Raw genomic sequence first — 72,089 nt, forward strand, 5'->3', positions numbered from 1 at the left:
AAGAATGAGAAGATTATCTAGTCTCTACTTTCTCTTATTTTTTCCATATGCAAATATATGTAGTCAAGGTCATCCACTTATTTTTGGTAGTCCTTCTTCCCAGCATGCTACTGGCCCACTTCAATTAAGACTGTAGACCACTTGGTTACTAAGAATATACTGTTAAAAGATTCCAATGCACTTCACACTGATCACCAAAACTTGGAAAGGGGATCATTCCTTTAACAAACTGGTCAGTTGGTTGGTTTTGTTTAACCTTCTATCAACAGCTAAGGTTATATATGGACTGTAGTTTTTCTCTCTCTGGGCATTGAAGCTTTCTCTAAAATCTGACACGTCCTCCAAGATTTTGCTGTATAATGAAATTTAAAAAAACCAAACCAAATAACTAATGATTTTAATTATCATTTTATTGACATGATTTTGAGTTCGTTAATATATCATACACTTTTTACAAAATTTACAAAATGCCATATATAGTAAATGTGTTATATATAATATTTATTTTCCGTGAAGTTTTTGTCTTGATTATGTAGTAGAATATAGAAAATATGAATACATACCATCATCATGACAAGATAGATCATCAACAATGACAATTGGATAAGCTATCATACAGAATTGCACCAATTATTGCTGAGTATAAACAATGCTAATAGGACCTTAACAATTTCATGCGCAACATTCGACATTTTCAACAACACAGCTATGAGTGTGTGGTTCTTAAAACACAACTATGAGTAGAAGAAAGATTAAACTTCAAAAACAATTTAGGTAACATTTTCTTACAATTATCATAGTCAACCGAAAAAACACCCCTCCCTCTTTTGAAGATCTCAAAAGCACTTACTTTATACTTTGTGCAATAATCATTAAATATCAAAATTCTACTTGAAAAATTTGGTATCATAATTAACGGAACCTTCATTTTTCAAAAAACCACGGATGAATATGGCATAATCATGATAATTAATACCAATTATTCCTAGGCACAAAGTTAAGGGTATGACTGCTGGAGAGCTGGTGTGATGATCAATTGTAAGGTCACTGCATTTTAGGGTCCATGTCACATTTATTTCAGAACATTTCAGAACAACGATGGCTTCTACTATTTAAAGTTTTGTTTTCTAAATGAAATGCTTTAATTTTCATCACAGATTATAATTCCTAAATATCTCAGATATGTAGTAATTGTTCTTAGCACCAAAGCCATCATTGTTTTAAGTCAATATCTGTTATCTTACATTAACTTGATTTTACAACTGTTCAATCATCATCCTCATCACTTTCAATCCTGTTTTTCTTACTTAACACCTGTCGCAGTGGTATGTTGTCATCAAGCTCGGAGTCAGAGTTTTCTCCCATCTCTAAGCTAAATTGAGTTGCTGGGAAAGAGGCTGAAGCTGAAAACAAAAATTGCACATAACTTTTATAATTATATTGAAAATCGAAATATGTCTGTTAGACATTAAGACAAATACATCTTAGTACATATATATGGTTTGAAAGGTTCGCGTCATGAAATCACAGTGAAATCTATTAAACAGTATAAGACACTGACTTCCGGTATCACGTGCGCAGTTGGAATCTGCACATAGCGGATGTACACAGACCCTACACACGACAATGAAAATAATAGTGCGAGTACGCTCGCACTAAAAATGTTCAATAAGGATTGAAAGGATGAACAGAGGCAACCTTGTGGTCTTTTAATTTAAATATCAAAGGGAAACAACTAAGCTATATTGAAACATATTTGTTAATGTAATTGATGTGAGATTCAAGTATATTACATACTGTAGTGTTAGTTGGTCAGAAACAGTTGCCCAAACAAAATTGATTAAAAACAGAACCACACTGTAGCTTATTCAGTCTTCTTTTAAAGGGGATACATGAGTAATAATGAAATTTTGTTGGTGGTTGGTATTTTACGTATAATACACGGGAATAGCAATTATAAATGTATCATTCTTACTGTCTTAGGTTTAAAATTTAACGAGGTATGTTCAGTTAAGGAAAGTGGACATTTATGCCATATATTTTTTTCTCTCCATTCAAACATCATAAAAGTTTTAAAATTCCACACCTAGAATAAATACTAATTTAAAGTTTATTAAAGTATTAGAATGAGTTGCAACATCTATGAATAAGCATACAGATGTTGATTATTATTAAATCTTACCTTGCTTGACCTTTGACATTAGGGGAACATCATCATCACTGTCAGAGTCTGACTGTATTTGAACACGATTCCTTGGCTGTGTTGGTTTTTCTGCCGCACTTTCCGAATGAATTGTGACATCTATCAATAATATCATAATTATTTTAATGGTGCCAAAAATGAATGAATCAGCATACAGATGTTCTAAGTTTTCCTTGTTCTGTGTGGTAATTTGGGTCAAATTCATTTTTTTAGGATTTAATTCTTAAAGAACTTTTCCGCTATTAAACCTGAGTGTAACAATGTAGAAATTATGTAAACATTACACTTTCACTGTCCAGGAAAATACATATCTATCATTTAGTCCATTTCAACACTCTAACACCACTTCAGATGAAAACACGTCCCTTTCAAGGTTCATACAGAAATCAAGATATGAAATTCAAGGCTTTTCAAGGCCTTTTCAAGGCTTTTGATGATAAAATTCAAGGCACTTATAGCCATATTATAAGCATAAGAATTTCATATTGACAAGAAAATAAAAATGTTTCTTTCATTCTTCTCACATTAATCCTTCATATTGATGATATCTGAGGAATTTGCAGACAATTTTAAGTGAACAAATAATTTGAGAAATTTCAATCTAACAATCACATCATTGTCAAATAAAAACTAGAAAGCCAGACTCTTAGTCTTCCGTTATAACTTCAATTTGCTTGAACATTGCAGATGCTTCAATTCCTCTAACTTTCCCATACATTGCTATATCTAACTCATAACCATCCCTCTCTCACCCTATATCTCAACATCTGTAAAAAGGTCCCGATCTTTCGGAGATTGTACCGTCTCAAAATACTGATATTTAACTATGATTTTACCATCTCAAATTGCCGATCTTTAACTATTAATTGCCTTGAACAATATCTAAAGAAAACCATTAAACTAATCCAACTCACTGTCAGAATTTAATAAGATATCAAAATACAGTCATCATTATTGTCCTCACCTAGCTTCTGGCAGTAGCCAGGCTCCCCGCCATGTTTTTGTAGCCGGCTAGTGATGCTGACTGATCCAGCTCAGTTATCTGTCTATATCTTATTATTACTTAACCCCTCATAAATAACAAACCCACAGAAGACCCTGATTCTTCTTTTATTAGATAGTGATAAAACCAGATGTGTTCCGAGTATCATATTACCGATAACAGGTGGTACATTCTAGAGACTCCACAAACATCATTTTCATTTTCTTGTCAATATGCCGTGATAAGTGTGGTAAGGGTTAAGGAAATTTTAACGATTTTTCTGCAATTAACAATCAAAATTAGAAGATGTCTGTGATAATTTAAGTAAATTCAAGGCCTATAATTATGTTTTCAAGGCTATAAGACCATTTTTCAAGGCCTTTCAAGGCCCTATATCAATTTCAAGGCCTTTCAAGGCAGACACTCAAAACTCAAGGCCTTTTCAAGCCTGTGCGAACCCTGCCTTTTTTCAATTATTTTCAAATTTTACCTTGCTTGACCTTTGACATTAGGGGAACATCATCATCGCTGTCAGACTCCGACTGAATTTGAACATGTTTCGTTGGCTGTGTTGGTTTTTCTGCCTCACTTTCCGAATCAGATTGGATTTTTGCAGGTCTGTTTGTCTTTAATGGTGTATCAGCATCACTGTCATTGTCAGATGATTGTGTGCTATTTTTAGAATCACCCGAAGGGATTCTGGCTCGCTTGGCAGGCTGTAATGGTTCATCATCGTCACTACTGTCGCCTAGATCTAGAGGGCGCTTCTGTGACTGACTGGCCTCCTCGTCACTGGCTGGGGCCATATCGTCATCAATGAGTAGGGCTGGTCCAGTGTCACTGTTAATCATAAATGTAACTATCAGATACATGTAACATTGTTGTTTTCAAGCATGGAAGTCATTTTTTATCAAAGTTTATTAGATAATGTGGCATGCGGCTATTCACTTAAATGATGTATCATTTGTGTTATGTGATCAAATTACAAGCTAGAGGACAGCAAAATGATACAAGTGTTATTCATGTGTCCCATTTTTTTATCCATTGAAAACACTTAACTGTAAATAGGTAATTATATTTATGTGTTGCAAACTTAATATCCAAAACGCTTAAATTCTACTGGGATATATAACAGCACAAAATTGTTATTCATAGCTAAGACTTTACCACTGGTTATATAGCAACGCCAAATCTTTGACAACAATTCAAGCATTACAATAACCTAATCAAACTGCTACCTTTAGCATATCACAGAGTTATTGAACAAGACACAGGTGTTGCTTTTTTGTCACTAAATATAAATTAAAGAACTATGATCATTTTCACCTGTCTTCACTATCAGAGTCTTGGATGCGTTTGATGCGTGACTTTTTCTTCAAAGGTGGAGTAACTTTTGTTGTACTACTGTGACTTGGTGTATCAGTCACCTCTGCGTTTTGATGACCTTGACCTTCAGTGTCTTCAAGGTCGACATTATCATCACTATCATCTGCCACTATAGGAGGTGAAGCAGACATTCTTTTTCTATGAATATAAAAAGCCAATATTATATCAAAGATGAAAATCTGGTTCATAAGGTAGCATTCAATATTTTTTATCAAACTATTAAAAAGTTGTAGGAAATACGAAAAATATGTGAACAGAATATTTTTTAAGGTTAAGGACAGAGGTTACTAGGTTTACAATATTATAATCTAATTATTCCATTCACCCCAAAGGCTTATTAGGACTCTTCTATATCAAAGTTTGGAATTATCCATTATATAATTTTAGGGGGTTTAGAGTCAAGAAATTAATACAAAAGTTATTACCTTGATCTATCTCTCTTGGGTTTCTTTCCCTTATCCTGCTGTCGTTGTTTAGCCATGGCTTTTAACCTCTCCATCCTTTCTGAAGTTTTCTTGTTATCCTTCTTTCTCTCCACCTCCTTGGCTTTTGTTTTCCTCGGTTTGGGAGCAGGTGGTCTATGGACTTTGATGGTATGGGCCTGACTTGGGACCCCTTGGTCATCAAGTGTAAGCCCCTCCACCAACTGTCTTAGTTGGGCCGGGCTCCAGTCACCAGGGATACGCCAAAACATCTCCTGCAGGGCAAATAAATCAGACATTGTCTTTGTCTTATAGTAACGCATTTGATTTTATATAAGCCTTCTTGTGTTTACTGTGTCTGCATAAACAGTCAAATCTGTCTTAGTGACCACCTCTGTATAAAGACCACTTGCTTAATAAGACCACATTATTATGGTCCCAAATGTTGAATTTCAAACCAATTTGACTTCTTTACAGAGGTTTAACTGTACTGAGAGGAGACAGTATATTGTATACTTGTATTGTGATAAAATCCCTGTATTTACCTGTTCATTAGCTGGAGGACAAAAGCCAATTTTCTTTAAGAAGGACAGAAAGCATTCATCTTCCATTGCAGTCTCATTCTCCTCCGTCAGTGGGACAATGGGAACTGGCATAGCACTGGCTAAAATCAAAATTATAGAGGCAATACAGGTTAAACGTCATGAAAGATAGATGTTCAAGATTGTCAGTACAGTTATCCCTTGACCTATCGCCACTCGATAATACTGCCATCTTGTCCCTAAGAACTGCAACCCGTTTCGAATTCAAGTACATAAGTTCCTGGTACCCCAAATCTATCGCCACATTATCTACCATTCTTGACTGGAATATCATTGATACCACTCTTCAGGGCCTTCAGTCACGCGTAAATGACACCAGACAATAGACTTATTACCTATATGTATTGTAAAAAGTGTCAAAACTACTTACTGCATCGAAGTGGCAGGAAATGTTTTGATAGGCGGCTTCCATTGTTTGTTTTTGTTCTAATAAAGCCACATTAACAGATAAGAAAGATGATGCAAGTCATATTTCAGTTGTTTCCTTAAAATATACAATGTTTATGCATTTGTATCTAGTTTGTTAAGTTACTAAATGAACAAAAGCAGTAGGTCCCGATTGGTTGTGAAAGGGATTCCCCGTTATATTGCCAACTTCATTATACCGCAAAAACAGACTACTGTATGTCCTATTTTCAATTACTCAATTTTGCAGGTTTTCCCAAACAGCCAACTATACTAAATTAGACTCACGTGGATATTTTCACGATTCTGCGTGACATTGATATTTTTACAAAATTAAGATATATGTAACAGTAAAATTTGATCTCAAGTGAAACAATAACATATGTGTAAATTATATAAAAAGTCCTGAACCAGGGTTGCAAAATTTTTATTGATTTCTTTTTTATTTAAATAAAAAAATAACCGGCTTATATAGTATCCAACATGTTTTTAATTAACACAGAATTATGTTGGGTTACTTCTCCGACAGATAAAGCCAAAAAAAATTAATTCTTAGTTTCTCAGGCCCCGCCGCATCGACATTTACCCCCCGCACCAACGTTTTTTATGCGCCATAACTAAATATTAAAATTGAGACCGCCGCATCGAACGCACCCGAAATTTCCATTCGAACTCGCCCGAATTTCCATTCGAAAACGCACCCGGAAATTGGCTCCAATTTTAGTATGCACCTTTCATTTCCGGTAAAAAATGGCTGCCGATGTCAGCATTTGCTCAAAACGGAATGTTTCCTCCCAGGATTATGTATTTTCAACTGGTTTTCTGTGGATATGTGACGATTGAGATATTTAAAAGCTGTTCATAAAGACTGAGTAAGAATTAACATTTTCTACACGTGTTTTCATTGATTTTCATGTCCTTCAAGTGAGAAAAAATAAAATGTTATCTGCCGCATTTGTTTTCAGAGAAATAAAAAATAAAAAATTTCTCACCGTCCACACTGACTTTTTAAAAAAGTGGCCTAAGAAACTAACAATTAATTTTTTTTGGCCTAAATACATACCTGCATCTTCCTTATCACCGGCCGTCCGACTCATTCCACGCTGTATCCATTTGATCTGATCTCCGTAGCCTCAGCTAATATTTACATTTGACAATTTGCTCTAACCAAACTAAGAAGTCAATTTCCAAAAAAACCTTTTATATTAATTTGCAATCCAAATTTAATTGTGCTAGTTCTAACACAAAAAGGATAAAAACAGATATATAAACAAATTAAATGAAAAACCATTGAAGTAAATATCCTACAAAATGAAAGAAAGTATAGGTCATTCAAGTCAGTACAAGTCATGTACAAACATAGTTTATGATAAGAACTTCATAATACAATTCTGCCTTTAAGATTTCAGCAGATCATATTCATTCAGAGCCACAGATCTTAATATTATCATCTAAAAGTCAAAAGGGCCATGAAAAAGGTAAGAGATAAAGATTTACTGATATTTGAATCAATTCAATTTTATCAGAAGGTTCTTCAATTTTAACAGAAGGTTCTCCATAACACAAGATAATGACATATCTTAAGTATGTATGAATTTCCGGTACCTTTGCCCACAAGATCTGTGATTATGGCTGCCATATCATCCTGTCCCCCATACTTGTCTGTGTGACCTTGACCTTCATCTTCCTTATCAGCATCATCACCAGACACATCACCCTCGTCCGCAGAGGACAGCACTTCTTCCTCAAAGTCAGAAGGCAGCTCCTGGAAATCTGCAGAAAGAAGAGCATTCATACAGCACAATAGATAAAATTTGAAGCTTTTAAAAAAAAATATCTGATGAATCTACGTTCTATAATCTTGAAATGGGTTGGGATTGCCAATGTGCTTCATATTGAGGTAGTAGTTCAATGTTGACAACCCCATTATCACAAAGAGGGAAACAGGCCTGGATATCTACAAGATGGTTTCCCTTCAGTTGGTATATTATAATACTCTTTCATTTGTGGATATGAAGAATAGGGATATTCTACCCAAGGGTTACAAAATGTAGTAAAACCCATATCCACTTATGAAAGAGTATTTTTCTTTCATACTTCGACGTTTTATTGCAATTTTACAACTATAATTTCCCGCCATTTTGAAATAAATTTGAAGAAATCCACGACTGAAAGTCAAATTTTCCATTCCGTTGTTTACATGAAAAATCACGTGATATTTTCAACACAAATTCTGTTGTTTGCATCTTTTATAGTAAAACCAGTCAAGTTTGTGAAAAAAATGTTAAAATTTTACAGAGGAAAAAGAAATTATGTTGACGTCGTGACATCATGAGGCTTTATTGCATGGTTAGCCATGCAATACAGCCTCGGGCGACATGAGTGTATTGCCCTAGATCAGCCAGTATTACGTAAACCTGTAGGTATGAAAGAAAATTATATATATCCCTATCAAGTACATTTTTACTGTAAAACTTTCTAACATTCACAATCTGCAGCTTGAAAATCCAAAATGGACAGATAGGATGTGAATGAATTACTCTTTACATAGTATTTAGCTTAATTCCAGAGATTGTAGTGGCTTACATTTCAGGATTATGTATTAAATCTTTTGAATTCTAAACACTTCAAACCTTCTCTCTGTTGCATTCTGTCCATGTCGTCATCATTATCACTGTCCATCCCCGAGCCACGCCTTTTTCTCTGTCGTCGTTTGTACAGCTCCTTTCGGTCCTTCACTAGTCCCAAACTAAACAGTTTCTCAATGACTTTAGACTTGCTTCGTTTGACCTCCATGTGAGACGTAATACTACCGAGAGGATCTGAAATTATTGGACCAAGTGAAGTTATAAATTTATGTCATTGATACAAATTTTTATATTCATACATACATACACACACACACACACACACACAGCCACTTTTCAGTTACCGATAATCATACTGTATAGTTACTAATATTAACAAGGTTTTAATTTTGCAAAAACCTGAAATTTTACATCCGCAAAATTTCACAAATCTAAGGGTACAATTGAGGATCAAATCACTATGTATCCAAGATTTGGTTAATGAAATAATGTACGAAAGGAAAGTGTGACATCAGCTATACTACATGTTACTTTTTGATAATTTTGTGATATACCATATTCACCATAATCAGTGCCCAGGGTACTTAAATAATTGTAACAAAAGGGGGTGCTTATTAGCGAACCAAAACGTAAGTTGTACTAGCAAGTTCATGTTATATGCGCTACAATGCTGATGTTAGAGGCATCACATGTTGTGTAACATTGTTTTAAATCCATGGGATGGGGGCATTTATACAACTTCAACTCCTTCTACAGAAAAGGGGAGAGGCATGCACTTATATGGGGAGGGGCACTAATCACGGTAAATACAGTAGGTGGAATCACACTGTGAAGACTAACCATTGGTAGAATGAAATCTATCATAGAGGTTTGCCAAATCAAACTCCTCTTCTTCTGTCCATGGACCAGGTCGATTCCCCCTAAAAAATACAAGTGCCTTCATTAAAATTTACTCTATATGATAACAAGAGATCCAAAAAGGATCATGAATGATCTATATAACTCAAATGGGAGATAAATAGAATCATTCCCAACCATGAGGATGTACCAACAAAATCACAAATCTTAGGCCAGAGGAATTCTGAATTTCCAACCCAAGCAATTTTCAGATTACCCCCTCAGGTTTTGATTTCGTTGTCACACCCTCATGTAAGAATTGATGATTTTTCTCCCACGTACAAAAGAAAATAATTAAAGAGCAGTCTCAAAAGAAACCGACATGAACATGGTCGTCAGTATTATCCAAAAAAACAAGGGTAATCTTAAATTGTCAAACTATTAGAAATGCTGTCATCAGACTTGTCAAAAAAGCAATATTCATTACTGGCAATAGGCATATTATATAAAGGAAAAGCCATGAATAAAACTTGTGAAAGATCCCTTGAGAAGTATACAGACCCTTTCTTTCCTCTTTTGATGTCTTTGGCACTCCCAATCAGGCCTTGTTTTTTCAGCTCTCTAAGGACCTGTCCTCGTGTCTTTTTTGGGTCGGTGATTCTTTCCATAATACAGTCAACCACATCTTTACCTATAAATATAGAAAATGTGACATCGGTTACATCATGTTGGTAGAGGTGGAAATAAGTACATAGCTAGATGAACCAAAACTTATTATCAAACCAATATTTAATATACACAAAGTTGTCGATATGTATAATAATCATAATCCAAGTAAAAGAAAGATACGGCAACAAGCCTAGAACACAAAAACTTAGCAACTAATAAATATGATTTATAAATGTGAACCATAAATGTGAATCACGCCTAGAACACAAAAACTTAGCAACTAATAAATATGATTTATAAATGTGAATCATGCCTAGAACACAAAAACTTAGCAACTAATAAATATGATTTATAAATGTGAATCACGCCTAGAACACAAAAACTTAGCAACTAATAAATATGATTTATAAATGTGAATCAGCCTAGAACACAAAACTTAGCAACTAATAAATTTGATTTATAAATGTGAATCACGCCTAGAACACAAAAACTTAGCAACTAATAAATATGATTTTATAAATGTGAATCAAAATCTAGAACAACAAAAACTAAGCAACTAATAAATATGATTTTATGATTTATCTAAATGTGAATCATGCCTAGAACACAAAAACTTAGCAACTATAAAATATGATTTACAAATGTGAATCAAAATCTGAATTTGTGAAGATAAAATCGGAAGATTTTGTGAAGATAAAATGAAAACACCTAAAGGGAAACCCTATATAACTTTATTTATATTCTATTATATACAGTGAAACAATGATCAAGGAGACCAACTTATGCAACACGTGGCCAATAAATGAAGATATTGATTTGGAGTGTATTGAATAAGGTAAATGTGATTTCCTCTTACTTGTATCCTCCTGGTCCCTGTACTCCTCAAACAAGTGTCGTACTTCTGTCTCCAACTCCTCCGTCCACAACACCTTCGCCTTACTGCAAAAAATAAACAATTAAGTTTTTATGCTAGCTGTCAGACTGTGAGAAATTTAGTATTAAAGATTGTTTACATTAATTAATTTTTATGTCTTTCATCATTTTCATGATTTATAACAAATGTAAAATTCCTAGATATGATGAGGCCGCGTGGTTGAGATGTCCTCACATATCACCACAGGTCCTACACCTCTGAGTCGTGAGTTCGAATCCCATGACAGGGAGTTGCCAAGTACTGGCAACTGGTCAGTGATTTTTTCTTTTTTGGTAACTATTCACCAAGTCATCTAAAGATTAAATATCAATTGAAGAAATTTAGTTTTGGTTAGATGTAAACAATGCACTTACCTTTGGTAGGTACCATAGCCATCTATCAACTCTGTGGCTTCCTTGCTCGATTTCCAGAACAATAACTCCATGAAAGCTTTGGGATTCCTTTCTGCGGTCTCCACAAAATTCCTGACAGTGTATGTCGCAAATTTTACCAGCTCCTGTAACATATATTGTATCACAATTATGTAGGAATTATTTTTAATCAAGAAATTAACAAAAAAACACATCTATCTCACTATATATCTATATGTATCATGATATACATAAGCCTGATTTCAGTACCTGGATGTTTAAACTTTTTTTCTTTTTTTAGCTGAAACCCATTATCATATTTAAAATCATAACTCATTTACTTCTAAATCTTCGTCTTGTTAAGTAATGAAAATAAATTTTGTTTTGAAATATTTACTAAGATCGGTAAACCAACTTAATTTCGTGTGCTATATTAAATTGTGAAAATTAATTGCCACGAAAATGTCTCGGTAGATTCTTAATGGAGAAATTAAAAATTCTGTGAAAAAGTCATTGGGCATTAAAATGCGACATTAAGTCACTAAGGAAATAAGTTGGTTTACATTTCTCTCAAAAGTAAAATTATTCTGTGAGAGTGAGAATTAATTTGTTGTTTTTTTCTCTCTTTTCTTCTTTACCTTTTTTAACTTCATTATCACTTATCATGTTGTACATCCTATCAAAATGTGAGTGCCTACCTTATATCTGTCAAGCTTAGCCAGTGGACTAAGCAGTATACGCTGGAACAATCGGAACAGTGAAGCCTGAAACACCAGACCTGTGTGTCCAAGGTCGACACTTATACGATGTAACATCTTTATCACACAGTGGTTTGTGTGGGGGGCATTCTTATCAAAGTCGGCCAGCAGGAGGACATAGCACTTTAGGATATTACCCGAACTGAACCTGTATAAACAAGACATAAAATGCTATTACACTCAATAACTTACCTAGTAAGTCTTCTGAGCAATAAAGCATATATTATACTGTATAATATGGACACTTTTAAGTTTGGCAAAACACTTTAACCTTGGTAGATACATACTCCTTCTTCTAAATTGACCGACACAATCATTAGGTGGGTCCCATTTAGTCAAACAAACCAAAGTTAGTTGACATTGTAACGTCGTTGCCGAGAACGTCATGTGACTACAATAACTAGGTAACGTCTGTCCGGACTCTTCCGAGAATGGGCCATGAACTTTCTGACTTCCGTTCCGGCGACCAGTTTGAAATGAAGGCATGTTTACAACTATAGACTTTCAACAACTGCTGTGCCAAAGTTATTAAGAAATCATCATAAATATTCTTTTCAGGGAACTGATCTCTGATTTTGGTTTGTGCGATGTTGTATAAAATGTTTGACATGTTAGAACATACTTGTTCACAAATTCCTTGAAATTAAACTCCTGTTCGGACACAGCAACGGCCGTCATTTCTTCTTCTTCAACTGAAATAATACGTACAGTAATAAAACCCTTACCCAAGTGATATTTTCATTAGTTAGCTATAAATAAATATGCATATAAAATACTAGATTGATTTTATAAAAATAAATAATTTTCATACATTTAAGATATTACACAAGACCTTACTTCAGAAATTTCAAATAGAAAGAATATATAATTTCATGATTTCAAGGATTTTCAATGTAGAGATTACAATTTGTTCTAATCACTATGACATTGCATTTTCAATTCAATATCCAAAGTAACCACACTCTTAGGGCCAATTTAACCCATTTTTGGGACTGATTTGGTAAGGTTAACTCTCCTTTGTATTCATTTTTATGTGTGGGGAGACAAAGATGCTCCATCGATGACAAACGCCATTTTTTCTGTATCAAAAATAGGAGCAGACAATTTAGTAGTTTTCTTTGGTTGCAAAAGTTACTTACTTTACACCATTAGCCCCTTAAAAGCTTGAGCTTCTTATTTAATTTCAAGATAAAAATATTAAAAATAATTAATTCCAAACAGAAAAAATTCCGAGGCATTATCTCCTATATGGAATGAACTACTGATTGTGCATGCACCTAAAGCAAACTAATTCATGTTATATTACTTTTTGTGTCAAGTATTACATATATATTCACGATTTAACTCAAATTATTGTTCAAATTATGAACATCCTTTATGCTCTGTCGATGGTGGAGAATCTCCAAGGTGTCATACCTCAGAAACAACTTATATTATACAACATTTGAGCAGTATAAGTAGCCTACCTTCTGCCCCTTCATCATATCCTTCCAAGCCTGCTTCCTCCACCTGACTCTCCTGTGGGGCACCTACAAATCACAGGATCCAACCTTATAGCATTTTCAAATTCAACTGTGCACAGTTTTTAAACAAAACTATAAACAACTCAATTTTGGGAGATATTTTTATTTTTGCATAATATTATATGGAAGCTCTAACATGAATTCACATTGTGTTTCGTAAAAGTGTATACATGTATGTGAATGCACAATTTAATATATGCAAGAGCCCTTGATCATAAATTTACGAATAGGTAAACATGTTTAATATAATAATGCAAAAATTAAGTAGTTTACAATAAACCAGATACTAACTTCAGATCACATACTTCATTTTGTACACAGCAATAACAAACACTTATTATTTCATTGTTAATATTACAATAAATAGTTTTCATGGCTCATTTAAATTCAAAATATTATCAAGTAAAATGCAAACATAAGTTTCCTTAGATATACCATATTTTCCGGACAATAAACCGCACCTGAGTATAAGCCGCAGAGGCCTTTTTTTACGTTTTTTTTTCAGGTTTTGTACACGTATAAGACGCACCGTAATATAAGCCGCACCCAAAAGTTAGTGCCCATGCACCCACGTAACCGTCTGTGTTTCAGGTTTCTGATACGATCAATCTCTATTGAAGTACAGTAATGCTTATCGATGTTTATAATCACGAAAACTGTCTGTAAACTTATACTGTAAATATATAACAAATAAAAACTCACTACGGTGTAAATATCTTTAGCAAAATAGACTTGGTCATGTTTCTGTTCATTGTTTATTCTGCCATTACGTAAGCCTCCTAATAAGTTTCCCCCCTAGATATAATCGAGAGGGGGAATGAATCAGCTAGCCAATTATTTCCCCCTAGAATTAATCAAGAGGGGGGAATAATCAGCTAGCAAATAGTCTCCCCCACCCCCTGGAACAAGTTCGAGAGGGGGGAAAGAATCAGCTAGCCAATAGTTTCCCCGTAGATATAATCAAGAGGGGGAATAATCAGCTAGCCAATAGTTTTCCCCACCCCCTGGAAATAAATCGAGAGGGGGGAATGAATCAGCTAGCCAACAGTTTCTCCCCTAGATATAATCGAGACGGGGGAAAGAATCAGCTAGCCAATTGTTTCTCCCCTAGATATAATTTGTGAGGGGGGCAAGAATCAGCTAGCCAATAGTTTCCCTCTAGATATAATCAAGAGGGGGGGGAATGAATCAGCTAGCAAATAGTCTCCCCCACCCCCTGGAACAAGTTCGAGAGAGGGGAAAGAATCAGCTAGTCAATGGTTTTCCCCCTAAAACTAATCAAGAGGGGGGAAAGAATCAGCTAGCTAATTCTTTCCCCGGGGGATAAAAGTAATTAGGGGGGGGAAAGAATCAGCTAGCCTATTCTTTCCCCGGGGTAAAAAATCAGCTAGCCAGTTTTTTCCCCGGGGAAGAAATCAGCTAGCCAATTCTTTCCCCGGGGGAAACTATCAGAGGGGGAAAGAAATGGCTGCTACACCGGTTAAAATGCTTTCTTCAGTATGTATATGATTTTATTTTACCTCTATTTTGATATATTTCGTGTATTTATTATATTGATGTGTAAAGGATTACTATATTATCAAGGCTTGCATCATTAACCTGAAACTGACTTCGTTTAGAGTATTCTCGGTCAATTTGCCATCCCATGATAAAATTCACCGAAGCCTTATTTTTGTAAACTTCCGGATATTATTTCGTGGTGTTTGCTACAGAGATCGATTAAATGATTTTAATATGACTGTGCGGTGATTTACACTCGGTAAAATGTTCTTAATTACATGTGATTTACGTGTATAAACTTGATTGCTGATTATTTCATTAAAATCACGGCGACAGGATTTTTGGAAATTCCTCTGTTGACTGACATATGTGAAACACGTGTGCAAGTTTGATTTCATGCTTACTCTCGCTCATATTTCAGTACGCCGATATAAAATACTTTCCTCGGAAACGTTATGCATAGGAATGGATTATACAGTCGAAACTCGTTATCTCGAAATTCAACGGACCAACGAAAATAGTTCGACTCATCCGGAATTCGACTCAAACGTAATGCCATTAGGTTTGGTCAGAACGTGGTTTTCAACGGTCCTTAGATCTTATGACAGCCGGGTACATGCCTATTTCCGTGCTCAGCATATTATCGTGATTTTCCAACTTATAAAGTTTGTATTAAATCTTTTAAGTTATATGTTTTCAGATGTTTTGGGATTTAAAAAAAAAAAAAACATTTGTAAATAAAAAAATTGAATTACGATTATAGGCATGCACACTGATTTCCCGGTGGTTATACGTATACTGACTTCAATGGTTCATACATCAAACTTAAACGGAATGTAGTACCTGAACAAATAAAAACAAACATCTTTTTTCTTATTTCAGAATTTAATGGTATTTCGAAATTGTAAAATAAACAATAGTTTTCACCTACCGTGAGCAGACTACACTCTCCGTTTCTACCGGTTAATATAATTTACGGTAAATGAAACAAAAGTAGATTTCTATACCAACGAAGAAATACATTGTATGAATACTGTAGGCTAAGATACTAGTACATCTGCAACGACTAGTTAAACATTTAACATTGTGGGTTTGTTAAATTATTTTGCACTATCAACATTCCATACAAAACCTTAGAAAACACTTTCGTTTCTAATGATTCCTAAACAAACACGCTTCCGGTCATGATCAGCCACGCTGATCGAGCCATGCTGAGTGCGATTGTATAAACATACGTCGTGTTTATGTACAGGTTAGTCACAATTGTAAAGTGACACTAATAAGGAAGCCAGACTTGAGAGGATTATTAAACAATTATTAATTAGCAGTCATTGTTGTAGTATGTTCTCATAGGCCTGAATCTGCAAATACCAATCACGATATGTGCAGGTAAACCAATCACGTGTTACGACAAACCACAGGTGAATTTCAATTGTTTGTATCAATGTTATATTTACGTAATTGTTTTTGTTTTTTATTTATTTAAAATTTTGACTACAATTGAATTCGAGATAGCGACTATTTTTTTCGTTGAATATCCGTTCTAGGAACCAGGAATTGACTTTGACACAACCGGAGTTTCGAGTCATCGAAATTAGAGTCATCCGATCTTAAAATACATACACAAAGAAGGACAAAAAACGGGACTCGAAAATTTATTCGACTCAACAGGAATTTCGACTCAAGCGATTTTGAGATAACGAGTTTCGACTGTATATCTTTTTTGATATATTTTATGTGTTAAATATATCTTTGTGAAAAGAGTTACTGTATCAATCGACTTCGTTTAGAGTGTTCTTCCACTGTTTGTAAACTAGGTATCCCATGATGCAATTCACCGAAGCCTTATTTTTGTAAACTTCCCAATTATGACCTCGTGGTGTATGCCGCTACAGAGATTGATAATATGGTGTTTTATAGACTATTTGATGCTTATAACATTGCTATAATGTTCTATATAACATGTAAAAACACGCGAATAAACTTGATTGCTGATTATTTCATTGAAATCACAGCGACAGGATTCCGAGAAATACACATGTTGACCGAGTGTAACATGTGTGGAAGTTAGCAATAGCAGTCATTCAGAAGATATTTAAATAATATATTTAACTTATTGATTGATATTTGATGATTTTTGACGTTTTAATTATTATTTTCTTGGTAACAATCCTGCAGCAAATCGATAGCGAAATCAGTCCGCCATTTTGTTGTGACTGTAAACAATCACGCTTCAGTCGGCCGATTTTCCGCGAATTAAACAATTTCACGATTGATCATGTATCTGGTACGTTATTATTTATATCTTTATTATATTTTCATCACACATTATATCATTTAAACACTTTTTACAGTGATTTGGTTGATGTATAACTTAACAAAACTGGCGAGTAAAACTAACGATTTCCACACATGAATCACGACGTAATCATGCAAAAACATGGTCAGATTTTGGTTTTTGTCCACGGATAAGCCGCACTGATGTATAAGCCGCACTGCCGATTTTCAGGTAAAAAAGTAGCGGCTTATACTCCGGAAAATACGGTAATAACGCTTACGTGGTAGAGTAGCCATAAAGATTTCCCTCAGGGCCATGAACTCTTCCTCTGGACTGATGTCTGCACTTCCAAACTCATTCCTCTCCGGCCAGATCTCCCTGGAATTCACACGCTACTTGTCAATAACTGCTAAAGTTTTCAGCAATATATATTATAAGACTTGTGCTCTTACAGGCAGGGTGGGGTGTAAATATCTTTTTAACTGTGCATGTTATTTTTCTACATTCTTTCCCACCACATTTTTTAGCTCCATTTCTCAAATAAATTCCATGACTTAGACTGTACCCTTTACACCAAACCTGAAGTATCTGAGCTGTTTGACTGTTATAAAGAGAACAACCTAGAACAATTACCTACCTGGCAGCCCGCAGTAGAGCAATACCATTTCCTGGTTGGGAATGGCGCAGTGCATCTTGTATACTTATCATGGCATTCACCCTTCAAATAAGAACATATATTTTGAAAATAATTGAAGCAAACATCAGTTCAAAGAAGTGGCTTTGATCTAATACACTGACCTTGATACATTAGTTTTGTGTTTTAATTGACCATTTGGGATTCTGAAAAACTAGATAGTCTTTATACAGAGGTGGTCACTAAGGCAGATTCGACTGGATTTACAATTCAGTTTCACAATAATGTGTCAATTAATTCTGATGAATACCGCTGTTGTTCCTCCTCGATTTCTGAAGCGGCATCAAATGGAGAGACATCTGTTGGAATATCTCCTCGTCCCTGGAAGAGGGAAGACAACTCTGTTGATAGTTCGTCCCACATGTCCTCCAGCTGTTGCGGGTTGTAATCTTGAGGTTCTATGTTTTCTGTAGATAATTACATAATCATTCAATTAACGTTGATATCAAGTATACTTAATAGTAAGTTTAAAATTCATTTTTTTTTTATATTTACATTTAACTCCACATATGAGATGGAGTGGACGACCAAAAAAACATGAAATGTTCGTAGTGTAGAAACGTCATTGGGACCAGTACATTTAGCCAGTATACATATGTTCTGGATGAAACAAGTTTACGAATACTACGAATTAAGAAGAAATGTTTCAATACAAACAAACCAATATAGACAGGGATCCAGGTTAGACAATGACCGGTTTTGACAGGTTAATTCTGGTAAAAGACCATTGGACTAACATATCAAATATAAAACAGGAATTTTTACCGTGTTGCAACTTTTGAATTTTTTGTGTTTTGAATGCAGTCATATGGGTAAATTCACTTCACATTATTTGGCGTTCTAACCTTTTGCAACGTCCTTTTTCTGACGTTTCTTGCTCTTCTTCTTTTTGGACTGGACTACAAGATGAGAATTTCTCTTTGTTTCATTTTCAAGCATCTTCAAGAACAGGTGAGTTGTCTCTATGAGGTCTTTAAGATAAGTCCTGCAAAAAAAATATTCTTCAAATGTATTGAAAGTTTCCTTTTAATTACAAAGTGTGTACACAAATACACTTGCTATGATTTTAACATTTAACATTGATTGACAGAATTATCATTGCATACCATATAGAAAATGTATGTAATTGTGATGAAATACTATAAAACACTGTTTAGGGCTATGCCAGAATTATCCATGTGAGAGGAGCTGGGGGCACTTTCCTTATACTAATAACGTTTTAATATTTCATGGGTGCACCCCTCTCATGTGGATAATTTTGGAACTGCACTTACCATTACTATGGAAATTATCATAATTGCAATTACATGATAAACAAATCACATATAACATATCAAATTGAATGAAATTCTCTAAAATTTAAACGTTAATTTCTCATAATTAATGGGATCTACCACGACAGAAAAAGCAGGTGATACATTTAACTAATTGACCCCTGAAATTTCATAATGAACTGTTCTAGTCTTTGATTTAGAATGTTCTAAATATGTTTACAGGGGTGAATGAAGGTAATTGCAACTACATTATAACATGGTTATAGTGAACTCCTGGGAACCAACAAAATCACTTCGTTATAAGCATAGTTATACACATGTTGCAGACATCGTATAGGAACCTTGACGAGGAATGAAACTTTCTACGTTATGACCATGAATTAAAGTGTTTGCTATAAATGTGTTTTATTGTAAAACCAAAATTAAATTTTACGTATACACAGTGATAATAGCTGAAAACATTTACCTAGACTGTTGACTCTGATTAAACTTCCTGAGTAATGTGAGGAAGATATCCCTGAACTCCATCATGTAGAAAATGTTGCCCTTCAGAACTTTGGAACTCTCCATCAGCTGAGGGTTTTTAGACCGGTCCATTGAATCAAGTGTTAGCAGTAGTTCCTGATAGGCTTTTAGTGCTAGATGTACACTGGAATACAACGGCATCAAAAACTTTTTAAATGTTAACTGTCAGATTGTAATGTTAACTTAGAATCAACTTTATCCATCTCAATATTGCTGTCCAAAATACCAATAATAATAATTATTACACCACTGGGAAAATAATCTGAATTTAATTATATAACATAATATTATATAGGACTAGTTTCAATATCAGGTTTTCATGCGTGCTTCCTTATGGTGGCGTCATGTGTTTTATTAACATCAATATCACTATTAGCAGACATATGTCATTGAGATAAATAATAGAAAAGTAAGGCAGCAAGTTTGATATATATTAATATTTGATTGAAAAGTAGAAACTGCAAGGCAGTTTGACAGCATAATAAAACACAGTAAAACAAAAAGCTCTCAGTATCACATTTTTGTGAAACAGTATTATAAAGTATCTGTTGAAAAATAAGACATGACTCAAGAAAGGCCATTGTTTCCACTCACCGTTTGCCCCACACGATTGCTTCCTTTTTCTCCATCATCTGCATTTCATAGTACTGTATCATTTGTACTTGTATGTAATGGAAGGATTGTACAGACATCGTTTCAGACACCAGCTCGACCCGCTTACTGTGATGGCGACAAAACTCCATGAAGAAGCGGATGGCCCAGAGATAGTATGTCTCGTCGTGTTCCTGGGTTCTCTCATGGTTCAGTACATCCTGATAACAAATAAACATTAACAGTAAAGTTACTTCAAATGCTCGGGGGAAATTGTCAAAGGTACAAACTTGTTGATTCAGATTCAGATAGAGGCTTGGAAACTTTTACTTGTCACAGCTTGTTAACTGATTCACCCCTGAAATTTCATAATGGACTGGTCTAGTATTTGATATAGGAAAGCCTAAATGTGTGTTCAGGGGTGAATGGGTTAACATGACACTGATGGAACTATGGTACACTGATGGAACTATGGTAATCACAACACTTTTGTGTTATATGAGTATTCAAGTTACTTGTATTATTAAGAGTGAATTTTTCAGTTGGGACCCATTTGAGTTTTACAAGTTTGAGTAAACTATATGTAAAGCTGTTATAGTCTTCTTTTTCATTAAATTACTCAAATCAATGTCCAATCAGAAGTATTGCTGATGAAACCATTTTTTTTTATTCTTCAAATCTAGCATGAAAATGAAGTCCATCTGAATTACAAACCTTGACAGCATACATAAGAGGGTTGTAGCAATTCTCCAGAAACTGTACACAGAATTCCTTCAAACCAAGACGAATACTCAGGGTGGATCGTCGGATCAAATCCTTGTCTTTGATTGGTTGTCGGTTCTTAGCTATCTTCTTAGGTTTTTTGTTCACGTCAAAAGTTAAGTTACTAACGTCATGCTGTGCTTTATGAAAAATGACATCCTTCTCACTAATAGATTTCATATTCTTCACAACATAGGTCCCTCCAAATCTTGAATGTCTGAAATAAAATGAATTTTATTTAACAAAAGGAGGCATAATAATAAGACTTTCCAGATCTTCATGCGAGAACAAAATCTAAATGATCTCAATCTTTAATCATTTACTGATTTTTATTTCATTTTATGAATTATTAATATTTGATTTGATATTCAGTCAATCAAAATTGTCCTTGTATTGAATAGCTGAGATGAAATAACACTTGTAAAAAATTAATTTTGCTAGAAATGCCTTAAGACATAAATGTCCATATCTTATTATATTCATGTGGTATCTTTGCAAAGTTGAAACACCACAGCCTCCAAATACATACAGCACATTCCATACAAGGGAGGCAATCCTTTAATTTATCTTAATTATCTGTTAATAGGGTGTTAAGCCAAGCAACCAACTTCACATAAAATCATAACAGAACAGGATGGACTGACTGTGATGCAGTTTCATACACATTATACCCTGTTTTACAAGGCTGAGGTATGAAAATATAAAATATGAAATACCTGGTACTGAATTTCCTATGATCCGTGACTTTCCTTGCTCGTTCTTGTTCTCTTATCATCTCTAACTCTCTGAAGTTAAAGAGTGCATAAAACATTTTCAGAAGGTAATAATGTGTGAGCAAATGGGACTTCACATTTTCATAAATGCTATATTGATTAAAGATGCTCCACCACTGACAAATGATAATTTTTTACTATCAAAAACAGGATCAGACGATTTAGTATTTTTCTTCAGTTACAAAACTTATTTACTTTACACCATTACCACCATTGAAAAGTTTGAGCTTCTGATTTTGCTTCAAGTTAAAAATATGAAAAATATTCAATTGCATTCTGAAAAAATTTCTGTGGCACTATATCCTATATGGAATGAAGTACTGATTGCGCATGCACCAAAGGAAAAATAAATTATTTTATATTATTTTTTGTGTTAATTAGACATATATATATATACACAAAATTAAATACCAATTATTGTTAAAGTGATGAATATCATTTATGCTCTGTCAGCGGTAGAGCATCTTTAAATTTTTTATGTCAAGCTTCTTAGGCCCTCAATGATACATAATTCTATCTTTGAATATAACATAGTTATCTCCACTGCGGGTAGGTACCAATTGAAATTTCTATACTTGGTGAGCAAACATTGGTTCTGTTTTAGACATGCCAAGATTTTGTCATAAATTGAGCTTCACTTATCATTTAATACCAAGACTTCAGTCATTGCACTTGCCTTTCCTCCTTCTCCTTCTGACTTTGTGACCTTTGAACCCCAGCACATGCCAACACCTCAGGTGTCTGTTGAAATTGTGTCAATCATCAAAAACAATTTAGTTAGGTATTAATTCAAGTTTTACCACAATTTTTTTTTTATTTACTACTAGTACTAGTGGCCTTAGTACACACATGTAGCTACAAATAATATTTTTCTTATGAATTATAAATTGTATATTGTGTTACATGTCATACTTTTATCAAATTTTTTCTTAGAAGTAATTTTTGAACATATCAGCTAAAACGATCATGAAGAAAAGCAATATAGAACTGTGAAAGGTTCTTATAATTTTTGTGAATTCATTTATGATTTATGATTTAAGTGGCACTTAATTATATCATATACAACTGAAGATGGACTAAATGTGCATTAACAATGCAATATTACTATCTTGAAACCATTATTGTTTTTATGTTCACATGCATCAATACCAGAGTCAACGATTTAATACAACATAATTTGATATATTTAATCAGATTTCTGAGTAAAGGAACGGCGGTAGCTAAGTGGTTAATATGTGCCCATATGCAGGTCGTGAGCTTGAATCACATGTGGAGCAGTTGCCAGCTCAACCAGCAAACTGACCACTGGTCATATTTTTTTTCTCTCCGAGAACTCTAGGTTTCCTACACTATCTTAACCTAGCTATAGTATGTCCCTGACCCTGTCTATTAACAGGATTTTAAAATAATCAAACAAAATCTTGGGTAAACTAACCTGCTCCCGAAAAATTAGCGACACAATTTCCAGGACATGCATGGAGAACTGTCGTTCCTCTTCAGAGCTGGCTATATACAGGAGCAGATCCTCAAGTCCACTACAGTGTATGGCCCTTAATGATACACACAAAATCCTATTCTTTACATTTTCAAGTGAAATCCTTAATATCTTGTGTATTAAGAAACAATCGTCAGAAGTTGAGAAACTAGGTTAGTTTCTCGACTTTTCTGCTTTATGACATGTAACTCTTACAAATATCAAACTACATGCATGATGAAAGAACTTACACAGGGGTGGTACTGCAATTTACAAGTATCTAAACATGAATGGAGAGTTTCCTATCATAATGAAATGTATTCTGATGTTATATATCAAACAACTAAATCAGCAGTCACAAATATCGAAACATTTCCATTGCTATACCCCATCAGTTGACTTGCTATACATTTAGTACTATTATAATTGGTGCTAACTAGAATTTCTAACTTCAGATGGCTTACCAGATAACTTGGTCGTGAATAGTGGCATCGTCGTCAGTCCTCTGTTAAATAAATTCAGATAAAACATTTAGTTAGATTCATATATACATATTTGGAATAATTGACCTATTTCTGGATTTCAAATTAACCATATAAACTTTTTTCTCACAGCTATGAGAATAAACAGCTGTTGTTTATATAAAAGGATATTAACATTCAAAAAGGTTTATTCTACTATAATGTGTTTAAATATCTATTCACTTTAACTATTGACCATATAAATGAATAATTCAATGTCAGTTAAAATATTTTTCCAGATGAATATAGCATTCATCAATGATATCAGGTAATTAACATGAAGTTAATTAAAACTACAACCAACCTGTTCCTGGTCTTGGTTGGGAGGTACATGAAGAATGTTTCTAATAAGGATGAGAATTCTCTCTATTAGGAGGCGATCCTCTTCCTGACGATGTTCCCAGTCCTACAACACATATGAACAAATATAGATAAAATATATAAATATATATATATATATATATGTACCAATTGATAATACAGTAACATTATCAAATCTAATATTTTCCCCAAAAATATTATCAAGCTTTATAAACACAACACTAAATGTGAACAAGAAGCTATACTCAATCTATACAATTTTTTTTAATAATTAATTATTTTACTGTGAGTGTCTCTTATAAGATTTTATACATTTTTTTTTCTTTTGGCCTTACCAGTTTCAATAGTTGTCCTAATCGCTCTGTTAAGGTACTGAAGAAATCCTCGTCCACAAAAACCTATTAAAATAAAATGGTGATTCTAACAATAAAATGGGTCTGCTATGATCACTTGAATTTTACAAGAAAAAAAGAAAATAAATTAAAGTAAACAATGTTTAATATCAAAGTGGATCGTTGTCAAGACTTTTGTTGAAAATTTTGGTTATTACACGATAATCTTACTATATCTATCTCTGTTCAACAAATGGTCTATGCAACATTTAGAATATCACGTACCTCTTTGTATCCCTGCAGCTCTGCCTCAATCTCCAGGTAATAATTGTACATTGTTTTATCTGCAGGGATGGCATTTTTGAAGCATATAATGGCAGGCTGTGTCAAGTTCACCAAAACTCTGTAACGTAATCAGTTAACCTTGTTCACTAATGAATTTGATAAGGCCAAAAAAAATATATACATGTTTCAGGTTACATGACTGAAAAAAATAGAGTAGGTCGGTCAGGATTTTTTAAAATTTTTTTTTTTTTTTTTTTTTTTTTTTTAGGAGGGGTGGGGGAGGGGTTGAGTGGCTTTATAACTACATTAAAAAGTAATTTAATAATACATGTAAGTTGTCTTTCAGGCTTTAGGCTAGCTGCAATATTGTAGCTCAAAAGACTTTGAGACAGAAAAAGTTGTTGTCTTTAGGCCGAAAGGTATAGTAGGCCGGGTACGTATATTCGTTCTAGCTTTAGGCTGGATAGAAGTCTTTTATTTCTCATCACCGTATTCGTAATTGAACTTTATCTGGATAAACTTAAAGCATGCGTAAAAATCTATGTTGAAAACTTCATACACACAACGTTTTTGTTTTGAAAAAGTGTGATAAAATAGCTAGGGTCGAAAGTAAAAACTAGGGTAGGTAGGGGTACCTGAAACATACATATTTTTTTAGGCCTAATATACAACAAGTATTACCACAGCTGTATATGAGGGCAATTATATATTTCTTCCTCTGTCTCCTAATGTTTTATTTTTATCCTAATAACCAAAAGTGTATTAACTTTTTTCTGCAATCTTTGTGTTCTGACTGATACAGACAGAGCGAAACATTAACTAAACTTAATTAAGTTCTATCCAAAGCGATTAAACATTGTCAAGAAGAGACAACAAGTCATGCATGCCATTATAATATTGGTTATACAGTCAATTACTTTGATGTATTATGGCACCCTCTGGCTCACATGTGAGATACAAAGTGACATTGTCTCATCAAATCCATTCTGAAAAGTAATTTTCATACTAGATAATTTCATGGGTCTGTGGTTTTTTATTGGCAAAATAGTCAATATACAGCAAAATTTCTATAGGGGACGTGTTCTTAAAATTATTCAACCCCAATGATGCAAATACACCCAAAAAATTCTTAATGACTTAATTAATGCAGTAGATTTCATTACAACTCTAAAATGCTTTCTTGTTCACCTGATCAACGTCTCGAAGAGTTGTCTTTCCTCATGGTATTGCTTGACTAATGGGAGAAGGTCCTTCTGTACGATTTGGGCATGACCCAGCTGTCGCCGTATGTCACAAGTTTCATCTTCACGCTTTAGGAACCGTATCAGGTCCTTCACAGTTTCTGGAAATCAATGAAAAGTTATTGGAAGATTTTGGATTAAGATTTTGAAAATTTCTGCATCTCAGTTCATATAACAACAAATTTAGCTTAACAAAGTTTGGGATCATCTATATGTACTAATATCACAGGGCTGGGGAAATGTACTCGTCCACTCGTCTAGACGAGTGGATTTGGCCATCGGACGAGTTGAATGTTGACATCACGCTTGTCCTTCGGACGAGTGACAAATTCTGACACTGACTATGACCTACACCTTATTAAATATATTGTTTCTTGATAAATTTATATAGGGTCTGACATTCGTAAGGGTTTCTTAAAAATACAACGAAGCAATGATAAGCTTACACTTTCTGCATCATTCTTGGAAATCCCCGACTTTTGTTTTCAATGTGCATGCGCGTGTACAGCATTGTAACATGAATAAATCCGAGGTCTATTGATATCGTAATCAAGAGTCTAGAGGTGTATTGAATAACAAGATGTCAAAGCGAAATTTGCTTCAGCTTTTTTGCGACGTTCGTTTCAAACAAATCTTACAAGAAGCTAATGGAGTTAAACATAATATACCTATAGCTACTACATTGGAAAGTAAGTTAAAATATTGATCCTTTAAAAAGATATCTTTTTTTACAACACTTGCACACAAAATTGTTTTAGAATTAAATGTTTTTGTCAGTCTTCTTTTAAAACTGTCTGTCAATCATGTTATCCCGAATCGGCATCAATACAATTCTGACAATCAAATGGATATATCTAAAACCGCTGTAGGCAAATACCATATATAAGTCACATATACTTATTTATCTGACAAATATTGAGGACAAATGAAAATGTCAATCGGACGAGTAGATTTTGATGAAGCACTGTGCACATGTCCGACGGACGAGTACATTTCAAAGTTTTTCCGCGACCCTGTATCATCTGACGCGCAACTCTTTACCATAACGCATTTTGTACAAATCAAAAGACAGTCTAAAATAAGTTTGGTGTTTAGTTACATGCATAAACTCCAACATCCTGGTGAAATCAATTTAAAATGAAACTTACATACGTGTACAACATACCATTTCAGAAACATGCAGAGTCGACCCATTATTAGTTACCTCTGACATCATATGCACAATAATGTTATTACATGTGTGTCTTACAATATTTATGAAATGGATATATGACTGACATGAGTTGACCAACCAGACCAATTGTGATAAACCATAATATTTACCTTAAAGAAGTCATTTCATAATTAATACTTACCAAGACAGTCTGGTTCCTTGACGTAGCGATTTCCCTCCAGGTATCCTAGAGCACTACATGTGGCCTGCAACTCCACATGCATCATGGTTACTGGGTTACTTATATGACATCAAGGTCAACCTACAACAATTAAACAACATCATATTTAAAAGCTTATAGGTCTGTAAGACTGATGATTTTAGTCAAAAAGATGAAGTTTAAATCTTGTAAAAGGTCATATCATGTATTGTTTGTATGACAAGTAGTGCATATAGATTTGTTTTTCTAGTTCTGTCTGCTTATTTCTCCAATTGAGGCACTCTACTAGGATTCTTGAAACGAAATCTACAGATAAACTCACAACATATAAAAGAACATGCATGCTTACAAAGCCATAGTCAGACCCAAACTGGAGTACTGCTCCTCCGTATGGGACCCTCACCAGACAAATCAAATCATGGAAATTGTAAAAACCCAACGAGGAGCAGCACGCTACACGACAAGCAGATACCACAACACAAGTTCAGTACAAGACATGATGAAAAACCTCAACTGGACCTCACTACAAACACGCAGAATAAGAACACGTTTAATATTATTTTATAAAATCATACACCGTCATGTGGCAATTGCAATAGACTATAGTCAAATTCTTCATCTGACAGACTACAGGACCAGACAATCACACCCATTCACATACAGCTGCCACCAAGGACATATTCAAACATTCATTTTTTCCACACACAAATGGAACATCCTACCGGTGGCTACAGTACAAAGCACTACACTAGAGGTCTTCAAGTCACATAACCTAAAAACAGAACTTGAAGACCTAAACCCCACTCACTAAAATTCTATCATATTTTTATCTTATAACTATACACTAAAAAAAAAAAAAAAAAAAAAAAAAATAACCTGCACCATCACAATCACTGTAAATGACTTCACTCTTTTTTTCACAATTACACCCCTGCCAATCCACACAACAACATCGATGGAATTGTGTCTACTATAAGAAGAAGAATCATGTCACCGATACATGTACACAATGATAATATATTTCTGTGTTAATTAGTGACACATTTAAAATGGAATGGTTTGACATTCAGATTTAGTTATATAATTAAACTTAATGTGGCACATGGTATTTGGTTCCAAATTTTTATATACATGTATATCCTGATGACGTTTTTTTAGAGTTATGTATTGGCATACATATATTCATGCAGCAGAGGCCCCATGTTTTTGAAATGTTTCATGTTTTGATAAGGATTTTAAATCATGTTAGCGGCATGTAAAGAGCTTTGATTACATTCCAAGATGTCGTTTTTGGAGTAGATGGTTGGGGAATTAACTCCTCCACCCAGCGAAAAAAAAAAGTAACAAAAACCTCTCAGGGAAATACAACAAAAGTAATCAAATATATTGAAAAATTGAAGAATCTGATGATGATGATGAATTCGATAATATATGCAAACAAGACTTGGTATTGCAGTTACAAAGGAAAGTCGTGTAAGCTTTTAATGGAAAATTGAAGAAAATAATATGAACAATCATTCATCGATCAATTTTGTGTGAATTTTCTTTTACTTAAACCTACTGAATCTAAAATTGGTTTTCTGAAAAGGAAAAACATCTCCGGAAAGAGGAAGAAAATTATTCATTCATCAAATATATGATTATTCTAGAAGATTTAAAAATAATCGTAAAATTTGATCAAAAGCAGGGCCCCCTGATTTCCTCGCTCCTGTTACATAGATAGATGATATGTCATGATTGTCTACTGTCAGTCCTGAATAATTGACAAAAAAAAAACCCAACGTATTCGGCCTCATGTTTCAACGGTATCCCAGCCCCCATGCTGCATGCTTAGTTGTACATGTAAACCATGTATTTTGTCTGATTAAATTCTTCTCTTGTACATACTGAAATAAAACATATTTATTGTATTCATATTTTAGTGCGAGTGTTTTGTTTTTCCATTGTACTCCAATGGCCAACACTACAAACACGCCGTCTACAATCACGACTCATCCTCCTATATAAAATCACACACCATCTCGTTGCCATCAACCCAGAACAATACCTAACACCTGTAGACACCCGCACTAGACACACACATCCCTATGCATACAGATACATCGCAGCCACAAAGGATACATTTAAGTACTCCTTTTTCCCACACACCATCACATACTGGAATCTCCTCCCTGTGGCAACAGTACAAAACACTACACTGGAGGGCTTCAAGGCAAACATAAACAACGTAGCCCTTGAAGCCCCCACTCACAAATAAACACCTCATTTTTATCATGTTTTTAACCTATCTACTTTTATCTATTCCAGCACCAGAAGAGAAAAAAATGCACTGTATATAATCCCTTCCCCCACGCCACTGAGCCGATCACTCACCTAAAATCGTCACTATTGACGGATGGTGATAAACCAAAGAAGAAGAAGAAGAAGAAGTAACGACCTGTTTTACAGCTGCAATATTTTACGATCACCTGATCATGCAAAAATTGCTGTTATCAGATGGCAAAAGGGACAATTAAGCGTTTTAACCGATCTTAAAACATACAGTTTTCTCTTTCAGCAGAAGTGATCATACGATAATTCTTATCATTAAATACTTACACCAACTTCAGCACACCAACCAGACTTCAATAACAGACGGATTTCGCGCCTTTCTAATGCAAAACATTCGTAGTCATTGAGACGCTTCCAGGTTGACTAATAACTGGTCCGATTGAGTGGTGATTTCCGGATTCAGAATAATCAGATACTATATTTTTTAAGTCTGGTAATATTTTTCACATATATATTTAAATTATTTACCGACTAAATAATATCAAAATATAGAAAAACAATTAAGTTTGTTTTCTGATCCCATATTTGTATTTAAATATGTACAGTGCAGCACGGGTAAAAGAAGTATTTTGTGGAATGGGGTCAAAACGGCACTAACTGGCATATACTGTAATGCAGGGGCGTAGGAAGGGGGGGGGGGCAACTCCCCCCTTCCCAGGGGGGGGGCAAACATGTCTTTTTGCCCCCCCCCCCCCCACCATTTTCGCCTACTGAAATTTTGTAAAAATGCTTATTTGAAAGAAAAAAGGATCCTCCTGCACATTTTTTCGTACTTCATTCTAGAAAATTTTCCGCTGCGCGGCGCATTTCCTAAAACGTTCAAGCACATAATGTCAAACCTTAAATAGTAAAAATTCAATACACACGAACTAGACTAAAAATGCCCATCATGGGATTCTATGTACTATTTAAAAAAAAATGTCTCTTAAAAGATCAATTTGTTTATATGTCTTAGCGAGACAATTAATTAATTTTTTATGTTACACAACAATGTGCCGATGGTGTGAAGCCGGTATATTCAGATCGAGTAGGGTTGCATAATGTTATGACGACACATTATCATTTCTAAATGCAGGTCTGTAGCTTTAAATCGAAAAATTACCATGTTAAGAACGCTTTATAATCATTAAAATACATCGTAAAACTCATCTCAGCCATTCTAAATCGTAATTTTTTTCCCGGGGGAGACCCCCCCCGGACCCCCCTAACACCAAATTCTCGCGCCTTTGGGCGCTCACAAATTCATCAAAATGCATCGTAAAAACTCATCTAAGCCATTTTTAAATCGTGATTTTTTTCCGGTGGACACCCCCCGGACCCCCCAAACACCAAAATCTCGCGCTTTCGGGCGCTCGAGCAAAATCATCAAGAAATATATATTGTAAAAGAATCTTAATCTCAGCCATTCTAAAATACAATGATTTTTTCCGGGGGTCACCCCAGACCCCTAAAACACCAAAATCTCGCGTGTCTTTGACGCTCAAACGCTAATTTGGCCAATTTGCGTATTCGTTTAATTTCCTTTTAGCGACCCCACTGTCTATAAGTGTGTACAAGGATTAAATATTTAATGATATATGAAAAATTGTACATACAAAGCCGCGATATATGGTTGGGATAGTTGAATTGGGGGCGGGTCCTCCTGAGGGGAGGCCGCCGCCGCGGCGGGCGGTTCTTGCTTTTGTTTGGGGGTGTGGGGGTTGGTGGGGTGGGGGGGGGTGGGGGGGGGGGGGGGGTTACAAAATATTGAGGACCTTTGCCCCCCCCCCCCCATTACGTTTCATCTTCCTACGCCACTGTAATGGCCCTAGGTTAAACCACGGGAATTCGAGAATTATAGTTACAGTTAATATATACATCATTTTAAGATGTTTTAGGAGTCTAGATCATAAATAGGTAAATTCATACACACCAAAATTATTATCTGAAATTATATATTATCTGATATCTTTGATATGATAAAAATAATATTGTTTCAGAAACATAATAGGCCTACATGTATATATACAATGTATGTATCAGAGTATAAATGTTTCTGATTGTTTGCAACATGTCATGTTAGAAAATGTATATAATCCCTTGTTGGTGTCTTTCTTACAACTTTTATCAACCAAACTGATTCTGTCTGATTTTTTAAAACTGTAAATGTGGAATCAGTGACTGATATGATATGATTTTTGTCAGTGTTACATTAAAAGAGAATACTCCAAGTTTTGAAAAAGGTACTTGTAAATATCGTAGTTTTAAACATTTAAATAAAGAAAATCTTATTTATGATGTCAGTAAATTACATTTCTCTGTTTGTCGTTTTTGATGACCCAAAGTGATACACACTGCAGGACACACGGCACTCTTTTAAAAGATCTGGGCCCAGTTGTTCAAAGGGTCATTAGGCTAATCACGGTTTAGCGATAATTTTCAAATCAAGATAAAACAAACAAATTCGTGGAATTCCCATCCCCCGCTTTCAGGACATATTGTAGGTAAACATTATTGGGGTTAGGTTTAACCTTGGTTGAAACATGAAAAAATAAACTGAAGGCTTATTCGGAAGTAAGATGTGTAAAATAATGTCCGCTGAAAGTAAGGCACTCTTAAAGTTATATGTGCCGTAACTGGCCGAAATTTTTTACATGTTAACATGTTATTTTTTCTTCATTTATCTATTTATTTCTTGTTTTTAAGCCTAATACATGTTTTGATGAAAACATACCTTCTGAAATCACTTTACAATTACTAATAATGCCGTACAAATGTGAAATGAAATTGTAGAAAACAATATGGCTTCAAGGTCTGACCGTATGTACTCATTTCACGACACTGAAGATGTTGATATAATGATTTTTTGGCAGTACAATCATTTTCAGCGCTCTTTTGAACTTGTGAAATTAAAACGTATACATTGAAAATATTGTAATTCTCAAAATGTTGGTAATTTTTGGAGTTGAATAACATATTAAAAGCTCTTCTTGATTCGTGACTATGAAAAATACGGCACATATAACTTTAACAATTAAAGAATTGTTAGATTGCTGCAGGTAGGGCGTTAGAATTGTACCTGCTGCCCCTATTGCATGATCGTAAAAGGCGACTAAATTTAGGATATTATGTTTTCTTTTCTTCCTAGCTGACTTTATCTTTCCTAATGCCTTCCTTGGCACCGCCTCACTTTTGGCCTTGCGTTGTGCGTTCGCCCCTGTGAGGAAGGCTCTGGGTTCTGTCCCCTGGCCGAGACACACCAAAGTCTATAAAAGTGGTAGTTTCTGCTCCTGCTTAGCGCTCAGCATACGGGGAGTGGGACGACTGGTTCGCCCGTTGTCAGTATAATGTGACCGGGTGGGGTGTGTTGCTTGGTGTCTTCGGCGGCATGCTTCAGTGATATAGCACTATAAAAAGGCCAATAGTTCCACTATACAAGAAGACATAACATGAATTTACCGCAGTCTCCCAAAACACGTACCTCGCACAACATGCACGCAACACACCGCATACATGGGATGCCGTCCTTACATGACCACAGCTGTTAATAGGACGTTAATTAATCAAACAAACAAACAAAGATTGCATTTATTGGAGATATGAATGCAATCTGGGTGGCAGATAAATAGAATAGCGCCCGTTAGGTTTGATTGCATTTATTGGATATAAATGCAATCTGGGTGGCAGATAAATAGAATAGCGCCGTTAGAAAGCTCTATTCTATTTATCTGCCACCCAGATTGCATTTATATCTCCAATAAATGCAATCTAACAATCCTTTAATTGTTATATTTACATTTTGCTTTCTAGTTCAAAGTAACACATGATTTAGATGCGAGTGAACAATTGAATTTCCCGCTTCAGCGATATAAAAATAGTCCTAATTAAAAACTGAAAAGACAACAAAATTTCAGTGTTTTTCAATAGCTTTTTAGTTTACTTTCAATTATCCAGACATTTAAAAGATTTTTATAGCTTCATAACCAAACTGGTTCATTCAACTACAATATCAGTTTTCCCACACGAACTAACACGGTGTCGGTAAACAAAACTCACATCCATTTATGTAGATATTACTACACCAAGTCTAGGCTGCATTTATTGGCTCATAGGGTAAAGTGATGATAAGTCGGACACGATGTGAAGTCGGACACTTTTGAGCTTCATTTCCAACGGTAATTTCCGGAAATGGATTAACTACGATTTGCATATTGCATAAAACTGATCTTAAACATGTTAGAGTTATCTTTCTTTGCCCGGTCCGTCCTATCCGGTTTTGCTGAAGGTCGAGTGACTGAAGTACGTAAAGGCGGCAGATTTCGAACAAGCGGTAAGGAAATATAGAAAGTTTATTCGCAATCAAATACTTATATAGACATTCCTGAAAACGTAATGTAAATAAATTCTCTATGAAGATGTTAAAGAATCACTGAATTAATACGTAAATAGCTGATAAAATATGTACTTCTTCATAGATTTTAGAAATGTCGATTTATTTGATAATATGGAATTCAATCTTAAGTCGGACACTTAAAAAGTGTAATTCGATCTTAAGTCGGACATTGTCCGACTTCATATCACCCTGCTAATTTACATTATGAATTCAATTACCAGTTTTTAAAATTAAACTTTTGCCATGCTGTTTTGCTCATTTGTTGATTTTATTTTGTTTTAATAATTTAATTATATTTATTTTTTTTTTTTTTTAATTTATTTTATTTATAAAATTTAAGTTTTAAGTATAAATATTAAATGTTTTTCACACTGTCTTTTCTATTTACTTTTTACCTTCTTCCTTTAATTTGTTATTCATAAACAGACCAAAATTTTGCTGAATAAAACAATAGGCCTATATATTTTATACACGTCCCATGGATTTGACATGATTTTCCAGCCAACAGAAAATATACATTAAATGTGTTATAGAATATATATATCCCTATCACACAAAATACGCCCTATATACTCTTGGTTCTGTTAAGTAAAACCTTTTACTAGTATACAAAATGACATTATCATAGCTGCCAATTATTTTCACTGAAGACAATATTCTACAAAATTATTTTAAATCTGAAAACATGACATTTAAAATACAGTATGAATGATTAAAAACACGATGGTTAGGGACAAATTAAAGAAAACGCCAAATTTAATATGAAATACATGTCATTAAAATTCTATAAAAAAATGCAAAGATTACACGAGATTTCTTTTCTGAAATTTGCAGTCATGAAGAAGATCTTTGTAAAAACCTACGCTGTTGGAATGCATCACTGGGGCAATCGAGTTCTTCCTCTAGGCACAAATTTATTCTGTAAATGGGAACCAGACAATTGCAAGGATATCAATGCAGTTGCCATTTTTGAAGACAGATCGTGTCGTAGGCGTATGGGCTATCTACGACGAGAAGACAGCGCAAAGATAGCTTTGCTATTTAAAAACAACATCATCAAAAGTGACTTTTGTGTTTTAAAGGCACACCAGCCACCGAACAAATTCAATAAGTTCAAGGGACCGATGCAGTTGTGTACCATCGAATTTCAATGTGACGATCGAGAACTAGAAAGTGTCCGCTCCATTATGCAAGGTTGCAATGTTAACATATGCAATTGAAAAGGCCATCTGAAACAAACATTATTACAGATATCGATCACTAAACTGTCTTTAAAAATATATTTTTGTTCTTTTAATTTTATTCTTATTTTTCTTTCTTTCTGCTTTTGTTTGTATGATATTAAAAGACACAGAAAAAAATCATTGTTTGTAATTATTTACAGTCATGCGGGACTGGGACGAAAGAGCCATGTCTGCGGCTATAGCTGCTGTCAAAGGCGGAATGTCAACAAGAAAAGCTGCCAAAACGTATTCTGTTCCAAAATCTACACTTAGTGACAGAGTAACGGGTAAAGTGTTGGAAGGTGCAAGAATGGGGAAAAAGAAAATTTTCTCAGATATTGAAGAGAGAGAGCTTATTGCATGCGCTAAAGACAGGGCTGACATGGGCATTGGTTTTTCTAAAGAAAACTTCCTAAGATTTGCCGGTGCCTATGCTTCGAAAAAAGCTATAAAAATCAACGGTGGTGCCAGCAGACCATCTGACATGTGGTGGAGAGGTTTAAAAGTAAGAAATAAAACATTTTCTTTGAGGGCACCGGAAGCCACGGCCACAATCCGCCATGATGCCATGACGCGCCAAAGAATGTCAATGTACTTTGAATCGCTTGGAACTGTAATCACGACTCACAATCTTTCCCTATACCCTGAAAGGATATGGAATATGGACGAAACCGGCATGAATATGTGCCACAAGCCGGGACGCGTTGTAGCAAAAAAGGGTGCAAAGACTGTACATGCCAAAGCGTCCGGTACGAGGGAGATGATAACCGTCATAGCTTGCGCAAACGCAGCTGGAGGCTGCCTACCACCTCATTTTGTGATGCCGGGGAAATCAAAAAGAACCTTATATGGGTATGACACAGAAGTAGCCCTCGAGACAGGGTCATCCATAAAAGGCGCCAATTACTCAGTGTCCGATAGTGGCTGGACCAAAGACGGCATTGCTCGTCTTTGGTTTCAAGAGACTTTTCTTAAAAATATCGGGACAGCAAGACCTCAGCTACTAATATGTGACGGGCATACCTCACACAACAATGTGGAGTTTTTAGATCAAGCACGAAATGAAGACATCATCTTGGTTGAACTCCCAAGCCACACAAGTAATTGGACACAGCCACTAGACAGAACTGTTTTCAAAAGTCTGAAAAGCCACTGGAACACTGAGGTTACCAATTTCATCAGGACAACAGGTGTGTCGGTTGGTCACAAACAGTTTCTGCGCATATTCGGAAAAGCTTGGGAGTCGGCGCTAACGCCAAACAACATCAAAAGTGGATTTGCCGCAACGGGCATATGCCCATTCAATCCTGAGAAAATACCAACTGAAGCATACAAACCGTCTGAGAGCTGCAACGACAGTGAAGAGCATATCCCATCTTACACTACCAACTCAACTGAGCTTGCCAGCCAAACTACGCCTTCTCAGATTCTATCCAGAGAAACACTTCCTAACAGCTTTTTGTCACCATCACGCGGATCAGACCACACGGTGTCCTCAAATCCTTCGGAGGTTTCGCTTCCTGGTAGTTCTGATGTATTACTTTCCCAAAATACATCTGGGATGTCTTTGCCCATTAATCCAACGGATTTGCAGGTTGACCCCGAAGAAAATGTGGTATCTTTGATAAATTTTTCTTTACCTCTCAATATTGAAGGTGGTATCAGTGATCTTCCTGGACTTAATATTGATCAGGAGGGTAATCTTCAGATTGAGCCGTCAGACGACTGTCTCCCTTTGTCATCTCCCTCTTGTGAAGTACCTGTACCCAAGTTGAACGTAGTATCGCCTAAGACGGCATTAGAAGTTGTAGAGTCTGCTATCAGCGATGAAACTCTTCTAAAATTTCAAGCTGCACATTTGGCAGGCAAAGTATTAAGAGATCCAATGTTTGAAACTTGGAAGATGTATCAGTCTAAAGTTACACAAATGAATCCTCCTGCTGTCAATCCAGAAACAGTCGCTAAAGAATTGTTTCCCGTTCCGAAGATGATAAAGAAACCAATAAACGTCACCTCCCACTTCGTCTTGACATCTGACGAGATCTACATGCAAAAGAAACATGCTCGTGATGAAAAGAACCGAAAAGAATTGGAAAAAGAACAGCGAAAAGTTGAACGCGAAAATAAAAGGCTACTTCGAGAGAAGGAAAAAGAAAACAAAATCAACAGAAAGAAAAGAAAACAGTGATAAAGTTACTTTAGATACGACTTCAAAAACAATCTTTTTCATAATCATATTCATCGGTGTATACACAGACTTAACAGAATCAGTCTATGTTTATCATGAGTTTAAAACTATAACATTCTCGAAATCCTTGATTTACATATGAGAAAAAAAAAAACCACAGAAATTGATTAGCAGTATCACTGTAAAACACATCATGGTAGAATATCAGAAGATCATTTTACTTGTCATGTGCATTATGTTTCTCAAATCAATGAAGGATTAAGAACTCAATAATCTGTAATTTGTTGCAGACAATTTCTTGTTTTTGTTTTTGTTAGTTACATTTAGATAAAAAAATCAATTAATGTTAAATACCTATGTGAATAGTCGGGCAACGGAAGGCTTAGTAAAAGGAAGTCGGTAAAAATGGTATTGATATATCAAGTATAATTTCTAATGAAATAGAAAAATAAAACTTCCCATCAAAATTGCTCTGCATGCTGCTAAGAAATTAATTTATATTATAGGAATCCTAAAACGTCCTACCGGTTGGCTATGTCCGTGTTGACATCCCACGCAGCCTCGCTTTCAGAATTTATTTTAGAACTGTGATAAATTTACACGGGGCTTTTCCATACATTCAATGGTCAAAACTGGACAACGTAAGTAGAACTTAACCGTCATTTTTATATACAAGGATTTTTTAAAGAAAAACGAACGCTTTTAGACTGGTTTGCATTGCCCGACTATTTACTTAAAACCCACAGCGCTTTCGCGGCTCTTGCTGTTCTTCAGGGGATTTGAATTTAACGCGAAAATAAAAGGCTACTTCATATTCAAATTAAATTAGAATTCAAATCCTCTGAAGAACGGCAAGAGCAGCGAAAGCGCTAGGGCTATGCAAAAACTCTCAGTGAAACCGGAAATCATATACTGTACGGTTTGTATTTAACGAAGGATTATATTTTGCTATATTTACATTTTGTCACAGTGACTCCCATTACTCTAAATTAGTAATGATAATCGTGATCTGCATTATGAGCCAATAAATGCAGCCTAGACTTGGTGTAGTAATATCTACATAAATGGATGTGAGTCTTGTTTACTAATATCATGTTAGTCCGCGCGGGAAAATTAACGGACGCTATTCTATTTATCTGCCACCCAGATTGCATTTATATCTCCAATAAATGCTATATAACATTCCTTTAATTGTTAAATATATACAGTATCACTGAAATCAAGGAGAGCTTAATCATTGACAAGCCCTAATAGTGTCGACTCGTATCATCTCCACGAAATTGAACACTCGCAATATGTTCCATTATAGACCCGCGAAATATTAAAGTGCTATACAGTGAGTGCTAAATGATATCAGTCATGGAAATATAATATTCATATACACTTCACTGTAAATAACCTGTATAGATTTAGCAAGGCTAACTTTGTCAGATAGGCCAAGGATTTATATACATGTACGTCCTTGGATAGGCCTAGTGTCCTGTCTATCAAAACCACTGTCCGACTTCAAATCAGCATGTCCGACCTATCATCAAATGTGTCCGACTTACCATCAAATTATGGTTACACTACATTTCTTGCTATTTCTTGAAAATATCGGGATAAAACACCTCTAACGGTATAGAAAAGTGAAAAAGAGGTTCCGAACTACATATAAGAACGCTCTCGGAAACTTTCAAGATTCATTCTTATTAATCATTGACCTAACTTTGCTGAGGGTGTCCGACTTATCATCACTTTACCCTAATGCAGATCACGATTATCGTGTGGCAAAATGTAAATATTTTCTGTATTGATATGTATAGATGAGTGTAAGGTGTGTATGTTAGAAGGTTTCTTTATCTATCAATTTATTGTTTTTTGTAAACGCTTCAATATTGGAGGAAATAAAGGAAATAATAATAATATAATTATTGTATCCAATGTTTGATAACTTACATGATGATAAAATTTGAGGGGGTGATTAGCATTGGGAGGCATCGCCAGTAAATGGGTGTTTCTCAAGGAAGGTTTTTATTGATAAACATTTTTATTGATGATACTTTTTACTTCATCAAGGAGGCAGCTCACTCTATATAATCATGCAGATGATAATACTCCAATTATTTTAGTAAGGACATTAAAACCGAAACAGATGTTTTAGAAATTGTGGCTAGCATTTTAATTAAATGGTTTAAAGACGATGGAATGAAAGCAAACCTAGGGAAGAAATCTCTAGGTAAATATACTTTTGCAGGGACTGACATTATTTGTGAAGATGGTGTTAAATCTATTACGCGTGGATAGATAAACTTTTAAAATCTGACAAACATGTTTCAGATTTATGAAGCCTCCCAACAGTTAGTAGTTCTTAAAAGGATTGGACATTTCATCCAAACACAATCAAAATGTAGTTCATAAGAGTTTTGTATATAGGCCCGGTTATCTTAAGAAAAGTCCCCAGTGTTTGTTTTGTTTGATAAATTAACGTCCTATTAACAGCTATGCGCATGTAAGGACGGCCTCCCATTTATGCGGTGTGTGGCGTGTATGTTGTGTGAGGTGCGTGTTTTGGGAGATTGCGGTGTATTCATGTTGCGTCTTCTTGTATAGTGGAACTGTTTCCCTTTCTATAATGCTATATAACAGAAGCATGCCGCCGAAGACACAAAGCGACGCACCCCATCCGGTCACATTATACTGACAACGGGCGAACCAGTCGCCCCACTCCCTGTATGCTGAGCGCTAAGCAGGAACAGAAACTACCACTTTTATAGGCTTTGGTGTGTCTCGGCCAGGGGACAGAACCAAGAGCCTTCCTCACAGGGGCGAACGCTCAACTCAAAGCCAAAAGTGAGGCGGTGACAAGGGAGGCATTATGAAAGATAAAGTCAGTTAGGAAGAAGAGAAAAGATAAGATACTAAATTTAATCACCTTTTACGATCATGCAATAGGGGCAGCAGGTACATTGATCAAACAAGCAAAATCGTGGAATTTCCATCCCCCGCTTTCAGGACATATTGTAGGTAAACATCATTGAGGTTAGGTTTAACCTTGATTGAAACATGGATAGAATAAACTGAAGTCTTATTCGGAAGTAAGATATTTAACTTTGTTACGAAGTTTGAAGAAACTAGGTTAATATTTATTAGTTATTGTACCGAAGTGGCAGAAACTGACTTTTTTATGTAAGCAAAGGGCCATAACTCCGCTAAATAAGATCAGTTGAAAGTTGCGATCGAACTTGCTCGAGTCCTTAAGGCATTTAACCTTATTACTAAGTTTGAAGAAATTCGGTTTTCATTTGTTACACTTATTGTACGGAAATGTCAGAAAATGACGTTTTTAGTAATTCAAAGGGTCATAACTCCGCTAAATAAGGTCCATCGACAGTCGCGATCGAACTTGGCCGAGCCCTAAAGGCATTTAACCTTGTCACCAAGTTTGAAGAAAATCGGTTTACATTTGTTAGTTATTGCACGGAAACGAAGTGTTACAGACAGACGGGCAGACAGACAGACGACAAACCCAAATTAATATCCCCCGTTTCGGAGAAAGCGGGGGATAATTAACAGCCCAGATCATATGAGGACGGGCTTCTATGTAGGTAAAGATAAACCAAGCATGATTCAAGAGAACAGAATGTGTTTTGATCAAAATAATTCAATTAGAAAGCATTAATAATTACAAATAAATTGCATGATGAGTGAATTGGATTGGTCACTTTTATACTTTATTCCTTTCATGTACATTTCAGAGTTATCTCTCTTGGATAGTAACTCGGTCATTAATGAACTTATATCACCACAAGAAATTATGATATGTATAAAACGGTTAAAAAATAATAAGTCATGTGGAGACGACTTTGTATGTAATGAGTATATTAAATATACATTTAATATGTTACCATTGAATGTGAAGATATTCAATCATATTTCCATCAATAAAATCAACCCTAACAAGTCATCAGGTCCTGATGATATCCATCCAATGCTAGCTGCTGGCGAAAACAGTTAATGAAATAAAAAGAGTTCTAACTATTATATTCAATAAATCAATCCTACAGACCAATCTGCCTTACCTTAGTACCTAGCAAGATTTTATAAAGAATAGTGAGAGACGAAATCGTCAAACATATGGATAACAACAACCTATTCGCAAAAAAGCAACACAGTTTTACACAGGGACGTTCATGCACCACCCAACTACTGGAATGCCTGGAAGACTGGACAATATCAATGGATGAAGGCCACAATACCGATGTGATATACCTGAAGTTCAGTAAGGCCTTTGACAAGGTACAAACTGGAACAATATGGCATTAAAGGGAGAGTACTCCGATGGAACAGCGAGTAATAGTCACCGGAACATGTTCCCAGAGTCTTCCAGTAACAAGTAGAGTTCCCCAAGGACGTGTTCTGGGACCAGTACTGTTTCTGATATACGTAAATGATATTCCAGAAGCTGTACCAAGCCTTGTTAATGTTTGCTGACGACACCAAACTATACAAATAAATTTCTACTCCGCGTTGCAGACAAGAACTACAGAATAGCATAAATAAAATGGTAAAGTGAGCAGAGAACTGGCTGATGACTCTCAATCTTACCAAATGTAAACATACAGAGATTGGAAACAACGAGAAAACATCCCAATACAATATCCAGGACTCGTGGAAATACCCACTAACTGTACAAGAGACAGGCCAATCAACAGTTTTAAGACCCAGCTAAATAAATACTGGAAGAACAACAACAAGTTTGTCCTAAGTGAACATCCATAGTGAGGCCTGTAGTATAACTATTTAAGATAGATTTGGTCCAAGGAAACTGCGAAAGAGACTTTATAATACACCTATGCAGTCTATAGACCATTCTAAACACTAGCCTTATTTAGACTTATATACACATTCACCATTAAGTAGGTACAAGATGTTTGGGGATTGCCCCGCCACTTGTATCAGTTCTCCAATATATTACATTGTATGAATAGATCAAAAAGATAATGTTACTAAATTTGTTTGTTTGTTTGATTGATTTACGTCCTATTAACATCTATGGTTTGTTTGTTTGATTGATTTACGTCCTATTAACATCTATGGTCATGTAAGGACGGCCTCCTATTTATGCGGTGTGATGCGTGTATGTTGTGCGAGGTGTGTGTTTTACGATAATATAAGTTTCATTTGAATTCATAAAATTAGCTATTCGGCACTTGTCAGACTAAAGCTACTCGTGTATGTACATGTATACGGTCAGTTATCTGCACACATGTTGGTCATATCATACCTTATTAGTCTTGTATAACACGGAATGGATACATTGTGTGGGCTGTTACGGTAGTAGATATCATGGCCAAATACTGATGTGTAAACCTACCTACTCTCTAGATCTTGTTACATGTACTAACTATCATAAATAGAGCTGATCAGTGATATATCACGGAGACAGCTATACAGAGAGAGGGAGCTATCCTGGTCACAGCACCAGTATAATAAAATGGATTTTTTGACGCTTGTTTTATAGTTCTTTGGTTCCATAGTTTCTTGAGCCGTCAGTGTAGATCTTAGCATGATCAGGGAAAGTCCTGATGCACTCCCGAAAGGAGTATGTTCTTCGGGTAATGCACTGGACTTTGCCCTCTCATGCAAAGATAAATTGATATCAGGTGATTGAATGAGTCATGGTGGTACATCCGATATGGTGTACTCGTCAACGGTGTCGAAATTTATATTTAGTTCCTGCAAAAATTCTGATGCCAAATGTTGGTATGAGCTTTTGATTTTGTCTGAATATGTCCTGGTGTTGTGGATTAAATACAAGATCGAATGCGGGGTTTTTGGGATTGGATTTCAGTTGAGCAGCATACTGTAAGGATAATTTCTTTCGTCGATCGTCTAGAGATGGCTCATTAGCTTCCACATGGAGACTCCTCACAGGTGTTGTTCGAAAAGCTCCGAGTGCCAGACGCAGTCCCTTATTCTGGATAGGGTCAAACATCTGTAGATAGAAGCTGCGAGCCGATCCATTGACAATTGAGCCGTAGTCAAGTTTTGATCTAATAAGTGCCCGATAGATACGCAGAAGCATTTCACGGTCTGCACCCCAATCAGAATGGGACAGAACACGTAGAATGTTCAGCGCCTTCGAGCACTTATCCTTCAGATGTTTTATGTGTGGCACAAAGGACAGTTTCGAATCAAATATTAATCCAAGAAATTTAGTTTGTTCAACTACTGGAATTTTAATTCCATTGAGTGTGAGGTCTGGATCGTTGTGTGGTTTTCGTTTTTGACAGAAATGCATGCAGACAGTTTTTGATCTTGAAAATCTAAAGCCATTTTCGTCAGCCCAATTTTGTAATTTGCCTAAACATTGTTGTAGTTGTCGTTCTATAGTGTGCATATTCCTTGATCTGTAGCAGATCAAGAAATCATCCACAAATAGAGACCCTTCTGTAGATTGACCAAGACATTTGGTTATGCTGTTAATTTTTAAGCCAAAAAGTGTGACAGACAGGATACCACCCCGAGGGACACCCATCTCATGTGTTTCTGTTTCTGAATAAGTTGAACCCGTTCGAATTTTGAAATGTCTGTCAAATATAAAAGGAACTCTTTCACGAACAATGGAAATTTGCCCACGAACCAATTTTATTAAAACTAAATGTTACATGTAGCAACATTAATGCAAACCCTTGAAATACGTTTAAAAAATTCAAAAGGTCCCAGGGGCCTGTGCTGTGGCCAAATTAATGTTGTCCAGTATAGGTGTATGACAGGGTTCCCTTTTTGATCCAAAAAGTTATCAAAATAATGTTTTATGTCATAAAACTGTATTATTTTCTGAAGAGTATAAATAATTACATATTATGATCACAAATATGTAGGCAAAATGGGACAATTAAAATTTTGGCTAAATTTTAAAGACAGAAAATATCGAAATTTTGGGTATTATTTTCGGCCATGTCAATTATTAACAATGGTGATTCACCAATTTCCAGTTTGAGTGCACCAAAAATATTTTCTAACAAGAGGCCCATGGGCCTTAACGGTCACCTGAGTTAGATTATATAATGAAACAAATTAAAGACATATAAACACTATATGCTGGGCCTTGAAGTTGGTCAGTGATTTATAAATTTGACTTTTAAGACTATGAAGAGTATTTGCTTCCATCAAACCTGTGAACATAGAGGTATTTTTTGAAATTTTAATCATTTTGACCCTGTTTGGTCCTGCCCCTCTGGTCCCCCAGGGGGTCATCGAGGACGGATATGGATGTTAAAATGCTATATCTTAGGCTTATAATTCTAATCAAGTTCGACTAATTTCCTACGAAAATTGGGCAAATAATGTTCACAAATATGTTTTTCCTTTATAAACTAAAGTAAACTTGCATTTGCCCCTTCCCCAAGGGGTAACGTGAGACCCCAAGGTCATATAATTCACAATTTTTATAAAACACCTTAAGACCTTTCCATCTATAATTATTTGATTCTACTATATCCAGAATTTTAGAAGATTTTTGAAGTTTAAGCCTATTTGACCCTTTTTTTGCCCCGCCCCTCTGCCCCCAGGGGGTCGGCCAGGACCAATGTGGATATGGTATTAAAATGCAATCTCAGGCTAATAATTCTAACCAAGTTTGACTCATTTCCTATGAAAATTGAGCAAAAAATGCTCTTTAATGTGTTTTTCCTATATAAACTATAGTAAACTTGACCCCCTCCCCAAGGGGAAACAGGACACCCCAGGGTCATATAATTTACAATTTTAATAAACAAACTTTAAAACCTTTTCATCTATAAAGTGTATTTGATTATACCATTTCCAGAATTTTAAAAGACTATTTTTGAAGTTTAGCCTATTTGACCTTTTTTGGCCCCGCCCCTCTGCCCCCATGGGGTCGGCCAGGACCAATGTGATATGATATTAAAATGCTATCTCAGGCTAATTATTCTAACCAAGTTTGACTCATTTCCTATGAAAATTGAGCAAAAAATGCTCATTAATGTGTTTTTCCTATATAAACTATAGTAAACTTGACCCCCTCCCCAAGGGGAAACAGGACACCCTAGGGTCATATAATTTACAATTTTGATAAACAAACTTTAAAACCTTTTCATCTATAAAGTGTATTTGATTATACCATTTCCAGAATTTTAAAAGAATATTTTTGAAGTTTTAGCCTATTTGACCATTTTTTAGCCCCACCCCTCTGCCCCCAGGGGGTCGGCCAGAACCAATGTGGATATGATATTAAAATGCTATCTCAGGCTAATAATTCTAACCAAGTTTGACTCGTTTCCAATGAAAATTGAGCAAAACATGCTCATAAATGTGTTTTCCCTATATAAACTATAGTAAACTTGACCCTCTTCCCAGGGGGAAACGTGAGACCCAGGGTCATATAATTCACAATTTTTGTAAAGGACCTTAAGACCTTTCTATTTATGAAAAGTATTTGATTCTACCATTTCTAGAATTTCAGAAGAAGATTTTTGAAGTTTTAGCCTATTTGACCCCTTTTGACCCCGCCCCTAAGGCCCCTGGGGGTCAGTCATAGAAAATTTGTTAATAGGATTAAATGGCCATCTCATACTGATAATTCTGACAAGATTTGACTCATTTCCTATTACAAATGACCAAATAATGCGCAAAAATGTGTTTTCCCAATATAAACTATAGTAAAATTAACCCCCTCCCAAGGGGGAAACTAGAGACCCCAGGGTCTTCGTCTCAGGTGACCTAAAAAGTTGGCTCATTACCTGAAGTAAATATTGTGAAAATTTCAGAAAAATTGTGGACCGGTAAATTTGTCGTTTAAAGATCTTAAATAAGGCAAGGTCTATTTTTAGCAGTATTACAACGTGGTTGCACCACGGCCGTTTTCAATCATAAAATTGAGAAAAAGAAAAAAAAATTCTTAATCTTATTTAATACTCATTAGTTACATTAAATTTAAAGTAATATATGATTTTATAACCTTGTAGAATAATCAAAATATTGAATCACAATAACAAAGTATTTCGGAATTTTTAGGGCATTATCATTCACTTTTCAAGCTGGATGATGATTGCAACTGCATTCTCAGAAATATTATTTTTATTTACAGCTGAAATGCATATAAAGTAAAATAATAACAAAATCTAGAAAAAAAATGGGTGGGAGTAGATTATTATGTAAGAGAATCAAGTTTTTACCAATTTTCACACATCCCGTATATTAGTGCATATATGTATAATAATATTGTTGTTTTTCAAATATTGTGCTTTCAAAGTGTTGGCAATGGCATCAAATCACACCATTACAAGTTTTTGTTTAAAAAAACATAGACAAATTGATATACGATTTTTTTCGTTCAAAAATGTATTAATTTTACTATATAAGTATTTCTTTGCAGTTTAATATTTAGATTGTTCAGAACATTTTGTGATCAATCAACTGAAGTTTGATTTCGAGTTTTTTTTTAATTTTCTTTGGAATTTTCATGAATTCCATAAAAGTTAACTAAGAATTTTTTTTCAGTTAAAAAAATAACAGCATCTTTTATGGTTAATGAAACAGTCAAACGTTTTTGAGGTCCACAGTTTTATTTTTCATAATTAGCTTTGTGTATCGTAAACACATCATACTATCAATCAAAATGGCATAAGGTTTATCATTTCAGGTAAAAAAAAAGATTTTATAAGAAATTTGGTTATCACAACATGAATTATACATGTCAGGGGGATCCAAATAAATAAATTTATACGTGACACAAAGCTAAGTAACATAAAGTATATGCAATACACTGCATTTAAATGATTTCCAGTTTGATCAGACACTCTCATTTCCTGTTCGACTGTTTCTCCATTATCTCTGTACGATTAATACCATATCCGCCAATTAAGATTTTTATAGATGGTTTAATCCATACGGATTACTTTACAATTACGTATAAAACTCATATAATTCTAAACTCAAAGTCAGTTTATACAGTATTGAATAAAACGGTTTCATCGCCACACACTCTTTACCACGGGGATATACACCATGTTCATGTACTGCAATCGAAGCTTTTCTTTTTGTCTATTACTCAGTAAAAGCTGTTTAATTTTCTAATTATATAATAATTCTAACATGGAATTCAAATATGATTATTGACTATAAAGATAAATCAAGTTTTGATGATCTACTTACAGGTAATGTCTATTTTCATTATTGAAACTGCTACATTCAGTTAGTTATTGTCAAGATTAAAGAAGTATTTGCCATTAATGTATAAATCTGAAATGATACATCAATGAGTTTCCCGAAAAAATAAACTTAAAATCTAAAACGACATAATATGTAAAGTGACGAGATTTACATTTTTTAACATGAATCAACATAAATGTTAATCAGAAGTGTTAGCCCTGCAAATAATTGAACTATTGTAGGTTTGTAACATGACCCGTGTAACCTGGTAACTCTTCCCTCTCAAACCACACAGTTACAGAATCCCATTTTAATCACTCTCTTCACTGCAAATATGCTCTATAATTACAAAATAAATCATTAGAACAGGACATATTAGTGAAGCTACTTCAAATGCTAAACAGCTTATCGTGGTCATAAAACACCCAAATGTTTTGTAATTTTGATTATGTAAAACTTAATTTTTCTACAAAGTATCACTAAATAAATCAATTTGAAATCATATCAAGCGTTACAGATGAGTATTGGATTATACATTAATGTTGACACCGTTAGATTCGTGATAAATGACCCAAAATAAGCATATTCTTAACATTATGTAACGTTACTAAAAATAGACCATGCTATATTATAACCTTTCAACGACAAATTTACCGGTCCACAATTTTTCTGAAATTTTCATAATATTCATTTCAGGTAATGAGCCAACTTTTTAGAAAATATTTTTGGTGCACTCTAACTGGAAGTGGGTGAATCACCATTGTTAATAATTGAAATGGCCGAAAATAACACCCAAAATTTCGATATTTTCTGTCTTTAAAATTTAGCCAAACTTTTATTTGTCCCATTTTGCCTACATATTTGTGATCATTATATGTAATTATTTATACTCTTCAGAAAAAATAATACAGTTTTATGACATAAAACATTATTTTTATACCATCTTGGATCCAAAAGGAACCCTGTCATACACCTCTACTGGGCAACATTAATTTGGCCATAGCACAGGCCCCTGGGACCTTTTGAATTTTTTTGACGTATTTCAAGGGTTTGCATTTATATTGCTACATATTACATTTAATTTCAATAAAATTGGTTCGTGGGCAAAATTCCATTGTTCGTGAAAAAGGTCTTTTGAAATAAACTTTGGCAAATTACCATGTATTCCGATATCCTGGAGATCGTTCATGATTCCGTATTGCCAAGTTGTGTCGTATGCCTTTTTAAGGTCAAAGAATACGGCATCAAGATGTTCTTTCTTGGCAAAGACTTCTCGTATAAATGTTTCTAGTCTAACTAAGTGGTCTACCGTTCCCCTGCGGTTTCTAAAGCCGCTTTGTAAATGACTTAACATATTGTTTGATTCCAGGAATCAAACTAATCTAGTATTTATCATACGTTCTAGAGTTTTACAAATTCATCTTGTCAATAAAATAGGACGATAGGTATTAGCACCAGTAGCATCCTTCCCGGGCTTCGGAAGGGGTATAATAGTAGATTCCATTAAAGACTCGGGAACTTTGCCAGAAGAATAAACTTGGTTAAATATAAATGTAGTTAAAAGACATTTTAGTGAAGAGTCTGGTAATTGTTTTAAAAACAATTTTTCGAGGGACTCGAGCAATTCTGGTATCTCGGAAAGGCCTATTTTAACTTTCAGTATTGGAGGATTTAAAATTTAGACGTCTCTTTCCCTTTCCTTTTTTTTAATTTTTGAAATTCTTTGAATGATTTTTGACCGATACACGAGAGTTGCCAGCCGAAGGCAGCCTATAGTAGAAAGCAACGTGTGATTTTAAACAACTGTTTCTCGAACTGGGTAACTATAAAAGCCGGATACCACAGGGTTCCATCCTATGCACGCTGACATCATTCATTGTAATATACAATGTACAAACAAATACACAGCCGGCAAGATACACTACAATTACAACAAGACCTACACGCAGCAGCATGTTGGGCACATGACTGGCTTAGATCTTATGTCATCAGCATCACATCGGAGGTAAAATCACCTCACATCAAAGAAATGTCCATGTTAACACTCGTACGTGGCATTCTCCATCACGTCCCCGAGGGCCACAAACGCCCACGACTTATTGCCCCCCAGGGATTTAAGAGGAAAAGCACTAAGGAACGTGCATGACAAAACGGTCGGTGGACACTTGGGGGAGAGTAAATCTCATAAGAAGTTAAAGCAGCATGTATGGTGGCACGGTATGAGGCAGGACGCCAAACTACACGTACGATCATGTGTCTCCTGTGCTAAAAACAAGAAGGGCCATGTGGCCAAACAGGACTGGTGTCCTATCAAGCTGGCTTTCCCTTAGAGAGAGTTCACATAGACATCCTAGGCCCTTTCACCCCTAGCAAGGCGGGAAATCGGTATATAGTCATGATTGTAGATCAATATACCAAATGGGTAGAGTTAGAAGCAATCCCCGACCAGTCTGCCGAGTCGGTGGCGTATTGCTTTGTAGATAGGTTCATATCAACGTTCGGGTGTCCTTTACAGGTGCACACTGATCAGGGCACAAATTTCGGTAGCCAAATATTTCGGGAACTCTGTGGGCTTTGTATAAGGGGGAGACATTACCCATGTGGCTGCAACGAATGAGATGTGACCTGACTTCCAACTTCTCATTGATGGAGGGTAAAACGCCTTCTAAGCAAGCAGAACCCCTAGCTACGAGGGACCGTTGCTCTACACCAACTAAACGTTTGACATTAACGACTGGTGTCTCGCCTAAGCGCGCAGAGGAGTCTGCGGAGACTCCGCTCATGCGATACGATTACATGCTTCCCTAGGCCTCAATCTGATTAACTATTCAAAAAAGGGGGGGGGTGGAGATTTCCCTACTCCAGGGGGACAATGCATGACTGCAATAATCAATAACTACATTGTCTCCTCTATTATTTTTTGCTTGCAGATTTCCACTGATTTTGAGAATGGCAGACGAATTTGAGGATTTGTTAAAGGAGGTGGGGGAAATAACAGGGGATCCCCCCTACCCCGCCTTCGTCTGGGCCAGCTCCGCTCGCGGAACCGGAACCAGATAACCTTGACCCGGCCTCTTCGATCCACCAGATCTGGAGGAGCCGGAGGAGATTGTGCTGGGGGAACCGCGAGGGACCCTCACCCCCAAGGAATGACCCAATCCGGAGAGGTACCTAAGTCCCTCGATGGAATGGGCCGCCCGGTGTGCCGCCTGGTAATATATATTATACCGATATAGTGCTGTTTATACTGACATACTTGGGTTGCCATTGCTATTTTTATATACGTGTATTTTGCTATATGTTTTTTTTTATTATTATATAGTGTAACTATTTCGCCCCGTTGTTACCTTTACCATGTGGACTTTTAGTGATTTATTGAATTCATTCGTGTGCTGTTCCCACATCGTCACACCTGACTACATGTACAATTTATTGGTCAATAGGAGTTATCCCCCTTAAAGTTCACTTCTATTTATACTATATTTCCGAAACTATGGCCCCTTCAGCTCCTTCTGCTTATAACCCTGCAGTGGTTATCCTCACCCCTACGAAGAGGAAACCGCTACATGAAGAGTGTGTACGTGGAGATATCTCTGCCTAAACTGGCGTCACTAGTGACGTCATAGATGTCTGGATGTAACCCTCGGGTATCATTCTCATCCTCTGTGATACCATGGTGACACTCAAAAAGGCGTTACTGATTGACGGGGTTCATTCCCCCGCAGAAAACATGTTGTTTTTGCTGTATAAGCATTACCCGAGTTTACATGTCGAAACATTTGCTATAGTCTGTATCAACTATACCATCGTCCATACATAGCTTATAGATGTATCAGGTAAAAAGGGAGAAAATGTATAGTTGTACGGTAACCGCTATTAAATGAATTGGAAACGATAGGATTTAATTTTATTTAAAAAATAATAATAATAAATTATAATTGTAATAAATACCAGTCTCGTTTAAGAAATATCAGATAAAAACATATATATATACCTAAGTCATTATTGGTCTATATTTAAATTATTTTGAATATTCAAAGCAAAAACATAACATTATTTAACAGTATTCATTATTTTATTTGAATTTCAACCCCGATTGCATGATGCTGACTTTAAAGTTGCTACAAAAAAAACCGCACTTAACTGTTTCCTGGATATAACTTACACAGTGTATTTGAAGGAAAATCCAGTCATGTGGCCTGGCGACCCTTTACAGAGAGGTTAACAACATCAAAAGATTTGTTAGCCGTGCAACTGCCCTGCCAGTAGTGTCTTTGGACAAGGTAGAGAAGGTTTGATTCGAGACATTGGAGGAAAACACGGACGACGACAGCCAAAACATTACCAACTTCACAGAAAATGCGACAGACATGGGTAGAGGGCGACACGACTCTGTGGAATCAATTCGATCATGACGGACAACGAACAACTAACACTATAGATGATTGACACAGCAAACTGGACCGAATTTATAAGCATCTTCATCCTCATCTATGTTATGGTTAAGCTGTTGCAGGGAATCCAAACTACAAACGACACCAAGACCATTCAGCTTGAGCGAAGAAAAGAAAATATCGGAAACTCGAATCCAGACTCCAATCCCTCAAGACCAGGCTGCAGACCAACAACATCAACATCATGGCCTATGCGGGTGTTGCATATAATTTGATACACCTGGAGAAGACACAAGCATCACAGATAGGGACGCATTTAAGTCCGTGCCCTTATAAACACGCAAAACTTGTTTGATTTGTTTGTTTGTTTGATTATTTGAACGTCCTATTATTAGCCAGAGTTATGTAAGGACGGTCTCCCATGTAAGCAGTGTGTAGCATGTGTGAAGTGTGTGTTTTGGGAGACTGCGGTATGTTCGCGTTGCCTTCTATAAACTATAGTAAACTTGACATCCTCTCCAGGGATAATCCCCAGGGTCATATAATTCACAAATTTTGTAAAGGACCGTAAGACCTTTCCATATATGAAGAGTATTTGATTCTACCAGTTCCAGAATTTCATAAGAAGATTTTTTGAAGTTTTAGCCTATTTGACTCCGCCCAAAAGGCCCATGGGGTCAGTCAATTTGTTAATAGGATTCAATGGCCATTCATAGGGATAATTCTGACAACGTTTGACTAATTTCCTATTACAAATGACCAAATAATGCTCAAAAATGTGTTTTCCCTAAATACACTAAAGTAAACTTAACCCCCTCCCCAGGGGAAAACCCGAGACCCAAGGGTCATATAATTCACAATTTTTGTAGAGGGTATTAATAATACATTTCTATCCATCAAGAGCATTTGATTCTACCACATCTGTGAGTGGAAAAGAAGATTTTTGAAATTTTAGTAAATTTTACACCTCAGAAGGATTGTGCAAAATTTCATTGAAATCGCTTCAGCGGTTTCGGAGAAGAAGTCGAAAATGTAAATTGTTTATCATGGCACTACGGACAAAAGGGACAATGATGGACAAAAGGCGATTAGAATAGGTCAACTCAGGTGACCTAAAATAAGACAACTTGTCTGTTAGTATTTTGTTATATTTCGAAGGAGTATGGTCAGGGAAGCTGACATTTATCCGGTTGGAATGTTTTGTTTGATTAATTTACGTCCTATTAACAACTATGGTCATGTAAGGATGGCCTCCCATGTATGTGGTGTGCTGCGTGTTTTGTGAGACTGCGGTATATTCATGTTGTGTCTTCTTGTATAGTGGAAATGTTGCCCTTTTTATAGTGCTATATCACTGAAGCATGCCGCCGAAGACACCAAGCAACACACCCTACCCGGTCACATTATACTGACAACGGGCGAACAAGTGGTCCCACTCTCTGTAAGCTGAGCGCTAAGCAGGAGCAGAAACTACTACTTTTATAGACTTTGGTGTGTCTCGGCCAGGGGACAGAACCCAGAGCCTTCCTCACAGGGGCGAACGCTCAACTCAAGGCCAAACGTGAGGCGGTGCCAAGGGAGGCATTGGGAAAGATAAAAGTCGGTTAGGAAGAAGAGAAGAGAAGATCTAAATTTAGTCGCCTTTACGACCATGCAATAGGGGCAGCAGGTACAATTCTAACGCCCAACCTACAGGGCCAGGTTGGAATGTAATGTTGGTGGCACCTTTTTGTTTCACATAAACAAATAGACGCTAACCACAGGATCAAACCGAGATGGCGACCATACAACACGTTCCTATACAGCAAGAAATGTTACCTGCATGCTTTTCGTTTCTAGAAGTTTCTGTTGTCACAAGCGACCCCTTTTGGTACAGATGATGACGACAGAACATTCTTTCACTTTTTGTCGAGACAATCCAGTGCCAACAAGAATTTTGACCATTTTGAAAAAAAATATCCTCTTTACTCTACAAACGAATTCAAATCACATTTGCGCATGGCAAAAACTACGACAGAAATTTCACTTTAACTTTGAAGGGAAAACTGACCGCCAAAAGTGACCATTGACGAAGGATTGTGGAACCGCCAAAGCAAATTACTGATTGCTCTTTTGTTTTTGGCTACGCTAGAATGCTACAGATCAGTGATCGCTTTGGCGTTACCCTTTCCACGACACACAAGATCGTGAGGAGGGTGACATCGGCCCTAATGGCTCTTCAAGACCAGTTTATACTCGCATACTTTTGTTTGTTTGTTTGATTAATTAACGTCCTATTAACAGCTATAGTCATGTAAGGACGGCCTCCCATGTATGTGGTGTGTTGCGTGTATGTTGTGCGAGGTGCGTGTTTTGGGAGACTGCGGTATATTCATGTTGTGTCTTATTGTATAGTGAAACTGGTCATTTCTATAGTGGTATATCACTGAATGATGCCGCCGAAGACAAGGAAGGCATTAGGAAACATAAAGTCAGTTAGGAAGAAGAGAAAAGATAAGATCCTGAATTTAGCCGCCTTTTACGATCATGCAATAGGAGCAGCAAGTACAATTCTAACGCCCTACCTGCAGGACCTGAGGCGGTTCCAAGGGAGGCATTACGAAACAACTACTGCGGGGCACTTGGGACAATACCATGCTTTGCGGCTCCTGGTTTTTAACTGATACTGTTTCAGGGGGATTTGTTTGTTTGATTAAATAACGTCCTAGTAACAGCTATGGTCATGTAAGGACGGCCTCCCATGTATGCGATGTTTTGCGTGTATGTTGAAAATGTATCACTTTTTGGATTATGGTGGCTTCTCAGACTTCATTGGTGCTATTGATGGCACCCATATTCCAATCCGCAAGCCTGTTCATCATGCAAGCAGCATTAACAATTTTTAACAACCTTTAAAGGATTTGTGCAGCCAATTTTTTTTTATAATACGTCAGGATATTGCTTTGGATGAATGAAAAATCAAGTCCCACCCAACGAATCGCCTAGCTTTTAGCGCTATCGATTGATTTTGGTCGTGATTTACGGGTAGTGTCGACTACGGTTCAGAGATAATGAGCTAGGCGGTCACGTGGTCATGTGATGTCAGAGTAGTCCGCGGCTGCACACGGTAAGCCTAGTACTTTACATTTATACAGCATATATACGTATACGATAGATCTACAATTTATGGTGGCTGATTACGGCCATCTCGTGTTGTTGTGTTGTGTTGTCGCCTTGTCGAGTTGTCGCGGTCTCAAACTGCGACAACCCGAGATTTAACAGTTAAAATGTCGACTTGTCGCGTTTTCGAACCGCGACAAGTCGACAACACGACAAGTCGACATTTCAAACACGCTAATTAGCGCGTACAGAATCTCGTGTTGTCGCGGTAAAATGTCGACTTGTCGTGTTGTCGACTTGTCGTGTTGTCGTGTTGTCGAGTTGTCGTGTTGTCGAGTTGTCTTGTCGCCTTCCTGTTACACATGCGCAAATCATATGAAATAACCACTATCTTTGAATATAGAAAACTGAAATCAGTGCTTGTGAATATTTGGTGTGTTTGTAAGATATTCGATGTTCAAAATTGTTAAAAAATTATATTTTTCCCCATTGTTAACTCTTTTGAAATGTATTATACTTAACGGAAATCATAATATTAAATTAATTGAATATTAACAAAACAAAGGATATTGTCAGAACACAGAACAAAAATGTTTGTACAATGAACAGTAACAGAGAGGACAAATGTACATGTATATCAACTTAATATTGTAAAATCTCCTTTACAAAATATTGTGTTATTAATCGGTTAAAACTTATTATTCAATTTGAAGAATTGAAGAGAACACGGATGATAAGACGAAATATTATCTATTATTACTAATTACTGTAATAGGTTATGTGTGCAGTACATCAAACAATAACCTTAATTTAAGATCTAATAAAGAATTTGATTTAAAACGATAAGAAAAAATCATTAAAACTTTCATTTAGTCCAAAGCGTTATAGAACAGATAAGGTGTTGTGCCCCATCTTTCTGGTAATTAGTTCATCTATTTTGATCATCTGCATGCATCACAACGTATATTATGTTAATTTCTTCTTATTTATAAAATTTGTTTATTGTAATACAGCAAGATTTAACCCTCGAAAGTTTGATTGTGCATTTTGACTACAGTAATTCATACAATAGTAATCAAATGCTGTAGCATAGATACTTCCAGTAGAAATTTAATATAATGGAACTCTTGCAAAAGAAAAGTACACAATTAGTATTTCTGGGTCTAGAAATTCCTAATACATAAAACATGTGTTCATTTTACGAAATGAATATCATAATTATATAATTATCTTTCTCAAAGCGATCAATTTGTGGTTAAGAGAGGCTTGGCTAATTATGATACATCCAAGTATAATTGACCTGTGTTAATATGGTCCGAGTGCAAAGTCAATAAAAGCAACTCAAGTTACATTACGCAAACATTGAGTTCTTCAGGGTGGTGTCCTATGGTCGATGTTTTTTCTTGTAAGTAACATGCACATTAGAGAATGCTTTGATACTTGCCAAAGAAAATAATATCTAGTATAAAAAATAAGGACCTCAGTTTCGGTTCATATGGTGTTATACCGCCCTGGTATAATTTAAAATAATGACCTCGGGCTACGGTCTGGGTTATTATTTATTCTACTAGGGCGGGACAACAACATACATACATCCTTATGCATGTATATCTGCAGTGCTTTTATCTTTATATTCGGTAATTCCTGTGTTATATTTGATACAATTACCATTATGCTCCGTCGTTATATCGAGATATTCGATGCCTTTTCCTTTATATTATGTAGCTAAAATCAAACTTTATATTCGGTACAAATAAACGTCTATATTTATAGACAATTTTTTGCACAATTATTCGCCCCTCTTTATAATATTTATTTGATAGTTTAATAATTAATCCCGAGTTTCGGTCCGTCCGTTTGTCGATTTCGAAATTTTAGCTGACTGGTGACCCCGTGGGCACTTTACCTTTGGGTAGCCCCACAGCGGCCCCACAGCTAACCCCTTATAGAGACGCCATCTTTAAAAATCATCACAGCCAAAAACGCTCCAGAGTAATGGCTCAATTGTTCTCATTTTAACAAAAATATTTGGACAAAGCAAGTGAGTATTTACATTGTTTACATTATTAGTATCCTTTTGTGATATTTTGAGAGGTTATCTCTCGGTTTTAACGGTTTTATTCAAGATAATCCGTTATGGCAGGTCGAGGGAGGCAAGCTTTGGTGTTGGGGCATAGTTTCATAGCGCGTTTAGAGCGTTATGCTTTAGACTTACACGGGCAGGCTAATTTAGGTCTCGATCGGGATTACGTCACCTTTCATGGCTTGCCGGGAGCTCAGATCTGTCGTATTCGATCAGCCCTCAAACGTATTTTTGCGGGGAATCGCTACGATGCAGTTTGCCTACAAATTGGAGGTAACGATTTGAGTTCCCACTCAGCCAATGCCGATCGTGTTGCTGATGGCATTATCGAGTTGGCAACATGCCTTTTAGCACGCTTCGGGGTTCGTGTTGTTTACGTGTGTGCTTTATTTGAACGGGCGAAAACGCGATTACACAAGGGTGATGTTTCGGTTGCTATTTACAATGAACGTGTCGCCAGAGTCAATGCCTTGCTTTCCTCTCGTCTACATGCAGAACCATTTATTGTATTTTGGTCACATTGTCGTTCAATTTGGAACGAACATGCATTATTGAGTGCAGATGGGGTTCATTTCAAGCACATGAAGCCATACCATAGGTCAATTAAGAGTTGTGTTCTTAATGCGTTATCTCGAGTGAGAGTTTGAAGAATTTGTTACCTCCCTTTGAACGAGATATTCCATATCACATGGTAGACGTAGTTACTTCCCTTTGATGTAACACTTAACAGGAGACGCAGTGTTGTAGTTACCTCCCTTTGAACAAAATGTGATCTAATTTAGTAGTTACTTCCCTTTGAGCAAATGAGCTACTAGCAAGGGTGGCGGCGATAACCTGCCTTAATTTCTTCGTTAAGGCAGGTTCTCTTGTGGCGGTATTTTAGCCGCACCTTCACACAAAAAACTTTTATTTTGATAAAAAAGTAAGATTTTAATCGACTTTATTATTAATAAATCCGGCCACCCCGGCTGGGGTGAGCCATGAACGCCATTACCTTGTTGCATTGATCATTTTGTGTGAACAGAGCTATGCTGCAGGGAAGACGATGTAGTCCAAGTAGTAGTTTAGAGCTGTATAAGAATGAGCAGGGCAAAAATAAACGTCTATATTTATAGACAATTTTTTGCACAATTATTCGCCCCTCTTTATAATATTTATTTGATAGTTTAATAATTAATCCCGAGTTTCGGTCCGTCCGTTTGTCGATTTCGAAATTTTTAGCTGACTGGTGACCCCGTGGGCACTTTACCTTTGGGTAGCCCCACAGCGGCCCCACAGCTAACCCCTTATAGAGACGCCATCTTTAAAAATCATCACAGCCAAAAACGCTCCAGAGTAATGGCTCAATTGTTCTCATTTTAACAAAAACCCTCCCTCCACAAGCCCTTCTTTTCTTATCAGCTCCATTTAGTTTTTGGTTCACTTTAATTTTATGTATTATGGAACCGATCAGTATTATTTTCATGATGTTACATTCAATATGATGCATTTTATTAATAGATTTTAAGTAAGTTGTTCTAGTCAAAGGTTGTGTTTATATTTACCATAAGTTTGGCGGTATTTTAGCCGCACCTTCACACAAAAAACTTATATTTTGATAAAAAAAAGTAAGATTTTAATCGACTTTATTATTAATAAATCCGGCCACCCCGGCTGGGGTGAGCCATGAACGCCATTACCTTGTTGCATTGATCAATTTGTGTGAACAGAGCTATGCTGTAGGGAAGACGATGTAGTCCAAGTAGTAGTTTAGAGCTGTATAAGAATGAGCAGGGCAAAAATTTCTTTAAATTCTGTACACACTTCTTTATATGATGTGCAACCTTCTTTATATAATGTGCAAACATTTATATAATGAAGATCATATCCGGCTTATAATATTTGCATAATTTTTCGGCTGATTTCGTCTTAGTGACAGCACTTTGAATAGTTGTGTAGGATTTTGAAAAGGAAATTATTGCTCTTACCAACGGTAGTAACCGTTTTTGTAAAGATTTACTATAAATATGATTTTAACCGCTAAAACTTCACGTAGGTGGACTACGTTTTGTTTGTCTCGGGATCTATCCATCCTTCTCAATATATATATCACCATGTAGATTACGATTTTACCGATTTTTGTATTTAAACTCATAAAACGTCCAAAATAGTCTATGCATGACACTCTGGTGGGTCCAATTTATTGGGTCGCCATCTACATGTAGACAATTAATCCTGTGTCTATATTGGATCACCAATATAAGAAGAAAAAAATGATTTTGTTTTTAATTTTAGATGTGCTACTATTTTGTTAATTCATATCACGAAAATAAAAACAATTAAGAAGCAAACGCTAATTGAATTCTTCGTTTCGGAAAGGTAGTTGGTCTTAAAAGCTGTATATATATGTGCCGTAATTTTCATACTCACGAATCAAGAGCTTTTGGATATTTTATTCACCATCAACCTTTCGAAAATTACATTTACAAGTATGAATAAGAACTGAAAATGATTTTGACAGTACATATGCGGTCAGGCTATGAAGCCAAGATGTGGTCTACAATTTCATTTAACATTTTTATAAAGTAATAAGAAATTATAAAGTGATTACTGCAGGTATGCATTTATCTTAACATACATAAGACATAAATTCTGACTTGTAAATAATGTTTACAAGGCATCGTACATGGTTTTCTGACCATTTGAATGATTATCACACCTTAAAAGAACCTGATGGTTTTCAATAGTTTCTTGAAGAAAAAATGCATGCCTAGTTACGACACATATAACTTAATTAATCAACACATAAAATCGGGTAATTAATAAAACAAAATGTTCCCAGCCGTCATACATCTATTATCCGAATAGCGTATATTGAACTTTGATTCCTAGGCGTGGCAACATTATAAGATTTTTCAAATATGTAGATCTGTTACCCTGTTGAGATCAGCCGCTTGATTTTTACACTTCAACTTATCCTTAAACATGTTTCCCTAACAGGCTTAGTTGAATTCGGACCAGTTGAGAAGGTGATCGAATTGTTATGTTTAATGGTGATAGACGACAAATAAAAGTGATGTCGATAGGTCACCTGCCTGGGTGACCACCTTATCCTTAATAGTCCGAAGGCCTGTTAATCTGAACGTCCGTTAGTCCGAATGACCGTTAGTCCTAAGGCCCATAAGTCGGAAAGTCTGATAGTCCGATAACCGATATAAATGTACAGACTTAATTACAAGACTCAGTAGTAAACTTGCTAAGATATGTGTAACTCTAGATTGACATCATCTCTATGTGACCCACGGATGATTGCACTGCACTACGCTACAATTATCACAAATGTAACGTAGGGTCACCGACAAAAAACGAAATGAAATTGTGAAAAAAAAACATAATCTTGCAATACATGTACGTAAACGTATCCGATATGAAAGAGTGTATATTTACACTGCAATCCTGGTTATTAGTTTCCCTGAAATTACCATTATGCAAACCATTTTCATCATTGAAAAAGGAGAGAATAAACACGTAAAAGGAAGCAGGAAACACAAAAATAAGTCGTGAAATACATATTTCAAACATGTAGGCAGGTTAGAATTGGTGATATATATCATCCATTCATGCAGCCATGTTATCCCTAATGCAATCAAATTGCAGTACACATAAGCTTTACATTAGGCGTATGTTTGTAAGATAATTCATAAAATGTATATTTATGTGACATCTTATAAAATGTAAGATATTTTCTATCTCTTTATGATTTTTTTTTATTTATAATTTTGATTTATTTTTTATCATGCAATGCTCATTGAAGAAATCACAACTTGCCGTCCATAGAAGTTTGCAGTTAAATAATTTTAAAGAATTCCCGAAAAATGTATTTATCATAATTTATTGAAAACATGTCAAACTATAAATTTACATGAAGTAAAACAACTACATAATTGCAATATTTTCTAATTTTCGGATTAACGGGCCTTCGAACTATTAGGCCTAAGCGGTTCAAGTGACCTTAAAATTAACAGATGACGATTACTGCTTACTAATCAGACCATTATTACACGATTATCATATAATAAACAAATTATTGAAATTCATAGTTCAGAGAAAAAATACTTTGACAACTCTTGGTAAAGAAATTGCTAACAAATATCTTCATCTAGCTACAACCACATGCACACAATTATTTTCATAAGCAATCCAATATGGCGAGTGTTATCCATTGTTTGCGCATGTGTAACAGGAAGGCGACAAGTCGACAACTCGACAACACGACAACACGACAAGACATTTTACCGCGACAACACGACAAGACAACAACCGACAACACGACAAGTCGACATTTTACCGCGACAACACGAGATTCTGTACGCGCTAATTAGCGTGTTTGAAATGTCGACTTGTTTTGACTTGTCGCTTGTCGTGTTGTCGACTTGTCGCGGTTCGAAAACGCGACAAGTCGACATTTTAACTGTTAAATCTCGGGTTGTCGCAGTTTGAGACCGCGACAACTCGACAAGGCGACAACACAACAACACGAGATGGCTGTAATCAGCCACCATAACAATTTGAGTTTTTCGAGTAAATGGTTATTCTAGCTTTATGATGTAGATATTTTCATTTTCAAAACATTCCATTTACACCATTTCAAACATTCAAACCAGTATATATCTAACTTTAGATTAGATAATCAGTCCACTTTGATAACGATATCAAAATGATGTTCGGATCAGTCTGGACTGAGATTTAGATAGAATATTAATATTATGTAAATTTCTGTGTAATAAAAAACAGTATAATGTAACACTATCTTTTTACGAGTAAAATCACAAAAATAAGCATGAATATATCTATAATGCGTGTTTTTATTTCAAACTTCTGCTATAACGATGCAAACACGGCATAGTTTTTGAGTAAAAATAAAATGTGAACGGTTGTCAGTTATGTGATATTGGAGTAGCAGTACAGGGCCCGGCACCATAAAACTATTCTCAGGCAGATTTTTTACTCAAGTATATGATTTAACATAGACTTGAGTAAAAAATCTGAGAAAGTTTTATGGTGCCGAGCCCCGATCTTATACCGAAAATAATATGTATATCTATATTGTTGCCTTTGAAACTTTATCCATAACGTTTACTAAAAAGCAGACATACAACAATGATATTTCTGATATATGATTTTAGATACAGTATAAGTGTAGATTTAAAAAAATCATTATTTAAAAATTATACTAATCCTTAAAATAGCCTATTCATTGTCGATCCTTTTGTATATCATACCGAGATTTTAATAGTGTGATATATGAACATACTTAGTGATATTTAAATAAGTATATTTAGTGTGGTAATGCTGTAACCCTTCTTGTATGACTATACATGTAGATTCGAAATGGTGAAAATACATGCTTAGAATTCTTACTTATACCTTAGAAATTACGGAAGATTGCTATATGCCACGATTACGTTATTACAGTACTTGACTGGAATAATTTTTAAGGTTAAACCTTTAGTTGAAATAGTTCTTAGAACCATTTTTGTTTCTGAATAAGTCAACTTCCATTATTATTTTATCTGTGTACGACATATATATATATATATGTGTGTGTGTGTGTGTAATATATATTCCTAGGTATGATCAGGGATATTTTATTTCCATTTGCTTTTACATCTTCATTTTAAAAATGGAGGTGACAATAAAATACCTTGAGCATTGATGTACGGGGTTTCCATAATTCAAATCACAATCCAATTAACGGATGTCCTAGCCTGATTGACAGTAGGACAATACCAAAATACCCGATATAGTCCACCGAATAGCAAATTGCCCGCGGCCAGGTAATTACAGGTGAGTTCGATGAATGGCGTTGCGTACAGGTAAACAACATCATGGTCCTGGTATTACATAACCATCAAACCAAAGACATGGCTAATTATATATCTATATCGGTGTATCTATTCGTATATCGATTAAAAATTGAACGCGACCGTACTGTCTTAAAAAAATAGTTTGTTTTGCTTAATATTTCAATATTTTGATCTTTTATAATATCAAAAATAAATTCTTTCTACCACATGTTGAAACGTATTACGGTATTGTAATAAATGTATCTCAATTTATTCGGTTAGAAACACACAACACAATGTTTGTAATGATCAATCATCAGTGTGTACGTACGTCAAGTATCATATCCTCGATGCTTTAAATCAAGAATTTCTTTACTTGTTACGTAAAAATTTCATTTTACAGTCACAAACTTTGCAATTCACAATGTATCAAAGATACAGACTACAGGAAAATATTATCTAATTAAAGCTTATTCGTTGGCTGAAGTTCCTCGACAAAACATAGAAATTATGTCTTCTAGACATTAAGTGCTTATAACCGCTAACAAACTTCCTAATCTTAACTGCATACAGCAGTATGAAATTATGACAGCCCTCCCCATGCATCATAATCCTTGATACTATTATGCAACTTGATGTGGACAGCAGCGCAGGTACAATTGTTTACGCACTAATTTCACTGTGATGGAATCGGCAAGGATGATTGTATGCACGTTCATTTCTAGGGTTGTTTTTTAACGTGTTTTTCGTGTTATGTCGGCCCCCTTTCCATTAAGGTTGGTGTATTCCGAATGTTCGAGGTATGCAGGCTTAGCTTGTGTGCGGTGCGTGGTGCGTGCCTTTGCGGGTGGACGGCGATATCCGGCGCGAGTCTTGGATTATATATGTAATGTACTTGTGGTCTTGTTTTGTACATGTTGGTACTCCTTATACTTTGGGACGTCCTGTTATGATGTATTGTTACACTAGCTGGGGAGGGAAGGGGAGGTGGCGAAGGTTGGGGGTCTGCAGAGGGGACAGAAAACTAGGGACCTAAAGCGGGGACTAGATATAAACCTCCACTTTTACCATCGTAAGGAGTGGTCTCAGGGGAGCACGAACACCTAGATCCGTTATTCACTAAGGTTCAGATCATAAATGAAGTATTGTAACTCATGGGATGGGAAAGGATTAAAAGCGCGTTGGTTTTAGGGACACCTCTATGATCTTCTGGCCTGGAACGTTTTGGTATTGTCTGATTATCTTGAACGTCTCTAATTAACAACCGAAGTGGCATGTAGGGCAAGGCCCTCACTATGTAGTGAACGTGTGCAGCAAGTGTGAAGTTCGAAAGGTGCGTGCGCGGGGCGTGGTGTTTTGGGAGCACTGACGGAGATAATGTCCAGACGGTGCGGAAACAGTCGTCTGTATGCTGTGTGCCTCTGCAAGATAGAAAGCAGAAGTATACCACATCTCTTTTATAGGACTTTGGTGTCTTCTCGGCCAGGGGGTATTACCACGAGACCATTTGTAACTGGGGATCAACGCTAAACTCGAGACAAAAAGTGACTCCGGCGGTGGAAAAGGGAAGGACATTATGATAGATAGAAGTCAGGGTAGGATTGAAGAAAAACAGATTAAGATTTTTTTTTTTTTTTATCATTCTGTTTACATAATGTTATTGTCGACTTTTACGATTCTAATGTGCAATTGTGGGGCAGCCAGAGATACTATTCCTACATGGCAGCGCCGCATAACTTCATTATTGGGCAAGCATGGGGGTAGGACGTCCTGAGGACGGTTTTTACATACATGTATGCACTTGTCGCTTTATGAACATATCGTAAGTTTATATCTGCCTGAGTTTTTACTTCATCGGCAACGTCTTCAGGAAGCATCACGCCCTATATTTTTCTTTTTCTTTTCCAATTCATTCGAACAACTTTGTATGGGTTTTCTGCCATTGATTAGGATTAATAAAAAAAAATCACATGCAAACATTTTCGCCCAGTTACAGCACAAAATAACTTACAAAAGTGGACAGCATGTACATTTTCATAATTAAATTACCTTCATCTGTAACCTTGTGTAAGTTTTGGGCCGATAGTGCCACTACAGCTATGTATATTTTTCTAACAAACATTGTACCATTTTTATACAAAATGTATGTATCAGACAGGGTTCCATTTTTATCAACTCCCATCTCTCTTGTCTTTATTGTGGCCACAAGTGAACTCTTCTATTCCACTATCATGTAATTTGTATTTCATTAATTGGATTATGTTGTATCGATGATTACATGGTATATTGTTTAAATTTTATTAGCCCACCATCAGGTGGGCTATTCAAATCGCCTTTCGTCCGTGGTCCGTCCGTCCGTCCGTCCTTCCGTCCGTCCGTCCGTCCGTCCGTTCCTTCCGTCCGTCCGTCCGTCCGTCCGTCCGTTAACAATTCTTGTTACCGCTTAATTTCTCTAAAAGTACTGAAGGGATCTTTCTCAAATTTCATATGTAGGTTCCCCTAGGACCCTAGTTGTGCATATTGCATTTTGGGACTGATCGGTCAACAAGATGGCCGCCAGGCAGCCATCTTGGATTTTGTATAGTTAAAGTTTGTTACCGCTATTTCTCAGAAAGTACTGAAGGGATCTTTCTCAAATTTCATATGTAGGTTCCCCTAGGACCCTAGTTGTGCATATTGCATTTTGGGACTGATCTGGTCAACAAGATGGCCGACCAGCCGCCATCTTGGATTTTGATAGTTAAAGTTTTGTTACCGCTAATTCTCAGAAAGTACTAAAGGGATCTTTCTCAAATTTCATATGTAGGTTCCCCTAGGACCCTAGTAGTGCATATTGCATTTTGGGAACCTTTTCTAGTTTAATACATCATCGGTGAGGTGCATGAATTTCTTGAGCCATACAAGCGTTTGTATGTGTATACGCTTCCAGTTCCATAATCCTTTATCGACTATTTAAACCTTAATGCACATTGGTGTACAAAATCGGCGAGGTGCTTGAATATATAGAGAGATGCAAGCGTTTTTATGATTATACGCTTCCAGTTCCAAACGTATTTTTGTGATAAGTGTTTAATCCAGGTACGTTCTTGATTACTGACAATTGCATATGTAAATCGTTGCAAAAGAGTTAATATTTAATTATGTTTATGTAATCATAAGCTGTGTATGTAACCATAAGCCAAAGACCAACAGAATATAGTTATTACAATACGTAGATCTCACCTCCGGTATTTCATGCGCACTAGGCATAACGGATGTACACAGACTCTACACACGACAAGGAAAACAATAGGGCGAGCGTACTCTGCTCGCCTAAAAAAGAGGTTTCTTACACGTGCTAATAAAGCCATTTCCAGCATAAGCTGAAATTATTATCTTTGACTGCACAAATCCTTTAACAATTATTCACTAGGGACAGCAGGTACAATTGTTACGCACTACTTCACAGAGATGGAATCGGATTAGGGTGTTTAACGTGTTACGTGTTAGGACGGCCTTCCAATTATTCCGGATGTAGCATGTATGCAGTGTGCGGTGCGTGCTTTGGGTGACGGCGGTATATTAATGTTGTGTCTTTTTGTACAGTAGTACTCCTTATCATTGGGAAGTCCTGTATGCTGAACACTTAGCAGGGGAGGGGACAGAAAACCACCACTTTTATATGGTCAGGGGACACAAGATCCTTACTCACAAGTTCAGATCATATGAAGATGTACACCATGGAAGCGGTTTGGGACACTCATGACTCTGCCTGGACGTTTTGTTTGTTTGATTATTTGAACGCGTTTTGTTTGTTTGATTATTTGAACGTCCTATTAACAACCAGTGTCATGTAAGGAAGGCCTCCTATGTATGCAGTGTGCAGCATGTGTGAAGTGAAAGGTGTGTGTTTTGGGAGACTGCGGTATAATGTCCAACGGGCGAACCAGTCGTCTGTATGCTGAGCGCTAAGCAGAAGCAGAAACCACCTCTTTTATAGACTTTGGTGTTTCTCGGCCAGGGGACATTACCCAGAGCCTTCGTCACAGGGACAACGCTAAACTCAAGACAAAAAGTGAGGCGGTGACAAGGGAGGCATTATGAAAGATAAAGTCAGTTAGGATGAAGAAAAAAGATAAGATACTAAATTTATTCGCCTTTTACGATTCATGCAATAGGGGCAGCAGATACAATTCCTACCTGCAGGGCAAACATCATTATTGGGAAGCATGGGGTAGACGACCAGAGGACGGTACATACATGTATGCACTTGTCGTTTATTAACATATCGTAAGTTTATCTCTGCCTTGAGTTTTACTTCATGGCAACGTCTCAGTAAGCACCGCCTTACATCTAATTCATCAAACCTTGTGGTTTTGCAATAGATTAATAAAAAAAATCACATGCAAACATTTTCGCCCAGTTACAGCACAAATAACTTACAAAAGGGACAGCATGTACATTTTCATAATTAAATTACCTTCATCTGTAACCTTGTGTAAGTTTTGGCCGATAGTGCACCTACAGCTATGTATATTTTCTAACAAACATTGTCCATTTTTATACAAAATGTATGTATCAGACAGGGTTCCATTTTTATCAACTCCCATCTCTCTTGTCTTTATGTGGCCAAGTGAACTCTTCTATTCCACTATCATGTAATTTGTATTTCATGAATTGGATTATGTTGTATCGATGATTACATGGTATATTGTTTAAATTTTATATTGTTTTAAAATCATTTGTATTAGTTGATGTCATACAGAATTATGTATTAAGAGTTTGGTAAGTGCTCTATGATATATATATGTAACGTTTATGTAGTGTGAAGCTCTCTCACTCTAACTGTAGGATTGAGCTTTATATAGAATTTATCTGTGTATGTATGACGTATGATCATCTGATTTGTTTGTCTTTGAGAATGTCCACTATTACATGCACTTTCCATGTCTTGTGTACATGTGGACTTAAAACATAGTTGTGATGTCATCTATGGTTGTTTCTGTACTTTAACTCCCGCATTATCGGACTATTACCCGTAAGTGTCCTATATGTTACTTTTTATGTCTTATATGTGACTCTAATATAAGACAGCAAAAGGTAGCATATGGGAGAGTTACACAAAACGGGTGAGTATATGTCTCCGGGCATAATCCACCGACTGTTTTGAACTGGCCTGGAAATCACTGTTATATGCGAGCATTTTAGCAAGACGCTTTCAAACAAACGCCTAAATTATAGGTCTAGTTTCATATGTCATTTCTTTACCACGTCAGATATTGGAACGAAATGTCCTTTTCAGTAATAAAAGTCACTAAAGCTACCTTATTAAATCGCTTAAATTGAGAAAGTAATATGCCTCCATCACTGTTGGTGGACATGTTGAAAATGAATTTACAGATAATTGTCCAACCCAAAAACATGCATCATGCATTCCGTTAATGAATGCTATTTATCACATATAACACAGGCAAAGGTAATTCTATGTTGCCATTGTCTGTATTGGATTTGTCATGGTTGAATGCAGATTGGTAGAGTTACCGGAGCTCATAGACAAAGGAAAAAACCTGGCTTATATTAGAAATAAAAGTGTACTTTATTAACACAAAGACTTGCTTTGTTTTAAGTTAGAGATAAGCCTCAAACTGTACAATATGTGGGAGAGAGAACAGATCTTGGCCCTACCGGGCCTCGATACAGTTCTCTCTCCCGCATATTGTAGTTTTCGGTTTATCTCCTTAACTTAAAGTCCAGTGTTTGGCCTTGACCTGACCTATGTGCCCTTGTATATTATTGGATAATAAATATATTTTGGAGGGAAAGTTCGTTCTAAGAAAATAGTCTAGCATAGGATCTGGGAAAGGAGAAACATCGCCCCTTTGTGGTGATTTCTTTTATTCTCCGATATATGCTAGTAAGCTACAAATTCCAATATAATATCATTGAGATGTAGATGTATTTTGTGTAAAACATGATAAAGTGACCCTTTAGCCGTAGTTGAGGATTAAGATATACATTCCTTTATACTCAATCATTTTGACTGATTTCACTATTTGTTTGATGGATTTACTAACGTCCTATTAACAGCCTGGGTCATGTAAGGACGGCCTCCCATGCATGCGGTGTGTAGTGTGTATATGTGTTGCGAGGAGAGTGTTTTGGGAAACTGTGGTTTCAAGAGCATACTGCCCGGACCCAGACGTCCAATCGGATAATCTACCCAATCACCCAATGATCATCTTCAGGTGTAATCAGGTATTGTAACTATTTTTTGTACCATGGTCTCAGAAGACATTATTGTTCATTTATACGAAGACTGTTAAAAGTAATTGAAACAAGTGGTTTAGACGAGCAGAGAACGGTATATACATGTATGTTATATTTGATTCATTAGGTCCTATTAACAGCTATGGTCATGTCAGGACGGCCTCCCTTGTATGCGGTGTGTTTCGTGTATGTGTGAGAGGTGCGTGTTTTTGGAAACTGGTATATTCGTGTTGTGTCTTCTTGAATATTGGAACTGTTGCCCTTTTTATGGTGCTAAAGCATGCCGCCGAAGACACCAAGCAACACACCCCACCCGGTCACATTATACTGACAACGGGCGAACCAGTCGTCCCACTCCCTGTATGCTGAGCGCTAAGCAGGAGTTATGATTTACCTTCGTTTGTTTAAATTAACGTCCTATTAACAGCTGTGATCATGTAAGGACGGCCTCCCATGTATGCGGTGTGTTGCGTGTATGTTGTGCGAGGTGCGTTTTTTACCTTCGCATGTGTCGGTAACAAATATATCATTAAGTTTATCTCTGCCTTGAGTTTTACTTCATTGTACACGAAGCAGAGTTTAATGAATTGTTTGATTAAATTAACGTCCTATTAACAACCGGTGTCATGCAAGGACGGCCTCCCATGCATGAAGGGTGTAGCGTGCGGTGCGTTATCTATAAATTCATGGATTGTATTCCATGTTGTTACTTATTGTGTAATAGTGAAATGAGTGAAACATGCCGTCAAAGATACCCAGCAACACATCCCATTTTGGCCGTAAAGATGTTAGTGATTGTTCCACGCTGTCAGATCTTCTGTGCAGCTTTGCTCTGGAGCGGCCTCGTTCACGATGCCTTGCTCCTCAGTGGAATCTCATGATCACCTCGGTTCTCCAATCTCTAACTCGTTCACCTTATGAGCCCCTGTCTTTGCTTTAGGTCGTAGACGAAGTGAGATTCATGATCTCGCAGCTGTCTTCGTTTTTCTCAGAACTATTCAGCTGTTACTCTTCGCACGGAACCTACTTACCCTCGTGAAAGATTTTGGCCGTCAACCCTCGGCAAGCCTCGGGTAGATCGGCCAAAATCTTTCACTCGGGTTGAGATATCCCTGTCCACTTCACAGACCCATATAAGATTCTATTATTCTCCCATTGATTACCTGTGATGTGCTACCTTGGGTTGCTCGATTGCTGTTAACGGGAGACACCTCTACGGTAAGACGAATTCACTACTGTAATTGCCAAGGTTAGCTATTTTCTGGAGGTAAATTGGGTGGTTTTTTCTTGCAAAACCAATTTTACAAAGGGAAATACTTACCTGGCGAATGTAATTCCCCACTCACCTCCCCGTTTGTCTCCCTTTCTTCTGGTATCGGCTATAGAAATATGAAAGGATGGCATACAGGAAGTGGGTCCCCCTGGTGGGGGGATCTCTGGGATAATCTATTTTGAGAAGAGTAAAGGCCAAGTGTGAGGTTTAGTGAGACGTTAAGAAGAACAGTCTCTTTAAAATACAGATCCATATAACCACTCCGTTCAACAGAGAATCTAACAACAGCCCATTTGAGGAGGTCATTTTCGGATGACCTTTATACCATATGTACGTCAGATCAAATGCATTTTATATACCTTTCTCCATCAATTGAAAACGCCATTTCGTCCCGGTATACATATACATAACCAGGTATATTAGGACACAAAAAATGGCATATAACGGAAATCATATAACAGTGATGTAGCCACTTTCCACGAATACAAGCATCTCGTCGACCTCAATAATTGATCTCAATGTAAACAAACCAGAAACAAACGTAAAGGAATATCAATAAATTTAATTTTAGCTAGAATCTAGAGGCGAGAGAGAACGGAAAAGGATTTAGTAATTTATATCCAATATACCTGTTATATCAACTGTTATATGGAGACATTTTCTGTCCAATATAACAGTTGTAATACAACTGTAATATCAACTGTTATATGGAGATATTTTGTATCCAATATAAGAGTTATTATGGAGACATTTTGTGTCCAATATAACAGATATAATACAACTGTGATATCAACTGTTATATGGAGACATTTTGTGTCCAATATAGCAGATATAATACAACTGTTATATCAACTGCTATATGGAGACATTTTGTGTCCAATATAACAGATATAATACAACTGTTATATTAACTGTCATAAGGAGACATTTTGTGTCCAATATAACAGGTATAATACAACTGTTATATGGAGACATTTTGTGTCCAATATAACAGATATAATACAACTGTTCTATCAATTGTTATATGGAGACATTTAATGTCCAATATAACATAATTCAACTGTTATATCATCCTCGATATTCCAGGGGTTCCGATCACTTACGATCTCTACACCCCTGGACTATCTCATAGTGAAACTGGAGGCAACAGAATAGAACAGGTAACTTAGTCATTTGATGTACATCAAAAGAGCCGTATAACGGTACCTTGTGGTTGACTCTGTGCCTTTGATGTTAGGCGTCGCTCTCTCTGTAGTCTTCAAATGAAATATTTGCTAGCCTGTGATTGGTCAAA

The 72,089-nt window shown here is 36.0% G+C and overlaps 2 protein-coding genes across 2 annotated transcripts; one reads left to right on the forward strand and one right to left on the reverse strand.

The window, feature by feature from the left end:
• Positions 1-401: 401 nt before the first annotated feature.
• Positions 402-30,300, reverse strand: LOC138321469 (protein timeless homolog). The gene is made up of 33 exons (XM_069265196.1): positions 30,202-30,300; positions 27,586-27,705; positions 26,178-26,331; positions 24,990-25,107; positions 24,708-24,770; positions 24,356-24,457; positions 23,995-24,035; positions 23,492-23,606; positions 22,729-22,797; positions 22,000-22,064; positions 21,236-21,500; positions 20,525-20,742; positions 19,872-20,054; positions 18,977-19,116; positions 18,382-18,538; positions 18,075-18,155; positions 17,718-17,815; positions 13,603-13,665; positions 12,759-12,828; positions 12,077-12,284; positions 11,382-11,524; positions 10,951-11,033; positions 9,987-10,116; positions 9,429-9,508; positions 8,634-8,822; positions 7,606-7,773; positions 7,064-7,132; positions 5,539-5,657; positions 4,997-5,268; positions 4,512-4,709; positions 3,676-4,025; positions 2,183-2,302; positions 402-1,403 (listed from the first exon to the last, which is right to left on the reverse strand). Exons 2-33 carry the CDS (start codon positions 27,668-27,670, stop codon positions 1,267-1,269), a joined length of 4,353 nt encoding a protein of 1,450 aa, XP_069121297.1. The 5' UTR covers positions 27,671-27,705; positions 30,202-30,300; the 3' UTR covers positions 402-1,266.
• Positions 30,301-33,905: 3,605 nt separating this feature from the next.
• LOC138321470 (uncharacterized) lies at positions 33,906-37,833 on the forward strand. Its single transcript, XM_069265197.1, has 2 exons — positions 33,906-34,243; positions 35,141-37,833. Exon 2 carries the CDS (start codon positions 35,693-35,695, stop codon positions 37,715-37,717), a length of 2,025 nt encoding a protein of 674 aa, XP_069121298.1. The 5' UTR covers positions 33,906-34,243; positions 35,141-35,692; the 3' UTR covers positions 37,718-37,833.
• The last annotated feature ends 34,256 nt before the right edge of the window (positions 37,834-72,089 follow it).

This window comes from Argopecten irradians, chromosome 4, assembly GCF_041381155.1.
Source record: "Argopecten irradians isolate NY chromosome 4, Ai_NY, whole genome shotgun sequence".
In the NCBI taxonomy this organism is placed as follows: Eukaryota; Metazoa; Mollusca; class Bivalvia; order Pectinida; family Pectinidae; genus Argopecten; species Argopecten irradians.

Excerpts from the sequence above, each read along its gene's own strand:
- LOC138321470 (XM_069265197.1), top strand. The coding sequence starts at position 35,693 with ATGCGGGACTGGGACGAAAGAGCCATGTCTGCGGCTATAGCTGCTGTC.
- LOC138321469 (XM_069265196.1), bottom strand. The coding sequence starts at position 27,670 with ATGATGCATGTGGAGTTGCAGGCCACATGTAGTGCTCTAGGATACCTG. Across the intron at positions 24,458-24,707 it reads TAGGACAACTATTGAAACTG|GACTGGGAACATCGTCAGGA; the intron begins GTAAGGCCAAAA and ends TATGTGTTGTAG. Across the intron at positions 4,710-4,996 it reads CCCAAGAGAGATAGATCAAG|AAAAAGAATGTCTGCTTCAC; the intron begins GTAATAACTTTT and ends TTATATTCATAG.